Raw genomic sequence first — 72,089 nt, 5'->3', positions numbered from 1 at the left:
GTCCCGTCATATGATTTTGTTACTCGTTATATGTGTGTGTTATGTGCTTTAGAGGTACGTGGACATGTACGTGTATACTATGAGATTACGTATATTATGACATATGTTTGCTATATGTGTGTGTTATGTGTTTTTGGGCGGTCCACCCGTGTGCGTACGGCGGACACTAGTTGGCTTGCCTTTGTGTATCAATTATGCAAAACTAAAGAATAGATATCCAACATTATTGTCATTTCTAGTGGTAAATTATGACATATGTTTGTTTATAAATAAAAACACTAAAAGAAAGAAAAAGATGTAAAAAGGAAAACATGAAGGTATGAACATTCACTTTAGATACCTAATTATGAATTATCTCCAAAGATTACAGTCTGATCTGAATTATATTGCTGGCACTTTCTAGCTTTCTAAAAGGGATTTGCTTATATGAGTTGGGAAGTTCTAGTTGTAGAAAGTGAGTTCATTTGTATGAAAGGAGGTGAGTATACAATTCAAAATAATTTTTATTACTAACCTAAATTATAAAACCTAACTTTACAAGGGATAACGTTTTTTTTATTTTTTTATTTTTGGATTGGTTATATCACGAAAGAATATTGAGATGGTATTATCTCAACTCAGGTTTGTGGTGAGATGGATAAAATTTATTCACCTTTGACGATAGATTGCAAGTACGATTTTAGGATATGAATAAAGTCCTAGTGGGAAGCTCTTCCCTCTTTAATGAGCATTACGCGGTATGATCCGTAATTTTCTAGTTATGAGGTAACCGAATAAATAGGCTCAACAATAATCATGGACTCGTTAAGTGAAGTTAAAAAGAAAGTGAGCCAAGCTTAAACTATTTGCCTATTAGCTAATAAATTTGAAATGACGAAGGATTACTGCCAATTGAGACTCAACACTCCCTTCTATACTATCTCATATATATCGCACCTCAACACTATTTAAAGTTTCAAGCCCGAATTCGGGGGAATGGATTCCCTCTAGTAGTACTAGGGGTGGGCATGGTACGACATTTGAAACTTCGGTTCGGTAATTTTCGGTATTTAAAAATACTATACCATTATCATACCAAATTAATTCGGTATGGTTCGGTATTTTTAAGTTCGGTTTCGGTATTTTGCGGTACGGTAATTTGGTGACCATAGTTCGTTCGACTACGACTTACATATATACATATAATAAAGAATTAAGACTTCGACTATTCAAGAAACGTCTCAATTATATTATACTAACACTTTGCACGCGTAAAATATTCAAAAGAAAGTAAAAACAATGCAAAAGTATTAAGTGTCATGACATATTTCCACGTGGGATTAAAAAATAGTTGGGTAAAGTGTACAAGTTATATAGCTTATGGTACAAACATTCAATGCGTGTACAATTTGTAAAGCTTTTGGTACAACTTGGGTATCCGTGTTCGTACCGCAAGGCACTTATATATATTAGAAATGTTTGAGGCTAAGTTCAAACTAGTCCTTAAAGTATGCACTTGGCAATGTCAGGTACTTTGGTTTATCAAAAGTTAACACTTTTAGTCGCCATCAAATATTTAATAATTTATGTTCATTAGATTTGACGAAAACAATAAAAAAAATTTAAACATATCAAATCCTACAATATGCAACACAAAAATTTCACTATACATTTTTTTTTTCTTTTCTAAATAACCCCTTTTTGAAACTTTGTCATCTTCAGTCTTGAAAATCCTTAATCTTAAAGAATAAAATTATCCTTTCGGAGAGTGCAATAGTATGTAAATATTTGTGCTTCATAATTTCAGTATAGATTCACTTAAGGTAATCACATTCAGAAGGGGGGAGTAGACAATATCACCGAGCATAAGTGTTACCGAGGATGGGGATAGCTATCCTATGCTTGTGAGTATACCTCCACAAAATTGAGGGCCGCTGAGGTCAAGTTCGTAAACCCTCACTAGCAAGTGCTAATTGATTGCCTAGGAGATATACCAACACTTACCCCGCATGATGTCAAATCCTCACGTACGGTAAGACCGCGGTATGATTTCGGGGAGATAGGCCGACACTATCCGGACGTGATGTCAATCTTCACGACGATATGACCACGATTATGATTTTTAGGGAGATAGGGTCGACTCTTTTCCGTGCGTACTCCCAGATCTTCACGTGTGTGGCCACATTTGTGATAAGTTCTTTTTGCTTGTCTTTACTTTTGCATTTCATTAAGGTTATATATATTACAAACTAGCCTTGTCGCACCTTTTAAGATAGTCAAAGAGACTTTACCGGTATCTTTCGTAAATATTTAGCCCGTCGGAGCCTCGCTATGCCGTGTGGCATGTGTTGAGTACGTTGATGACTAGGTACGTGACTAAAAGCGTACTTTCAAGATCCGTTGGTAAGCTTCACCGACACTTCCGGGCCGATAGCGACTTCTTTAGTTAAAGTTGTTTCCTAGACATTTATGCTATTTTCGGGGAATGCCTCGTGGATTATGTTTTCATACTTTACTTTCTTAGTGACTCCAATGATCGTCGATGGGTTCAAATCTCGTACATTATCATATTAGAATCTTTACGTGATTGTTCTCGAGACATTTATGAATAGTCATTTTATTAAATTTTATTATTGACATATTAAGCTCAAGAATATCCTTTCATCAACTAGAACGAGGTTCACTCGAGTAGTAGTACAAAGTTGAGTTCCAACCACGTCACATTTTAGTTTGAGGGAAGAATTAACTAAAGGTGACTTTTTAGTTATGAAATTAGTATAGGTGACTTGTGGGGACCATTTCATCTCAAAACCAATTTAAATATGGGATTAAGATAATTGAGGTTCAAAGTGTATTTTTTAAAACTTCTTAATCTTTTATAAAATACAAAAAGATCCCAACTTAATTCAAAAACCACTAGCCCCCTTCTCATCCTCCCACCCCTCCCCCAGCTCCCCCACACCCCACCCCCCCGCCCCCAATTTTTTTTTTTTTTTTTTTTTAAGTTTTGATATTTTTTATTTGTTTTGTCACCACTCCCCTCCTCCTCCCACCCCTCCCCCCACCCCACCCCCCCCCCCCCCCCCCCAATTTTTTTTTTTAAGTTTTGATATTTTTTATTTGCTTTTTCACTAGCCCCCCTCCTCCTCCCACCCCTCCCCCTCCCCCCCGCCCCCCAAATTTTTTTTTAAAAGTTTTAATTTTTTTTATTTGCTTTTTCACAGCCCCCCCTCGCCTGCCCCCCTTCCCCCCCCCCCAAAAAAAATTTTTTTAAAAAAATTTTAATTTTTTTATTTGCTTTTTAACCCCCACCTCCTCTCTCCTCCTCCCCCGCCCCCACCCCCCACCCCCCCCCCCCCCAATTTTTTTTTTAATTTTGATTTTCTTTATTTGTTTTTTCACCCTCCTCCCCCCCACCAAATTTTTAAATTTTATTTTTTGATTTTCTTTATTTATTTTTTCACCCCCTTTCTCCTCCTGCCAACCTTGCCCCCCCACCCCCCCACCCCCCCGGCCCAAAAAAAATTTTTTGAAAAGTTTTTCTTTTTGTTTTTTTGCACCCCCACCCTTCCAAAAAAGGAAGTTTTTCAAAAAATTTATTTTTTTTGCACCACCCTCCCCCCTCCCCTCCCTAAAAATAAATGATTTTTCTTGAAAAGAAGTTTTGAAATTTTTTTTTTTTTTTGGTTTCTTACTTCCCCCACCCATCCGAAAAAAATTAATTTTAATTTTTTTAAAAAAAAAAATCCGTCCCACACCCCCCCCCCCCACCCACTCCAAAAAAAAAATCTTGAAAGGAAGTTTTGAATTTTTTTTTGTTTTTTTGTTTTGGGTTTAGGAAAAATTTGGATAAAATCCAGGTTGTTGTTGTTGTGTGTTTGTAGTGAAATAGAAGGTTTTTCTCGTTGTTGCCGGAATGGTCGGTGGTTTAGGAAAAGATATCCAACATATGATTTTTTTTTGTTCTTGTCCCGGTATTTATCTGTTCGTCTATAGAAGATATCCAATGATTTGTAGTTGTTGCAACAAGTTCTACACTTGTGGCAACAAGTGTATAAATCTGTGCAACAACTACAAATCCGTCTGATATAGCTTCCGTTATTTGGTTCCCGTTTGTAAAATATCCAACAGCATTTTTAGTTGTTGCAACAAGTTCTACACTTGTTGTAACAAGTAGACAATGTTGCAACAACTACTAATACGTTGGACATAACTTGATTATTTGTTTCTCGCTTGTAGAAGATGTCCAAAGATTTGAAGTTGTTGCAACAAGCTACACTTGTTGCAACAAGTAGACAATCCGTTGCAACAACTACAAATCATTGACATAGCTTCAAATATTTGGTTCTGCTTTGTGAAGATATCCAACATTTGTAGTTGTTGCAACAGTTCTACACTTGTTGCAACAAGTAGACAATCCGTTGCAACAACTACAAATGCATTTGGACATAGCTTCGCTTATTTGGTTACGTTTTGTAGAAAATATCCAACATTTTTAGTTGTTGCAACTAGGTTGTTCATGGTTTTGGTTAAAAACCAAAACCAAACCGAAAATTTAACTAAACCAAATAAAAAAACGAGTACATTTGGTTTGGTTTGGTTTTAAATTTTAAAATCGATAATATTTTAGTTTCGTTATGGTTCTATTAAAAAATAACCGAATAAATAACCGAACCAGACCAATAAATTATATACATAAATTTTATAATTATTTATATGTATAATAGTAGTTTTTCATAAATAATTTTAAATATTTTGTCCTTTATGTTATTTGTGAATGATGTTTATGAACTTATTTATTTTGATTAGTTGTGGTATTTGGAGCCATGGCGCGTTGAACAATTTTTGTTTATGAACTTATTTATTTTGCTTACTAATTGTTGCAATAGATGCATATAGTAGAATTGCTTGGTTGCTTAGTTGCTTAGTTATTACAACAAATTACTCACCTTGTTGGAAAAAAATCAAAAAATTGCTTAAATTATTGTAAAACCAAAAATATGTCGCAACAGATGAGTTAATTGTTGCAACAGATCATACACTTGTTGAAAAAGTTGCAACAAGTTACTAATTTGTTTCAAATGTATGGATCAGTTGTTTAAGCAAGTTGACTAATTGTTGCAAACATTAATCACCTTGTTTGAATTATTGCAACAACTCACTCATATGTTGCAAAGGATGCTCATATCTACATGAACAACTTACTCATATGTCGTTAGTAATTATCTCATATGTTGCAACAACTTACTCATATTGCAAAGAGGTATCTTATATGTTGCAACAACTCCTCCATTATTGCAACATATTCACGATATTGCTAATCTGTTTAAATAAGTTACTAATCTCTTTAGACAAATTGCCTAAATGACCTTAACAGATCATACAATTGTTGAAGAAGTTGCAACAAATTACTAACTGCTTCAACAAGTTACTAATTCGCCCAACAAGTAACTAATCTGTTTAAACAAGTTATTAATGCATGCAAATGATAGTACGCTTGTGGAAGAAGTTAACAAATTACTAATATGTTTCAACAAGTTACTAATCCGTTCAACAAGTAACTAATTTTTAAACAAGTTACTAACTGCCGCAACGTATCATACAAATTTGAAGAAGTTGCAACAAATTACTAATGATTTAGTAGATATATATATTGATCACTAAATATAGTTGATTTCCATTGTTTATCACTAAATATGGGTGAATCAAGTAGTTCACACCAATTCACTCCAATGATCACTCCATTTAGTGCGTATCGACTTAGTTGATCATCTATCGACCCAAAATACCATCAAATTACTTAAGTATATATATTGATTAATAAATATGGTTGATTTTTATTGTTTATCACTAAATATGGGTGAATCAAGTAGTTCATATCAATTCACTCCCATGATCACTCGCTTAATGCGTATTGGACTTAGTTGATTATTTATCCCGACCCAAAACACCATCAAATTGCTTAAGTATGTATATTGATCAATAAATATGGTTGATTTCCATTGTTTATCACTAAATATGGGTGAATCAAGTAGTTCCATCAATTGACTCCAAGATCACTCCGTTTAGGTCGACCGGACTTAGTTGATCATCTATCCCGACCCAAAACACCATCAAATTGCTTACATATATATTGATCAATAAATATGGTTGATCTCCATTGTTTATCACTAAACATGGTTGATTTCCATTATTTATCACTAAATATGGCTCATTCCCTTTATTGATCACTAAATATGGGTGAACCAAGTAAAGATGCCTTAACAAGTGTAGTATCTGTTGCAGCAAGTGTAGTATCCGTTGGAACAATCAGATATCCGTTGGAACAACTATAGTATCCTTTGTAAATAACCGGTATCTCGAAGGTGCAAAGAATCGTAATATCCGTTCTAAGAATAAACTTAGAATTGCCCATCTAATCCATGAAATTTCTATCTAATCCATTAAAGATGTTAGTAGATATATATATATATATATATCACTAAATATCATTGATTTCATTTGTTTAACATTAGATATGGGTGAATCAAGTAGTTCACATCAATTCACTCTAATAATCACTCGTGTTAGTGCATACCGACTTAGTAGATCATCTTTTCCCGACTCAAAATACTATCAAATTGATTAAGTATTATATATTGATTACTAAATATCGTTGATTTCATTTGTTTATCACTAAATATGAGTGAATCAAGTAGTTCACATCAATTCACTATAATAATCACTCGATTTAGTGCATACTGACTTGGTAGATCATCTTTCCTGACTCAAAATACTATCAAATTGATTAAGTATTATATATTGATCACTAAATATCGTTGATTTCATTTGCTTATCACTAAATATGGGTGAATCAAGTAGTTCACATCAATTCACTCTAATGATCATTGGATTTAGTGCATATTCGACTCAAATTACCATCAAATTGATTAAGTATTATATATTGATCACTACTTATCATTGATTTTCTTTGTTTATCACTAAATGTCATTGATTCCCTTTGTTGATCACTAAATATGGGTGAATCAAGTAGTATCCGTTAAATAACCGTAATATCTGTCGCAACAAGTGTGTTCGACAAATAACCGTAGTATCCGTTGCGCAAAAGACATAGTTGTTGAACAAGTCCTTACTCTTGTCAGATAAAACACAACAAGTTACTAACTTTCTGCAACAAGTCACTCCACTTGGTTGGAAAAACCCCAACATGTAACTGGATTGATGCAACAAGTGCCCGCAAACATTTGACTATGTATTGCTTATTTGCCGGAAATCTTTAAAGAAATTTCCGGATAAAACACAAGATTAACAGTTGTTGTAACAGTTCCGTTACTTGTTGGATAAAACCCAACAAGTTACAAAGAGTTATTGCAAATGATTCATTGCTTGCCGAAAACTGTTCAAAGAATTTATTAACAACACACACATTTGTGATTTGAACACGATCAACATATCATATAAACCAAGTTCACAAGCACCAAGAACGTAAATTAACATTCTAAAAAAAGAATAACATTAAAATGTCATAAAGTTCCAACAAATAATCGTTATTACAACACGGTCCAATAACCATGAGCATTTCGTTCGACAACAACTACAAATCGCCGGATATTTTCTACAAAGCGAGTAACCAAATACTCGAAGTTATATCAATGATTTGTAGTTGTTGTAACAGCATTATCTACTTGTTGCCACGAAAGGTGTAGAACTTGTTGCAACAACTATAAATATGTTGGATATCTTCTAGAAACATAACCAGATAAATACCAAGACAAGAACATTAAAAAACATCTATTGGATATCTTTTCTAAACCCTGAATCATACCAGGACAACAACGGTTAAAAATCATCTATTTCACTACACCACACTACATTAAAACTTATTTTCAATATTCTTTTTGATGGAAGGGGGGTGCAAAAACTTTTCAAAACTTTTTTTTAAAAAAGCAATTTGGGGGGGATAGTGTAGGGGTGGTAGAAGGGAGAGGGGTGGGTGAAAAATAAAAAAAAATCAAAATATTTTAATAGTTTTGGGGGGGGTGGGGGGGGGGGGGGGGGTTGGAAAGAGGGAGTGAGATCGGTAAGAAAAATTAAAACTTTTTTTAAATTTTTTTTTTGGGGGGGGGGGGGTGGTGGGGGGAGGGGGAGGAGGAGGAGGTAGGGGGGGTGAAAAAATAAATAAAGAAAATTAAAAAAAAATTAATTATTTTTTTTGGGGGTGGGGGGCGGGGGTGGGGGTTAGGCGGTTGGGAGGAGGAGGGGGTGAAACAAAAATAAAGAAAATAAAAAAAATTTGGGGTGGGGGCGGGGGGCGGGGCGTGGGGGTGGGGGTGGGGGAGGGTTGCGAGGAGGAGGAGGAGGGGGGTGAAAAAAAACAAATAAAGAAAATTAAAAAAAAAATTAATTTTTTTTTGGGGGGTGGGGGCGGGGTGGGGGGTTAGGGGGTTGGGAGGAGAAGGGGGGTGAAAAAAAAATAAAGAAAATAAAAAAAAAATTGGCTGGGGTGGGGGGGGGCGGGGGGCGGGGAGGGGGCGTGGGGGCATGTGGGGTCGGGAGCGGGGGTGGTATGGGCAGAGTGGGTCAAAGTATTAAAAATAAAAGCTGAGTACTGAAAAGTGTTAAAAATAAAGTTGAGGGTTAAAGTATCAAAATAAACTTTTGGGCAATTTCAAAACCCTTAATCACTAATAAAATTATCACCTCTACCTAATAATTAAAACTTGAGTCACCTATCTTTAAAATAAAAAACTAAAGAGTGACTAATAATTAAATGTCCCTAGTTTGAGGCCGTGACATTTTATATTGTTCAAGTATCATCATGTCTAATCCATAAACCAAAGCTGCCAAACAAGACTACAAAAGAAGAAGAGATGCAAGAAGAGCACGGCGTATGTAATATTAGTACAACTGACAGAAGGTTGCAATCAGAAGTTGCCAACAACAGTAACCATTAACTCCCAGAAAACAGAACAGAACAGAACAATTCTGTTTCTTGAGTTCATATGATCTTATTTCATGACAAGCACAAGAACAAACCAAGAAAACACTGATTAATTCCTATTACACAGCAAAACAGTCATAATTAACAACAACAAGAACTCCGATCCAGAAATTTAATTAATTAATTTAACAGTGTCTAGTACAGAAACAACGGCGACGGAATCCACGGCAATGGCCACCGTGAAAGCCCTCAGTATGGCAAACGGAACCACAGTTGCTCTTACTGAAGCACAGTCCCTTGAATCGATGACTCTGCGATTCGCAGGTCCTCGCCTCTGCCACCATCCCTGTACATTAACGTACGAGCGAATTCAGAATCTAGAGTCATTAGTGTTGAGCCAAGAATATATAATAAAGTAACTAACCGTGGTTTTTTTTATTGGTAGAAGTTTAAGTTTTTAAATGAAGTGGTCCACGGTTTAATATGGTATAAGAGTAACGGAGGTTGTAAGTTCTGGTCTCACACGAAAGTCATTATCAAACACAATTTTTACGTGTTTGGCCTCTAAAAATTATCAGATCCCCACACGCGAGGAGACATGTTGAGAAGAATATATAAGTAAATAGAGTTAATGGTTAAAAACACACCTAAATTATCACTTTTTCTTGAAATTTTTACCTGAATTATTTTTTTCTACCTGAATTATCACTAACTATTTATCAATACACACCTCAACTATCAGTTGTTCACTTTTCTTACCTGAACGTTGGTGATAGTTTAGGTAGGAAAAGGAAACAACTAATAGTTGAGGTGTGTTTTGATGAGTAGTTGGTGATAGTTTGATGAGGTAAACTCACGAAAAGCAAGATTACAAACATATCACAACATTTGTGTGACTATATCACACATATCACAACATTTGTATATTTATAAACATATCACAACATTTGTGGGACTATAAATTTCTAAAATTTATGACCTTAAACATGTCATATAGCAATTGCATGAATACAAAGATTTCTCATTAATTAAGAGTCTCACAAGAAGTATAAAGTTAATTATTTTTCAATTTAGAAGTATGTCATTATTTTGATAAAAATAGGCAAGTATGTCAAATAAACCAACTGCCTATGAGGTTCCATCATTTTTCAATGCAACACAAATGAAAAAAGAAAAAGGTAATTAAAAGAAGAACACTACAAGAATAGCTTTGTTGTATATATCAAGAACCAAACAAGAAATTAATTACCAGAAGCAAAAACCAGCATCAACATAAGGAAAACAGTTGCAGCTACTCTCGAAAAGCCAGCCATATTGGAACTCTTCTTTTATTTTTCTTAATTTCTTTTCTGTGGTACTAAAGAGTGAAGAGGCTACTACTAAATACGTCTATATTTATAGTTATGAGCGTAAGAGATGATATTGAACTGTGGGGCGTGTTACTTTGAATAATCCAGAAAGAAAAAGTAAAAGAAAAAAAAAAAACAGTACACATTATCTGTATCTGTGTAACGAGTCATGAACACTCGATGTCCCCTAATCTTTGCTCCTCTATCATCTTTACATAATTGAGGGCTAAGGCAGAGTCGAAAGTTAAAATTTGTGAATTTTAAATTATAAAGTAGTTATATCATGTATTGTCTTTTTCTCTCTCGAGCCAAGGGTCTATCAGAAACCATCTTTTTACCCCACAAAAGTAGGAGTAAGATGCCGCGTACATCCTGAGTCTCAAATCCACGTGCGAAAATACTTTGGGTATGTTGTTGTTGTTAATTGTTCATAATTAATATATTTTTTAATGTCCATATAAGGTCTTATTAAACTATTGGGTTCGAAATTTGAATTCGCAGGTAATCTTCTAGCTTTGCTCTTATACATACTTATTCATTTTTTGATCGAAATGTACTCCCTTCGTTTCGCTTTTTCATGGCGTAATTTGACTAGCACGAAATTTAAGAGAAAAATGAAGGCTTTTGAAATTTATGATTTTAAATTTTGTTACAATATTTTTGTGTGGCTATGAAAATTTTGAAACTTGATTTTGAACATGCCATAACATTCATGTGACTATAAAAACTAGTCATTAAGGGTAAAATAAATTCAAAGTTAAATATTTTTAAAATTTTAAAACATTTCCTTTAGACGAACCGATAATGAAATAGTGTCACCGAAAAGTGTATAATTCTAGCACTTTCTTCCTCAAACCCCCCCAAAGAATAAAAGCAGAAAAAAGGTACTAAAAGAAAGCACAATAAAGAAAAGCACTAAAAGAAAGAAAAAGATGTAAAAAGGAAAAATGAAGGTATGAACACTCACATTAGATACCTAATTATGAATATCTCCAAAGATTACAATCTGATCTGAATTGCTGGCACTTTCTAGCTTTGTAAAAGGGATTGCGTATATGAGTTGGAAAGTTCTAGTTGTGGAAAGTGAGTTCATTTGTATGAAAGGAGGTGAGTATTCAATTCAAGATTATTTTTTTATTACTAACCTAAATTATAAAACCTAACTTTACGAGGGATAACATTTTTTTTGGATTGGTTATATCACGAAAGAATATTGAGATGGTATTATCTCAACTAAGAATTGTGGTGAGATGGATAAAATCTATTTACCTTTGACGATAGATTGTGAGTACGTTGTTGGGATATGAATAAAGTCCTGGTAAGAAGCTCTTCCCTCTTTTGTGAAAGATTACGCGACATGATCCATAATTTTCATTATGGTTCTAAGAGGTAACCGAATAAATAGGCTCGGCAATAATCATGGACTCGTTTAAGTGAAGTTAAAAAGCGAGACAAGCCTAAGCATTCGCCTATTGGCTAATAAATTTGAAATGACGAAGGATTACCGCTAAATGGGACTCAACACTCCCATTCTATACTATCTCATATATACGCAGTTAGGTACGTCAATACGGGCTTGGGCGTAGGCAGGCCGTCCAACGACCAGCTTTTTTATTTTAGTAGGGTTGCTAAGATTTCTTTAGCGTATAGAAGTGAGGCTCAATACAAACCTTTAACTGGCAGCCGCCTCATGAGCTTCGGGTCAGGCCATCTCTCGAGGCGAGAAAGAATAATAAATTAATTATTTTTAAAAAAAAATAAGTAAATTAAACAAAAAGATAACAAGTAATGAAAAAAAAAGAATGTACTTACTACTAAGTAGTAATTAGAAACTGGAGTAATACTTTTTAGTCTTAGAATTTATATTATATTTAATTTCTTTTGAACGTGATCCGAATTAGTGACAAAAATAATAATTTATATTTGTTCTCTTGAATTTTTTTTCTTCATGATATGGATTTGCGCAAGAATGAGTGGTAGAAGATTTCATTTGATATTGCAAAGTTTTTTCTATTTCATATTGCAAAAAAGTTTCATGTTCAAATTATGTCAAAAAATCACTTAGAAAATGTTATTTCTAAGACGAAAAAGCTTAAAGGTTAGCTCCGTCTCTAACCGGCTAGCTCGCTAGAAATTTGTTAGTAATATTTTACTGCGCCCCTTCAACTAAAAAAAGTGCCCAAATCCTAACCCACTTAATTCTTTGGTCCTAGGCTGGGTACAGGTTGGGTTGGGTTGGATTAGGCCAAGCAACCCCATTTCGACACCTCTATTAATACAGTATCTCACCTCAACACTATTTAAACTTTCAAGCGAATTGGGAATGGATCCCCTCAGTACTACGTCCAGTAATCCTCAATGGCGGGATGTAAGCCACAAGTACAAAAGGAATATTAGAGGCTAGGATCATTTTCTTGGTACCCATTCAAAGAATTGTATTCTTTAAATCCAAAGTATTTATATGTATTAATACTCCTTGAATTTTAGTTATTATTTATTGTACATATTTAAAAGTAACTTAAAAAGTAAAACATAAATAAAAATTATGAAATTTCCAGATTCTTGAAATTAGTTTTATTGTTCACAATTCAAATAAGAGCACGAGAAGTACTAAATCCACTTTTATGAAGGAAAAAAACATTATATAGTACTGTTTGAAACAAATAAAAAATAAAACTTGAAGGATTATTAAAAAAATGATCCATCAATAATTTACCTTGGGTTTCTTTTAGTGCAGGAATAAATAAATAAATAAATAATTCTTTGAAGAAGTACCAAGAAAATGATCCTAGCCTCCAATGTTCATTTTGTACACGTGGCTTTTACATCAACTGCACCATTGAGGATTACTGGACGTAGTAGTACTGGAGGGGATCCTTTCCCCGAATTCGAGTATTGGACTCCGGGTGTTATCAATAAAAGTTCACGTAAAAAATAAAAAATTAGGAGTTGTTTGGTTTAAAATCAGATTATATTGTGATTATAACCAAGATTATCATTCTGGAATTATAACTAAGAGTATCCTCATATCACCCTTAACAAAACACAAAATAAATTTATTATCCTCATATCACCCTCAACAAAACACAAAATAAATTTATTCTTATATTTTATATAGGTATTCCACTTAATCCCTCCCGCCAAACGCCGGCCCCTTAATGTTTTCTATCATAGAGAAAAAAGGTATATAGAATACTAGAATTATTACAACCTCTTATTCAATTTTCTTCTTCTTTTATATTGTCAAATCAAACAAAAAAAAAATGAATGTATTGAACAGTTTTCCGATCCCTTCCCATGAATGTTTTGTCGTCGTGTGATCGCTACTTTGGAGATCACCACCTTTTGACTTTCACCATGTGGCTCAAGATTTTCGTGCTACAAAAACTAAAGAAAAAAAAGAACCATCTATTAGTGTCCTTCGTTTTCATTGTAGATATTTATTTATTTAAAAAAAGGGTTTGTCGACACATGAAGAGGGAATTAGATAATATAAAGAACCATCTAGTATTTTCCTTCGTTTTCATCTGATCTTGTCCATAACAGCGACTCTACGAAATGTAATTAGATAATATAAAAAATTATTATATTGTGTAAGTTAATAAGATTTCTACAATAGGTTATTTACCATTTATATGTTTTATAAATTAGTAATACTTATTAAATAATTTTTTGTAATTAGTTTTTAAGAGATTTAATTATATGAATATCGTTTATGCCATCAAGGCGTCAAGTATATAAAATTTAAACTTATACATTTGTTGAGTTCCGTATATATTTAGTCTCATATATTTTGTAATCTTCATTTTAGGATCCAATATGGTAGAATCCATTAGTCAAATTAGTTCCTAATTTGTAGCCTACAATTATGATGTCCATGATGTATATTAACCTATGGAATGAATGAAAAAGTAGAGTGGAAAATATTATCTTACATTATGATATCGAGACTAGGTCTCTCCTAAAACCCTAGCAACCTAAACCCTAGCCACCGCCACCTTTATTGCTCTTCCTCCTCTTCGCTCTTCTTCCTCCCTTCTCCATGGCCGACACCTCCAAGTTGCACCCCGCGACTCACAAATCACCAATATCAAATCATGCATTCCTATTGTTCTTGACTATGGCGCTGCCCAATACAACAACCGAGGCTGCCTTCAAGCTCCGTTCTTGAAGCCGAGCAAACTTCGTGATCGACCATATACTACCTCCTCGCCCCTCCCACCGTGCCACCCGCCGTGCACGAGAAACTTGCTTCGAAAGCTCTGTGGAACGGCTAGACGACATTGTTCGTCAACGGATATATGGTACCATATCGAATGATCTTCTCAATACGATCATTCATCAAGAGGACCGCAGCTCGAGGTATGGAATCGTGCGTTCATCTCTTTGAGGACAACAAATGCGGCTAGGGCTGCTTCGATGCAAAATTCACCAACACCAAATCGTGATTTTTTCCGAACGGAAAGCATCTTGCACCGAGGTTAAAAGGTCCTTGCAGACAATCTCGCAAACGTCGACCACAAAGTTTCGACGAACGACTTGTGCTTCGTCTTCTGCGCGGGGATTATCGAGGAATATAAAACCTTTCGAACGACGATCAAGACCGTACCTCTCCCATCTTTTGACGTTGTTCGGTCGATGCTCGACTTAGCGAAGAAGCCTGGCCATGTAGACACCATCCACGACTCCGGTCCGTCGCTCGTTTCCACAACGTTAATCCTCATAATTTTTCTAGTAATGGGCGATCCAACAATTTCCGAGAATGGTTCTAATAATCGAGGAAATTCTCGTCGCGTGAAGAAGCACAACCGCGGTCGTGCGAGGCGAAAACCGCATGACAGCCGGCGCGGTGGCGCAGAACGGCGAGCGGGCGTGGGCAACCCAAGACACCGCCCAGTACACCGCAATGCGCGCATCGCCGAACCGCCACCGCCGCCCGCAGCGGTTCTACCCCCTCGGGGCCTTGTCGGGGCCTCGCCCGGGCAACCCCACCGTGCCCCCACCCCACCACCGGGCCGGCAGCGAGCCTACCCGGCTGGCAGCCGATAGCCACGGCCGGCCAGTCCCAATGCTGTATTCTCGGTGCCGTCCTCCTCTCGCCATTCTATTCCCGGCGGCCCGTCTTCCGCATGGTGGCTATGCGCGCCCACTGATATTGATCAAGCTAGCGCATACAATGTCATTAAATCCGTCCGAAGACACCAATTGGTACATGGACACCGGAGCCACATCTCACATGACCAACTCCCAAGGTACTCTCTCATCTTACTATCACTGAAAGCAAAAATAATAAGCATTGTTGTTGGTAATGGTAACATGATTCCTATTCGTGGTTATGGTCATACTTCCCTTCGAGTAAATCCCTCCCTAACCCTGAAAAATGTTTTACATGCACCTAAACTCATCAAAAATCTTATTTCCGTTCGTAAATTTACTATCGATAATATGGTTTCTGTTGAATTTGATCCTTTTGGCTTTTCTGTGAAGGATTTCCGGACGGGGACCAAACTCATGAGATGTGAGAGTTCGGGTGATCTCTATCCATTCTTCCAACAATTTCAAGGTATCTCGTCTTCCGCACCATCTGCTTTTAATGTCATCTCTCCTCATATTCGCACTCCCGTTTAGGTCGTCCGGGGATGTTATTCTAAGTTCTTTACGTAGTAGTAATTTGATTGAATGTAATAAGGCTCGAAACAATGTTTGTCATTCTTGCCCTCCGGGGAAATTAATTAAATTGCCTTTTATGACTCTCCTTCATCTACTACTATGCCCTTCGACATTGTTCACAAGGATTTATGGACTTAACATTTGTTCTTAGCTGTTTCGTCACGAGATATTATGTTTTATTTCTTGACAATTACACTAATTTTCTTTGAACTTTTCCCATCAAAACAAAGTCCCAAGTTTATAATTGTTTCTTGGCTAGGATTTTCATATTCGCACTCATTTTTTGAAAAAAGAAATCAAAACTTTTCAATGTGACAACGGGCGTGAATTTAATAATGGTCCTTTAATAAATTTTGTGAACAAAACGGGATGCTTTTCCGCTTTTCTTATCCCTACTTCCCTCTCAAATGGTAGGCGGGAACGAAAAATTAAATCCATCAATAATATTGTTCGTACGCTTCCTTCTACGCATCTATGCCCCTCTATTGGCATCACGCCTTGGCCAGCAACGTACCTCCACAATATTCTCCCTTCTAAAATCTTAGCATATAAGACACCTACTCACATTCTTTATCAAAAGATTCCATCATACTCTCATCTCCGAGTTTTTCGCTGTCTATGCTTCCTCTCTTCCCTCCACACAAATTCACAACCGCAACGAATCTAGGTCACTCCGTGTTTTCCTGAGATATCCTTCCAATCATCGGGGTACATACGTATTAGATTTATCGAGCCGAAAAATAATCATAGCCCGCATGTGTGGTTTGATGAAAGTTCCTTCCCATTTTCACAAATAAATACTCCATCTCCTACCTCATACGAGTTTTGGGTGATGATAATTCCCGGGTGAGAATCCACTTATCGCATGACCAGTCATCTGCCCGCAATCCCCCCTCCCTCCCGCAACCCCCCACCTCGAGCTCGCCCGCCTCCTTTCTTGCCGTCGGCCGTCGGTGCAAGAAAGGCCCTCCCCATCGCCCCCGGCCGCCGCCACCGCTGCACCAGCGCGGCGGTCCCCGCACCTGCCGGCTTTCTTCTTCTCCCTCGTCGCCCACCCCGGCGGCTCGCTCACTCGCCCGGCCCCCCCCGTTCATCACATGACACACGTAGTCGACACGGGATTTTAAGCCGAACTTGAAATACTATAATCAAGCCTTAGTGCCACCACTAATTCCATCTCCCCCATTCCCCCTAATCCCGTCGGGTGCCCATAATGACCCGAATTGGAAAATGCTATGCAAGATGAATATAATGCTCTTATTGATAGTAAGACTTGGGGTTGGTCCCTCGTCCTCCCAACGCTAACATTATTCGGTCGTTATGGATTTTTCACATAAAAAAAGTTTCACGGTTCTTTTGAGAGGCATAAAGCCCGTCTTATAGGTGATAGCGGTGTCTCAACGGGGAAGGTGTTAATTGTGACGAGACTTTCAATCCGGTGGTCAAGCCGGCAACTCATCCGCGTGGTTCTTACTATTGCTTTATCTCACTTCTTGGCCCATTCACCAACTTGATGTAAAGAATGCTTTCTTACATACGGGGCAATTTGAATGAGGCAGTTCTATATGTATCGCCTGCGAGATTTCGGGATCGACTCGTCTCGATCATGTCGTCTCTCGCGTAAGTCGCTTTATGGTTTTGAAACGGGCACCACGGGCTTGGTATCGGCGTTTTCAATATGTGGCAACCATTGGTTTCTCGCATAGTACATCGACAACTCTCTCTTCTTATTGTCGTGGCAAATCGCTTATATTTTGTTATATGTGGATATATTATTCTAGCTGCATCTTCGGACTCTCTCGCACTTGGTATTATGTCCAAGTTAGCTACGGAATTTGCAATGAAAGACTTAGGTCCGCTTTCGAGCTATTTTTTGGGGATTGTCGTCTCCCGAGACAAAATCTCTCTCTTTATGTCTCGAGTTCTTATCGCAGGGATATTCTTGACGGGTATGTGCATGTCACAATGCAAGCCTTGCCCCACTCCGATTGACACAAAAGGCAAACTCGGCCCTTCTTCAAAAGCGCCCCGTGAGGATCCCACGAAGCATCGTCGTCTGGCGTGTGCTTTGCAATATTTGACATTGACTCGGCTCGACTTGTACATATCATACGGCGTCAACAACGGGTTTGCTTGTTTATGCATGATCCCAAAGTCCGGCATATGGAGGCATTAAAAAACGCATTTTGCGTTACATTCGAGGTACGATTGATTTTGCACACATTTATACGTAACATCTCTGTCTCTATCGCTACTATCGTATACGTATGCCGATTGGGGAGGATGTCCACACTCGACGTTCCACATCGGGTTATTGTGTCTATCTTGGAGATAACTTGATTTCTTGGTCTTCCAAGCGCCAACCTACTCTATCTAAATCTAGTGCTGAAGCTGAGTACAGAGGGGTTGCTAATGTTGTCTCTGAATCTTGTTGGATTAGGAATCTGTTGCTTGAACTCAATTGTCCTATTCGTAAAGCAACTTTGGTCTATGTGTGACAATGTGAGTGCCATTTATTTGTCCGGGAACCCGTACAACACCAACGTACCAAGCATATTGAAATGGACATTCACTTTGTTCGTGAGAAGGTTAGACGTGGAGAGGTTCGTGTCCTACATGTTCCGTCCCGTTATCATTCGACATCTTCACCAAAGGTCTTCGCGCGTACTCTCTTTGATGATTTTCGGGACGGTCAACCGTTCGTAAACCTCCCCTTCAACCTAGCGGCGTGTTAGAGTACGTACATATTTAGTCTCCCATATATTTTGTAATCTTCTATTTTAGGATCTAATATGGTAGAATCCATTAGTCAAATTAGTTCCTAATTTGTAGCCTACAATTATGATGTACATGATGTATATTAACCTATGGAATGAATGAAAAACAGACAGGAAAAATATTATCTTACATCGACATATCTCCCCATTGAATTATGTTACTACATGATTTTTTAACTTCCTTTAAGACATTAAAGAATGAAACTGCTCTTTCCTTAATCGTATCTCGAATTCAAATTCGGGTGGCGAATCTCAGTGGAAAAAAGAGACATTCATGAAGATAATCTTTAAAAATGCCTATGACTAATCTAACTTGCCGACAATCGACATCAGGCAAACATTGCTGGTCCTACAAGGTAGCTGACGCATACACGTTTAAATGAACTCTTTTGTCATAATCTTTTCTGTGTCATACTAATTAGGCTAATTTGCCCCTTAATCAAGGGCGGATGTATAGGTAGTTCGGCAGAAATCAACAGCTTTAATTCAAATTTTATATTATTTTAAAATATTAAGTATTTAGTATGTATAAGATATAAATTTAGAACCCATAATTTTTCAATTGATTTTGAATCTACATCTGTCGTTAACTAGCATTGATTTTTCTATTACATATTCTATCTTTGCGGGCGACCTATTACATACCTCTTCTATTTTGAACCGTTAAAACACCACATTTTTTAGGTTAGTCGTGGTGGGTAGCGGTGAAGGTAGTTTATGATAGTAATAAGTGTAATGTACCTGGCGGTGTAGGAGATTGACAATAACAATGTTAATTATGATATGGGTGATAAGTGATGGTGGGTAATTGTCGATAATGGCGGAATTAGAATTTTTACTAAGGGATGTCAAATATAAAACAAAAAAATATACGAAGAAAAATTAAGAGAATTCAACACATAATATATATACATAAAAGAATCTTTTTGTGGTTGTGTAGAGGAGGCTGATGCCAGAGGTACATGATCAGTAATAATCGCTAGTTGTTTAGGTACCTCGTGGTAAAGGTAGCTGGCAACGACTATAGTTTGTGTTTATAATAAATAGAGCAGTAATTTAAAAAAAAATCACATAATTTTTAAGAATATATTAATAATTTTTTAGACTACATACAAGAATTTATTTATTAAGAGTGAATGAGTGATTATAAAAAACCAAAAAACGTACTCAATAGATTGATCTAAATGATTTAGCTTCATACCTTCATTATGCGAAAAGAAATATTACTCCTACCTACCTTAGTGTCCTTTTCTCAAGATATACCTTGTGTCTCCTTCCCAAGATAAAAATCGATTCTTGATATTGTTGTGTTGTCATTTCTTTGAAAACTTTAACGACGTCTTTATTTTCGACTCAAATGATTACCCCAACAATATTGTCGACGTAGACATTAGCTCTGAGAGAAGGACATCATAATTTAGTAAGAGGAAGAAGTGAATTAAATGAAGGAAAAGCAAAGGACCTCCTCCTCGTGAGGTTACCACTTAGAGTCCAAAATGACTCAATAAAAAACCAATTGAACCAAAAATATACAAAAAAAAAAGGATAATTAAAATACCTTTTACGTGCAGCTTTTCTATGCGTTATGTAAAATGTTAACGTCCCCATAACATTCGTTAATAGCTTTAAAAATAAAAAATAAAATAAAAAAAAGAACCTTGCATAACGCAGCAAATAGACGCGCTATGCAAAGACAAATTTTTCCAAACTAATCCACGGTCTAAGAATAGGCTAAGGCATCAACTTATATACTCCCTCCGTTTTAATTTATGTGAACCTATTTTAATGGGTACGCAGTTTAAGGAAAAAAAAAAAGAAGACTTTTGAACTTGTGGCATAAATTGAGGCACATATATTTTGTGTGACTATAAATCATTGTATAAAAGCAGAGGCGGATGGAGCATTATAATTGGGGTTTTCAACCCCAAAATAGGGTATAAATTTATGTGTAAAAATTTATTAAAATTACAATAAATAGTATATATGAACTCATAACTTTAGAAATATAATGGTTCAATAATAAAAATTTAAAAGGTTGAACCCCTAAAATTTAAATCTTAGATCCGCCTCTGTATAAAAGTAAATTATTTTCAAATATGGAAAGGGGTCATTCTTTTTGGCACGGATTAAAAATGAAATAGGTTCACATAAATCGAAACGGAGGGAGTATTAATGAAGGTTTGTCATGTCTATTTGCATTGCATCATTAATGAGCTAGGTTTTATATTTATTGATTGTCTTAAAAAACATCATATATATTTTCCAAAAAAATATAGGCTTATCCTCTCGTATTAATTTACGTGTCTTACTTTTCTTTCTAAAAAATAATTATAATCATTTCTAAGACAACAAAAAATATAACACTTAGCTTATGCTTAGGAAAAAATAATATCCCCCGTATTAATTTAAATGTCTTACTTTTTTTATAAAAAAATAGTTATACTTATTTATAAGATAACCAAACATATAAGTTATACTTATGCTTAAGAAAACAACTACATCTCTGTATCATTTTAAGTGTTTTATACTTCTTTTTAGAATATAACTATAATTATTTTCTAAGATAACCAAAAAAGAGACTTAGCTTATGAAAAATAATATCCCGTCCGTATTAATTAAGTGTCTTAGTTTTCTTTTTAGAAATAATTATAATCATTTCTAAGATAATAAAATTATAATACTAGCATATGCTTAGGAAAAACAATATCCTTTCTGTATCAATTTAAGTCTCTCACTTTCTTTTATAGAAATAATTGTAGATTTTTTAAAGATTTTTTTAAGACAACCAAAAATATAAGATTTAGCTTATGCTTGCGGAAAAAAACATCCCATTCGTATCAATTTAATTGTTTTGCTTTTCTTTTTAGAAAATAATTTAATCATTTTTAAAACAACCAAGATATAAGATTTAGAAAATAATTATAATCATTTTCTATGACAACAAGAAATATAACACTTAGCTTATGCTCCAAAATAATATCCCCTTCATATCAATTTAAGTGTCTTACATTTTTATAAAAATAATTATAATTAATTTTTAAGATAACCAAACATATAAAATTAGGCTAGAAAATAATTTAATCATTTTTTAAAACAACCAAAGATATAAGATTTAGAAAATAATCATAATCATTTTCTATGACAACAAGAAATATAACACTTAGCTTATGCTTCGAAATAATATCCCCTTCATATCAATTTAAGTGTCTTACATTTTTATAAAAATAATTATAATTAATTTTTAAGATAACCAAACATATAAAATTAGCTTATGCCTACGAAAAAAATATCCCAAATTCGTATCAATTGAAGTGTCTTGCTTTTCTTTTTAAAAATATAATTTAATCATTTTTTAAATCAACCGATGCTATAAGATTTAGAAAATAATTATTATCATTTTCTATGACAACAAAAAAATATAACACTTAACTTATGCTTCTAAAAAAATAATATCCCTCCGTGCCAATTTAAGCGAGTTACATTTTTTATAAGAAAATAATTATAATTATCTCCGTATCAATTTAAGTGGCTTATATTTATTTTTAGAAAATAATTATAATCATTTTCTAAATTGACCAAAAATAATACTTAGCTTATGCTTACGAAAAATAACTTCCCTCCATATTAATTTAAGTGTCTTAGGCAAGAAAATATAATATTTAGAAAAGAATTATAATCATTTTCTAAGACAACAAAATTATACTCACCTTCCGTATCAATTTATGTGAATCTATTTCCTTTTTTAGTACATACAAAATCCCTCTCTTTCCTCTGAAACAAATTCACTTTATGAAATGATTTTATAAAATTTCACACAAATATTCAAGACTTATTTTGAACCACAAATTTCAAAAGTCTTCACTTTTTTTTAAATATCTTGCCCAGTCAAATAGGTTCACATAAATTGAAACGGAGGGAGTAATACTTACAATGATGCCATTTGTCAGAAAGTTGGCAACAAAATTATAATATAACGATCTTGTTAATTGGATTCACATAGCGCATCTATTTACTGCGCTATGCAAGTTTTTTTTTTTTTTTTTTTTTTTTAGAAGCTTGGGTAACGAATGTTAACGGGGGACGTTAACACTTTTTTACATAACGCATAAAAAAGGTGCGTTAAAGGCATTTTGGTGTCCCTTTTTTTTCTTAGAGTATGTTGGTTCAATTGGTTTTTTATTGGATCATTTTGGTTCCGGACTCTTACCACTTATAGTGGATTGTTACCTCTCTTATTTTGTTTGAAACTCTCTTCTTTTAAATCTGATAGATATAAAATCTGAGAAAGATATGGGAGTTACTAATATCATTTTCAAACTCTATCACCGATCAACCATCTTACTAGCAAGAACTGTTACTGACAGCGATTCTATTTTAACGATCGGTAAATCCCTCTCTCTAAGATATTGACACTTGTAAAGAAATGGATTTTGGGTCCAACTTGACCCCAAAACCTAGGTCGTGAGGGGAGGATGATTGCCAAATCCATATAAGAGACCTTGCAACCTTAACCCCCCCCCCCAAAACTCCCCACTCCCAGGACTGGACATTTGGAGTGTGGACTTGTGGATAACATAAGACGGGGGACCCAACATCGGAAATAATGAATTGGGCGGGCTGTAAGCTCCAATACCAGGTAAAGAAATGGATTTTGGACCTAGCTCAACCCTAAAAGCTATCTCATGAGGGGCAGATTGCTCGCTGCTCGGAGATAAATTCTTCTCCAAATAATCTCTCCGTTTCTTGTACTCCTGTTGAAACAGAATGATTTCATGTTCTTTCGTCGATTGGTCATTATTTCTCTCCGTTCTTATCTGATTCAATTGGCATTGACATAATAGGAATATTCTCTTTTAAAACTTGTGATCTAAAACAATATTTAGATATTTGTGTGGTTATAAATCATCTCATCGAGAATAAATGAAAATTTTAAACTCAAATTATTTTCAAATATAAAAAAAATAAAAATTGATGACATTCTTTCTAGCTGGAATAGACTACAAAAGACGCGTGCCACATAAATTAAGGTAAAACAATACTTTTTATATTTAAAAATAATTTCACTTTGAACTTCTTTTTATTTTTAATGAAATCATTATAGTTACATAAATATTTATAATTTATTAGACCATAAGTTTTTTTCTCTAAAAAATATTTGTTTCTAGTGCATATACAGCTAGCTTGACAAGATCGAACTTATTGGTGGTGGTCCATCATGTGATGAGATAAACGACTCGTGAAGCTACGTACAGCTGACAAGTGCTTGTTGGTATTCCATGATTAACTTTTAACACTAGCAATTGGACGTTGGAACAAACGTTTTTCTCACCTATATATCCCCCACTCAAAATGAAGATGCAAAACTTTTTAAAGTTTAATGTAGAAGTTGGAAGAAAAAAAGAGAGGGAGGGAGGCAGAGAGAGAAATGAGAATGACCTAAAAGGGTTTGTGATGTAACAAGTATTTCTCAGTTGGAATATACTAGAGAAACACGAAGGATAATATTCTTGTTGGGTTAGTCCAACTCAAATATATTCTTAATGAGGTATGATATTGACCATTTTGAGTCAAGTCTGTGTAACTTTTTTTTTTTTTAAAAGTCTTAAACCATGAAGAGCATTCCAACTTTTTATATGTAGCTTTTCCTTCTTTTTTTTTTTTTTAATGTTAACGTAATGTGGTTATTCGCCGCCCAATAATCCCCCTCGACTAAGTACATTCCACATGGTCCATCACCGCATGCGTTTATCTAGAGATTAACTGTGTGCCACCACATCGTCTAGTACTTATAACTGAACCCAAGCGCTAGCTTCTTTTTGTGTATGCATCTAGATCTCTAAACTACCGGCTAATAATTTCGTTTTACTGTATTACATATTGTTGGTGCCCCATCTAATTATGAACGATCGTAGACAATTTCCCTCTATGAGTGCCGAATTGGCGCAGATGATTATACTAAAAAAAATTAGTAATGCTTAAGAAACAATAAATAAAGGGAAAACATCACTAATTGCCCTCAAAATACAAAATATTTATCCGTCCATGTCCCCTCCCAAATTATTTTCGCTTCTACCCCCACCGGCTAAAAATATTTACCCGACATACCCCTCGGCCAAACCCTTTCCTCTCGGTGATACCATCGCAGTATATTTATATATCACGATAGTATCATGGAGGATTAAGAAAAGGACTGAAACAATCCTCCATGATACCATCTTAGTATATTTATATACTATGATGGACCATAGGGCTACGAGGTGTCTCGTTGAAGGACTAAAACGATCCTTTATACCATCATGTATATGTATAAGACGATGGTATCATAGAGACTTTTTTTTAAAAAAGTGTCATTTTTAATAAATGAACATGATTATTCATAATATCGTCTCGATAGATTTATATACCATGATGGTATCATGGAGGAATAAGAGAAGGACTGAAGCATCTTCCATGATACCATCTCAGTATATTTATATACCATGATGGTATCATGGAGGACTAAGAGAAGGACTGAAGCATCTTTCATAATACCATCTCAGTATATTTATATACCATGTTGGTATCATAACTGAGAGGCATCTTGGGTAAATATTTTTAATTTATTCTGGGACACGAAAATAATGGGGGTATGGGCGGGTAATTTTTTTTATATGAGGGGGCATCCGTGATCTTTCCCCATAATAAAACTTTAGAAGTAGATAAGTGATAACTAATTATACGGGCCAAACTCAAGGGATACAAGGGCAATTTGCACGATTGCCCTTCGTTGGGGGTGGTCTTTAGCTTTTGCCCCTCAAATTGCTGGTCTTTAATTTTTGCCCTTCGCCTAAAATACCCCGAGGTTCTGGGTTCGAACCCTGGCTTAGTCATAAAAATAAAATAAAAAATCGCAAGGCAAGGCTTTGCAAAAAGTTCTGCCTTATGCGGCAGACTTTGCCTTAAGGCATAACTAAAAGTCTACCTCATAAGGCAGAACTTTGTCTTATAAGGCAAACTTTTAGTTATGTCTTAAGGAAAAGCTCTGCCTTATGGGGCAAACTTTGCCGGCAGAACTTTTCCTTAAGGCATAACTAAAAGTTTATCTTATAAGGCAAAGTCTATTCCTTAAGGTAAAGTTATGCCTTATATAAGGGACTGCCTCAACGCATATCGAAAGCCCCGTAAGCGCTACTTCCTCCCGGAAGGCATAAAGTTTGCCTGATAAGGCTAATTTTATGCCTTAAGGAAAAGTTTTGCCTTATGGGGCAGACTTTTAATTATGCCTTAAGGCAAAGTCTGCCGCATAAGGCAGAATTTTTTGCAAAGCCTTGCCTTGAGAAATTATTTTCTTTTTCGATTGAGCAGTGGTTCGAACCCAGAACATCAGGATATTTTCGGCCACCTTTTCAAGCGAAGGGCAAAACTTAAAGACTACCAACTTGAGGGGAAAAATTTAAAGACCACCCCAAAAGAAGGATAGTCCGCGCAAAAAAAAGGGGATACAAAACATATTGGGCTATGTGTAATATACTAGTCTTGCTTACACTTTTTTGTGCGGAGTGCCCTTCAAATCTTGTTGGTCTTTAATTTTTGCCCTCAAAATTAGTGATCTTTAATTTTTGGCCCTTTCGCCTAAGACCATGAGGTTTGAGATTCGAACCCCGGTTCAGTAAAAAAAAAAAAAAAAAAAAAAAGCTAATTTCGTAAGGCGGAGTTTTGTAGTAAAAGTTAGGCCTATTCGGGCCAAAGTTAGGCCTTAAAGGCGAGTTTTAGCATTTCGTAGGCAAAACTCTACATATCGGTAGAGTTTGATTTAACTATACCTTAAGGTAACAAAATACACTTTGAATCCAAACTCTACCTTGCTTAATTTCTTTTTAATTTTTGACTGAGCAGGGGTTCGAATCCGAAATCAAGGACAAAATTCTAAAGAACATTTTAAGGACAAAAATTAAAGACCACCAATTTAATGGGAAAAAAATTAAAGACCACCCAAAATAAGGGCATTCCTGTCTCCCTTACTTATTAATCAAAACCACGACAAAATGGGTGTGAGGGGAGGATGATTTCCGGGCCAAGTCCGTATAGGAGAGACCTTGTAATCTTAACCCCCCCCCCCCCTCCGCCCCCACGTCCGAGATTGGACATTTGGAGTGTGGACAATATAAGATGAGGGGCCCAACATCGGAAATAATGAATTGGGCGGGCTGGAGGCTCTAATACCAAGTAAAGAAATGGATTTTGGACCTATCTCAACTCTAAAAGCTATCTCATGAGGGGAGGATTGCTCACTGCTCGGAGATGAATTCTTCTCCAAATAATCTCTCCGTTTCTTGTACTCTTGTTGAAACAGAGCGATTTCATGTTCTTTCATCGATTGGTTATTTCTCTCCGTTCTTATCCGATTCAATTTGCATTGAGATAATAGGAATATGACATAATAGGAATATTCTCTTTTAAAACTTGTGATCTAAAATAATATTTAGATATTTGTATGGTTATAAATCATCTCATCGAGGATAAATGAAAATTTTAAAGTTAAATTATTTTCAAATATAAAAAAAAAATGATGACATTCTTTCTAGCTAGAATAGATTAAAAAATAAGCATGCCACGTAAATTAAGGTAAAACAGTAATTTTATATTTAAAAATAATTTTACTTTAAACTTCTTTTTATTTTTAATGAGATTATGATAGCTACATAAATATTTATAATTTATTAGACCATAAGTTTTTTTCTAAAAAATATTTGTTTCTAGTGCATATACAGCTAGCTTGACAAGAGCTTATTGGTGGTGATCCATCATGTGATGAGAGAAACGACTCGTGAAGCTACGTAGCTGACAAGTAACAAGTGCTTGTTGATATTCCATGATTAACTTTTAACACTCAGCTATTGGATGTTGGAACAAACGTTTTTCTCACCTATATATCCCCCACTCAAAATGAAGATGCAAAACTAAGTTGGAAGAAAAAAGAGAGAGAGAAATGAGAACACCTAAAAGGGTTCGTAATGTAATGTTCTTGTTGGGATATATTAGAGAAACACAAAGGATAATATTCTTGTTGGGTTAGTCCAACTCAAATATATTCTTGATGAGGTGTGATATTAACCATTTTTAGCTAAGTCTCTGTAATTTTTCTTGAAGTCTTATACCATGAAGAGCACAGGGGCAGAGCCACATATGGCTAAGGGGTTCATCCGAATCCCCTTAGGCGGAAAATTACACCGTTTATACATGGTTAAAATTATTTTTTATGTATAGATAGTAGATATTGAAACCCCTTGGGCTTCTTCGTGTGTTTAGTTCTTCATATTTTGAACCCCCTTATCGCAAATTCTGGTTCCGCCACTGAAAGAGCATTCTAACTTTTTATATGTGGTGTGTGATTATTCTCGCGCCCAATAATCTCCCCTCGACTAAGTACGTTCCACATGGCCCATCACCCCATGCGTTTATCTAGAGATTAACTGTGTGCCACCACATCGTCGAGTACTTATAACCGAACCCAAGCACTAGCTTCTTTTTGTGTATGCATCTAGATCTCTAAACTACCGGCTACTAATTCCGTTTTACTGTATTACATACTGTTGGTGCCCCATCTAATTACGAACAATCATAGACAATTTCCCTCTATGAGTTCCGAATGGGCGCAGATGATTATACTAAAGAAAATTAGTAATGCTTAAGAAACAATAACTAAAACTTTAGATAGTAGAAGTAGATAAGTGATAACTAATAATACGGGCCAAACTCAAGTGATACAAAACATATTGGGCTACGTGTATTATACTAGTCTTGCTTATGAATCAAAACCCTTTTTTTTTTTTTTTGCGCGGATTGTCCTTCATTTTGGGTGGTCTTTAATTTTTGTCCTTTAAATTGGTGGTCTTTAAGTTTTGCCCTTCGCCTAACACCGAGATTGTAGGTTCGAACCCCAAATTTCCTAATTAAAAAAATAAAAATGGCAAAGGCATAATTTCGCAAGGCGAGAATTTTGCAAAATACGGGAAGAATGGTGGTTTTAAATTTTGCCCTTGGCGTAATTTGCATGGACGCGTACGAAATTCCCGCATGTGTCCATGCAAATTCTGTTTGAAGGGCAAAATTTAAAAACCACCATTTTGAGGGATAAAATTGAAGACCACCCCCAACGAAGGACAATCCTGCAAATTGCCCAATCAAAACCACAACAAAATGGGCTAAGATCCATAATCAGTCCTTATAGAAATGCCTATAGTCCAGATGAAAGAAAAGTGGTTAGTTTTGATCAAGTCAAAAGAGTTTTATCTCACACAAAAGTTGCTAGTTTTAACTTTTAACACGATGAAAGAAAAGTTGTTAGTCTTGATCAAGGCAGAAATATTTTACTACGCATTTCAAAAACCAAATCAAGAATTCATACACTATCATTGAATATAAGTTAAATTGATCGAATTTTTAATTTAAAATATTTTATAACAAGATTAAAATTGTTTAATTTCGCTACTCATTTGATTGGTCAAAACCTAAGACACACTACTAGAAACATAGATTTTTCCTATCGACATTCAGTGAGAAATTTGTATTATAAAATATGATTTTCCCACCTCATTTCCACTGAACCAGCTCACTGAGAAAACGCATGGTGGGAAACAGGTTCCCCTTGAAATGATGAGAAACTTCCTAATTTTTCCATTTGAAAACATTACTATTTAGGTTTTTCCACCGACATTCAGTGGAAAGTAGCCACTAAACATTTTTCAGTGGGAAGTTAGTGGGAAATAAAGTTTTTTTAGTAGTGACAAAGCTCGAATTAAAAGGAAAAATATATTCATAATTTTCAAAGACCGTGGAAAATTTGACTTATATTTTAAGTTGAGAAAAGTATTAATACAGGTCAGATTCATTGCCGAGAACAACTCTAGAATCTTTTAATTTTAAACCCATAAAATGCACACATTATTATCCAAAGTATTTTTTTCCTCTATAAAAATAATATATTATTAAGCCTGTCCCTCCACAGCAAGATTGTCCCTAATTTTTCAAACAATCGTCTGTTTTTGGAAACAGGTGAGGAAGGGGCTCTTTAAAAAATCATTTGTTGACCCTTGACTTATTATTATTTTTTTTTTTAGTCAAAGTTATTTCTCTAATTACAAACTTATGTTGAACAGGACTCATTCACTTCATCTTTAACTAAACTATTAAAAACGTAAGATAGTGCGTCTATTTCTAAACATTTCGTATTAGCGTTCAACATTTAAAAAGTACAAAATGCAGGACTCGTTTGAAAGCATACATATAAATATATAAACTTTTTTTTATTACGGACATAATTTTGGGTATAGATAATTAGTTCTTAAATCATAACAAACGCAACTAATAAATGAAATTGACAAGGTTAACGCTATACTGGATGAACATCCATTAATTAGAGAAAAAATATAGATATTTGAAACTATATATTTGAACCATAACACATGCACTTAGAAGCGAACTTAGGATTTAATATTAATCAACTCAGTTACTTTTGAAATTGTGAATATAGGATTTAATTTATACTAGTAAACTTTAGTTTTTTCCCCAGTAGAACTCATGGTAAAGTTCCTTCCGACTCTTCATGCACCAACATAATAAGGAAATGTCTCTAAATAGACATGTTGTTGAAAAGAGAGAGGGGAAAATGGAAATATCATTATTTAGAAATGTCTCTAAATAAGTCTTTTTTAAAAAGATTTTGGTGACAAGAGAGGGGGGAGGGGGAAAATGGAAATATCATTAGGAAAATTAATTAAGTTTAACTAAAAAAGTTGTAAAGGGGTAAGGTGACATTTTTCTCTTTTGACTATTGGCATTACATCCCCCCCCCCCCCCCCCCACCCACCCCACAACCCCCAAAAAAAAAAAAAAAAAGTAGGTGTGCAAAGATGTGCACCGTCCTGTCCTTAAAAAATGAATACTGTTATCACTTTCGTTAGCACAAACGCGAATGGGAATTAATAAATTCATTTTTTGAAACATCGAAGCGCAAAATTGAACTGATCTATTAAAGATAATATAATAAAGAAAAGAAAAAGAAGTTTCGTCTTCCCAACAAAATATTAGTACTACATATGTGTATTATACTTAGAGAGAATTCTTAAAAGAATAATTGAAATTTCGAAGTTGATGTATCTTCATGGTTTTTCTTTTTTTGGTTTTCTACTTGTTTTTGGATTCCCGCTTTAAGGGCACTGTACTAATCCGGATTTGCATCGAAAAATTTCGCTTTAGGATAAAGTACTCCTATTCTCAGCACTCGAATTCAGAATTTTTAGTTAAGAATGGATGAATACTTATCCAAACCTTTAATGGTTAATATATGTCTTCATAGTTAGTATGATCTCCGTATGGAATATATTGAAGTTTTATATATTATTAGGCTAAAATTTCAATAATGCATATTAATCTTTTTTTCTCTACAATTTAAGGATTTTGAAATCGGTCTAAAAGTTAAGTTATGGTTTGAGATGAGAAAATACATGCGATTCTTTTTTATCGCGTTTAAAGCAATACATGCGATTCTTTTTTATCGCGTTTAAAGCTACTTAACATTGTTCAGAAAAAATTGAGTGCTATCATAAAGCTTTATATCGGCTAAGTTCATGAGTTGGAGATAAGTCGACTTGAATTGCTGACATCCACTACAGGGTAAACCGCCGCCTCTCAGGATTGAACACTGAAGGAATATTCTTTTATTTTTATAAAAAATAAAAACAAAAAACTCTGAAAACTCACCAATAATTGGGGAAATAAATGTTCAACTTTTCTTTGGTCAACGAAGAACAACTTCAGCATATTAATTCGTAATAGATCTCAAAGAGTCAAATGATATATCAACATCATTTAAAATCCAACTTGAAAATATAAAGTCTAAAGTAATCAAATCTAATTTCGCAATAGAGCATTTGACTAAACTACGAGCTAACACATTAGAAGGTCCAGTAATATATAAGTACAATATTAATGTCATAAAAGAAAACTCATCAACTAGTCGATTTTTCACTCAATTCAACGTTCATATCTTGTTTGAAAATAATATCTCATATATTGAAGCTCACAAAGACTTGAGAAACTGATATGAGTGGTTTCTTTGTCTTAGAGTGGTCATATACCATAACCAATCTACTTTTATATCAGGTTTGCGGATGAGCCTTATTATATTGACTTTAATTTGTAGAACAAACTTAAAGAAAAAGGTCAGAAGTCTTTCTTTTTACTTGAAAAAATAAACAAATCTAAATCTTTAAGTTGTTACGACTAGCTAGAGTTTATGTACGTAAGTTAGGTTTATAACGAGGGAGCTAGAATTTTGAATTTATGAGTTTTAGATTTTAGAAAAGACAGTTTACTGAGTGTTGGATAAGTTATTTATACACATTAAGTAGATTTTAAAACACAAATAAAGGATTGAAAATTGTTTATATATAGAAAGTAAAATTTGCATTTAAACATATAGAAATAAAATACATAAATTAACATGAAATAAGTTCAAATGTATAATATTAGAATTGCTTATATTTCATATCGATTTAGAACACGTTGAGATATAATTGCCTTATTGTTACCTCTTTTTGTAGGAAAAAAATACCTTAAAAAAGTGGACTATTTTAGTTTTTTAATACAAACGATAACTTCCATTACTTAGATTATGGAGTTCGATTCTTTATGGTCATTCTTTAATTCTGCATTCTTTGTTTGGCATATATTCCGTTTTTCATTTTTCTATTGTTACTCTTATTTGGCATTCTCCTGAATTAAACATTTTTTATTGACTTCCTTGCAAAATCTGGTAATTCCGTAGTTTCGGAATATTTATATTCGTAAAATTGTGTCATAACTAACTACTAGCAAGAATTTTCTATTCTACATGGTCATTGATGACTTTGAACAGTAGTGAAGCCAGAAATTTAAATAAGAGAATTTATATTATATCAAATAGTATAATTTTTTGACAAATCGTGTCCAATTGAACCCTCTTGCACCCTATGTCGCTGGCGCCCCTGATGTCGAAAGTCAAAACATCACCATTAAAGGTTCTGAAGGGTGGTAAATATTCTTCCATTTTTAATTAGAGGTCCCAAGTTTGAGTCTTGAGACTGAAGTCGTCTTTACTATAATTTACTGTACACGCTTAAGTGGGACTTTCTGGTCCGAATCAAATTAGTCGAGCATCAAAGCGATATGCACCGGATGTCAAAAAAAAAAAAAAAAAAAAAGTCAGAAACACCGCCAATTTGACAATTTGCATAGGGAGGGTAGAAAGTTAATTAGGCAATCCCAATTCTATCCCTAATGTTTGTTATACGTTATAATTTGGTCCCCATTTTTCAAATGTATCAACGACATAATTAAATCAATTTTCAGATTTTATATACCCTGTGCATGTAAAAATGTAAAAAGAAATATACTGTATTTTTTGCATGAGGTACTTCAAAACATGTTTGTAAAACTTAAATAAATCATTTTTAGCTCCACCGACCTTATATAGGCATTTAAACTCTTATTATAAAACCTAAATTTTCCCATTTATCTCATTTTCTAGTACTATAATATCGATATTTCAAGAGCATTTATAGAACAATAATATATAGGTTCATTAGTATTATTTTGGTTTCAGTTGTGTCAACTTACATTAAAACAATTCGTGATATTATCATCTCAATTATTTAAATCGCTAGTTCTCAGCAACATTTCCTCCAAAAAAATCATAACATGAGAAAATAATCATTTAAAATTCAAATCCCACGGACAAAAGCCTTCTAAGTGATTACTACAACCACCGGGGTTATAGCTGGATAAAAATAATCCCTTTTACTTAGAGGTTTCGGATTTGAATCCTAAAATAGAAAAATTTGGTAAGAGAAGAGGCGAAATCAGAATTTAAAGCTTAGGCGTTCAGGATTTTAGCCTTTTTAAGTTGCGGAGTTCTAAATTAATAATTTTTATATGTTAAATGAAATTCATAAGATAAATACCGTGTTTCGACCAAGGTTAATTGCTGAGTTCAGCCGAACGTGTATACATTGATCTCTAGCTCCGCACCTGATAAGGAGTGTTTCCCTTACATGACGCACACCCGAATTAATCGAAACCCAAAGTGGATACCAAATACCAAATGAGAACTCATTAGTTTCTTCTAGTAAACTTTGGCTTTAACTTTGTTCATAGTACTTCCCCTTCCCAAGACATCGTTTGTCAAAAAAGAATAAAATGTAGAGAGGAAAATGCGTAAAACCAACGGAGCCGAAGGTAAGTAGACAGTGGAATATATCAATTCAGTGGGTCTCATTGGTGGTTATTATTACTAGGAATAGGAATATATATTTTATTGGTACATAGGAATATAAGAATATATGCAGAAACTAGACAAGGTTAAAGGAGTTTTCACGGCTCTCACTTTTCGAAGAATGTCTTCTTTCTCCGAACGCTAATTTATTTGAGTATTCTTATTTCTCCTAACACTAATTTATTTGAGTATTCCTTTCACACATTAAGAATAAATTTGGATCTTTTATTTATCTAACGTAATTTTACTATGCAAAATATCATAGCAAAGCTAGACAACGTTGGAGGAAGGAATATACTTGGGACAAAAGATAATTATGAAGACTTTTGGACTATATATATATATATATGAGAAGTTAAAGATAAAATTGTGCCTTGTAGATAAATGAGAAGTTAAGCACGACACTTAAATTCTTGAAACAACAAAATCTTTGAAATTAGCTACTCCATTAGGAATTGATGTATTTACCAAATGCGCATATTGGTTTAACTAGTACTTGGTAAACAAAAATTTGGTTTAGTTACTACTAGAACATTTCCCATATAGAAACTTCGTTAAAGTTAATTTGTTCTAGAAATTACCTCAATTCCAGAGGTTGAAAATCTTCAGTAAAAAAAAAAAAGTTATTGTCTTTCAGGAAAATAGCATTTATTCAAACACACGCAACCTTAAACTATTTCTTTGAACTTTTTGTTTAATGGACGAACATATTATTACAATACATATAACAATCACTTTTCAATAGTATTATTAAAAGCACAAAATATTTCGTGGACTTAGCTCAACATATAACAATTCAAGCACACAACAATGTGATCAACATGGTTGATTTTTTTTTTCACAAAGTCTTTCGATATTAAATTCTAATGCTAGACTTAGACAAGGTCAATTTCCATGTTCCTCGCAAGTCACAATTATGCCTTATGTTACCTTCCATATTAGCACCAATTGGAAGATTCCTCTCTTTCCATATTATGCCTTTGAATTATCTTCCAAGAAAGTCATCAATTGGACAACTATAAATACCATAGCCCTTTCTCCCTTTCCCTCCAAGCAATTACCAAAAAACAAAGTTATTATAACTCTCTTCTCTTTTACACAAGTCTAAAGTTCATTTGTTCTCTCAAAATTTTCTTGTTCTTTTTCTACATATTACCAACATGGTTCTATCAAAAACCTCCTCTGAGTCTGATGTTTCCGTACACTCCACTTTTGCCTCTCGTTATGTTCGAGCTTCCCTTCCAAGGTAAACACCATAATCAGTGTCGAAATTAGAAATTTCGTTAAGGGTGTCCAAGATTTAGTATATATGTGTGTATAACGTTCAGAGACCGATTTAAAAGTTTGATTTGATGGGTTCAATCTTTATGTTCTTACTGTTGAACTCATTACACATTTAAAATTATGGGTTCAAAATCTTTTATTTATTGAAATATGAACTCATTAGTCATTTCTTATATTGTCCGTCTGCCACTAATAGCATTAAAGGTGTTCAACATTGTGTATCTACATATAATATTTACAAAATATAATTTTCGACAAAGAGTATTCACCTGACCATCCTTCGTCGGTTCTAGTTCCGTCCTTGACCATAACGTTTTACTAACTTTTGTACAATATCCTAGCTCAAAAAATTGAAAATTGTGAACTTTTCTTGTTTTAACATTATTGTTATTTGTTTTTAAGGTTCGAGATGCAGGAGAATTCGATACCAAAAGAGGCAGCATATCAAATAATTAACGATGAATTGATGCTTGATGGGAACCCAAGACTGAATTTGGCATCATTTGTGACAACATGGATGGAACCAGAATGTGATAAGCTTATGATGGCTGCCATTAACAAGAACTATGTTGACATGGATGAATATCCTGTTACCACTGAGCTTCAGGCAATTTCTCATCTCTCTCTCAAACATTATGATTTTGGATTTAAGTTACACGCACTGAAAATCAGATTATGATTTTGGATTTAAGTTACACGCACTGAAAATCAGAGGCAGATTCAGAATTTGAAGTGTATGAATTTTAATTTGTAACACAGATCGAACAACATTCTAGATTAGAGACTGTAGGATTATTTATACATTTTAAGCTAATCTTTTTGTATTTCTGCCAAACCCGTAACTAATACCATAGATTCGGAGGGGGGTCTGGAATTTGGGTTTATGGGTTCTAAATTCTAAAAAATACAACTTGCTAAATTCTTGATAAATTATTTATATATATTAAGTAATTTTTTAAACATAAATATAGAGTTTAAGCCAAAGTTAGAGAGTCTTTATGTGTGTTTTCTGTGTGTTTTTATGTGTGTTTTCTGCTTCTAATACTTGAAGCATCATGTTGTTAGGAAAACCGGGGGACAGAAAGAGAGAGTGGAAGGGAAACCAGTGAAATTTGAAAGCCACATGGTTTTCTTTTCTTTAGTTTAGTTTTGAAAGAAAACAAGAGAAAATTTGAAGAAAAAACATCATACTCCCTCCGTTCTAATTTAAGTGTCTTAATTTGAGTGTGCACAAAATTTAAGGAGTAAAAAGAGATTTTTGAATCTCGTGATCCTAAATTAAAAATGTTTCTAATGTACTTAAATGTCATTTATATAGTTTTAAACTTGACATGTAGGATGTTTAAATTGTCCAACTTACTAAATATAAAAAAGAAACGCTTTTTTAAAACAAATAAAAAAGAAAAGCAAGACACTTAAATTGAGACGGAGGTGGTACTGTTCTATTTTCAACTAAAAGGTGTGTGAAAGAAAATGTTTTCTGTATTCTTTTCCCTTTCCTTTCCCTAATATCCCAAAATCACGAACTCTTTCTCCTGATTAATATTTTGGTCAAATTTTTATGACAAGAAAAAGTTGAAAGTGGGGTCAAAGTGTCAATAAAAGAACTTAAATTGACTTTTATAAGTTTGACGACCGCATTACACGGAAAAGCTGACAGCCTTCAGTAATATTTTAAAGCGAAGGCTTTTATGTTGATTAATTAATTAATTCACGTTTCTTATTGGATTAATAGAAAAAAATTGCAATTTAGAAATCGGAATATTAGTAAAACGTTATTGCCTTTTACTTGATTTTAATAGTATCCAAATAATATTATCCAAAAAAAAAAAAAGAGAGAAGCACCTTGGATTTTGATTGCCAAATTAATTCTCCTTAAATAAAATAGGATCGGTTCTTTGGATGGATGACTAAATAAGTTTAGAAGAAAATGAATGCAATTCTAAATCATGTCTTTTTGTATAATTTATATTTCAGAAACAAAACGAAAAAATTAAGCTTATCTCGCACTTGTGTTTTACACCAACCTAAAGAGTACACGATACATGACTTTACATACACTCTTATGAATAAACCATAATTATTTATTATATACGGTCTTCATGTAATTTATGACTTAATCATCATATGCTTTGTTGTAAACATCAGATCTAAACCAATTCATTAATTATGATTGCGTAGATGCTAACCAAAAAAATTAAATTAGTTATTTTATTAGGACCCCATAATTACATTTTTTAATGTATTATTAGATTATAAAGCTCGATATTTGTTTAAATAAATATAAATATATAAATTGCAGAATCGGTGTGTGAACATGATAGCACGTTTATTCAACGCACCCTTGGAAGAGGAAGAAACAGCAATAGGTGTGGGAACAGTGGGCTCATCAGAGGCCATAATGCTAGCAGGTCTTGCTTTCAAGAGAAACTGGCAAAACAAACGTAAAGCTGAGGGCAAACCTTATGATAAACCCAACATTGTCACTGGTGCCAATGTTCAGGTATCATATTCCTCTTGTCTCTCTACTAGATATATACAAATCTTGTGGCACTAGATATAATATAACCCTTGAGACTGACAAAACTATCACTTAAGGTCTATAAAGTTTTAGACTGTTTCTCATACGATTTTCAGTTTATTCAAACGAGATCGTTAGATCGTGATCTAAAATATTCATAAATTGTAATTATGAAACAATACTCCTTTCATTCCGGCTTGTATGACACCATTTTTTTTAATTTGTTCTTTAGAGAGAATAACATTTCTTATTTTGAAATAATTTTTTACTTTAAGTATTTTCATTTCACCCTAAATGAGAAGCTTTTTATAGCAAAAAATGTTATGACATGTTTAAAGAGATTCTTACACTACACAACAAACCAACAAAGCCCACGATAAAAAAATAACTATAATATTTGTTTTCTTACAAATGACCCAGTATAATCACTATATAGTTTGTGTATAATTAATGTTTATATATTATGCACTTGTTATACACTGACAACAGTGGTACACAATTACGGCTAGGCGAGTGATATTTTTTTAGCCGCCTCACTAAAATGTTATAAGATCTCATGTTTAAAATTACAAGTTTTAACGTCTTTGACCAGTACCCACACGCACACAAACATTTCAAGAACATGTAATATGGAGTAAAATTAGTTTTCACTTTTTCTGTGCCTACTATTCAGGTGTGTTGGGAGAAATTTGCAAACTACTTTGAAGTGGAATTGAAAGAAGTGAAGCTAAGGGAAGGGTACTATGTGATGGATCCAGTCCAAGCTGTGGAGATGGTAGATGAGAACACTATTTGTGTTGCTGCAATTTTGGGTTCAACTCTTAATGGAGAATTTGAAGATGTCAAGCTCTTGAATGATCTCTTGATTGAAAAGAACAAGCAAACTGGGTAAAACACTTCTACTCTCTAATCATTGATACTCCCTTCATTCCAATTTATGTGTAGTAATAGTTTGTCTTGAAAAAGATTATTTTATTTTAAAATTTTCATTTTATCTTTAATGACGCGGCTTGTCACCACCCCATTCATTTAAATGAAAAGACATGTGAAACTCTCACTATCTGTCGTTTAAAAATATAATTTTGATACACTTTGCATACATTTGGCTTACATGGCAAATGCATCTTTACGCAAATAGACGACCAGTTTCACTATTTACTTTTCCTTACCGATATGCATAAATTATATATTGATTATGCACGGTTAAACACATATTGAACAATAAATATACACATATATATTCACCGACTATTTCTAGTTTAAGCAGTTGATGGATGGCTATATAGATAATTCCTCTTTCTTTCTTAAACTTCATGCCTAGTCAAATATGTGTATAAGGTTTTGTTAACAATGAGAGATGGTTAACTAGTAAGAGTATTAACTACTATACTAGAGTATTTGCTTACATATAGGAAGCAAAAGGAAAAGAAATTTGCACTAGATATGCAAAAGGTGAAAAAATATTCTTAGCAAAGGAATTAAACTATGAGCATTTATGATTTTGTTATTCTTTTTCTTTGGGCAGATGGAACACACCAATTCATGTGGATGCAGCAAGTGGTGGATTCATTGCTCCATTTCTTTACCCAGAGTTGGAGTGGGACTTTAGGCTTCCTTTAGTGAAGAGTATCAATGTGAGTGGCCACAAGTATGGGCTTGTCTATGCTGGTATTGGTTGGGTTATTTGGAGGACCAAACAAGACTTGCCTGAAGAACTCATTTTCCACATCAATTATCTTGGTGCTGATCAACCTACCTTTACTCTCAATTTCTCCAAAGGTAAACTTCAATCAACTACTAAAAAAACAGAAATTAGTTATGGACAAAGCTAATCATTTTTAATGACAGATTAACAACAGAATATTAAAAAAAAAAAAAAAAAAAAATGTTAGCTCGGAGCTATTCGAAATTCGCAGCTAATTTTAGTTTTTTTTCGTGATCTCTCAAGTTCTTTATTCTTCCTTTGATTCCTCAACTCTTTCTGTCTTGTAAGGTTTTACTCCCTTCCATCCTAATATACGTAGCGTATTTTCTTTTCTAATTTATCTTAAAAAAGAATGATACTCTTTTTTCTTAAATAAGATTGTTATATATTAAAATTGTTATAATTTTGTTCTAAGCCTTAATATAACATAAATTTGTGTGGGAATGTAGGTTCAAGTCAAGTCATTGCTCAATATTATCAGCTTATCCGCTTGGGCTATGAGGTAATCCCTAAAAACAAAATCAATCATGTGACATTGCTAAAATTAATTAAACTCGTGATTCATGAATATAAAATGGTTAATTAGATACTTATAATTTACTCAACTTTGATAAATTGCAGGGATATCGAAACGTAATGGAGAATTGTCGTGAAAATGCAATTGTACTAAGGGAAGGACTTGAAAAAACAGGACGTTTCAACATAGTCTCAAAGGATGAAGGTGTCCCTTTGGTAGCCTTTTCCCTAAAGGACAATAGCCTTCACAATGAATTCGAGGTCTCAGAGACGCTCCGTAGGTTCGGGTGGATCGTCCCGGCCTACACCATGCCAGCTGACGCGCAGCACATCACAGTGCTGCGCGTTGTGATCCGGGAGGACTTCTCCCGGACCCTGGCTGAGCGTCTCGTGCTCGACATTGTTAAGGTGCTACACGAGCTCGACACGCTTCCGGCTAGGTTGAGTGCTAAAATGGAGGAGACGGGGGAGAATTTGATGATCAAGAATGGAAAGAAAACAGATCTTGAAGTTCAAAGGGAAGTTACTGATTTTTGGAAGAAGTTTGTTTTAGCTAGGAAAGCTGCTGTTTGCTAGAGAAGGGTGGTTGTTAAAGGAATAAGTATAACTTTTTATTCAGTAACAAAACTATGAGTTTCCCTCTTCTTTTTTTTTCGGTTATTTTTTCTCTTAAATTTCGTTGAGTAACTAACAAAAGTTGATTAAGGATGATGACTGTATATCATCAGTTTTTTTATTGTAATGGTAACTTTTTCTTAGAACACATGTTCGTCATTTGTTCTATTGAATTAATATTATGATTGTTATGTTACACCTCTTTTTATTACGTCTTTTGTGGGACTTCTGATCTTTTGTTTCATTGTGTTTATTGGCACTTCAATTCTGTTATTCATTCAAGTTATATATAAGGTAGTATCTTTTTCTTCTTCTTTTTGGATTGCACAATTAAAAAAGGTAAACAAAAGAATGGACTTCCTCCTCTTGTTCTGTCTAAGAATAAAAAGACTAGTGTGGTTCCTACTTTTTCCACCCCAACCAAACATAAAACTTAACAAAATCATTGCATCGTGAGTTTATCTTATGTCGCAGTACAAGCAATGGCAGCATAGTTGGAAATTTTAAAGAGGTAATTCAAGAAAAAGCACGAATGCCAAGTTGAATTTCAAATAAAAATATCTGAAGTTTAGGATTGGTCAAGCCAAACTACAGACAAAAATGTCCGAAGTTTGGGATTGGCCAACCAAACTTCTGATAAAAATAATTGAAGTTTGCTTGTACAAGCAAATACCAAATTTCAACATTTTATCCGAAACTAGATGACAAACTAACGTATATCATATAAAATGTCCGATGATTGAGCTTACAAATGTATACGCACAACAAATTCTCGTATAATGATAAAAATATATATACTTCGATAAAAAGATTTCGAGTCTTGTTATAGGCCCAAAGAAAGCTTCAATATATTCACATTTTATCCGAACCCTAAATAAAAGACAAACCTAATTTCAGACACCCATATAACCGAAGCTGATGATTGAGCTTACAAATGTATACGCACAACATGACAATTCCTCATATAATGATCTCAAAATTGACTATATATACCTCGCCACAAGATTTCGAGTCTTTTAATGGTCAAAACTCCACGAATTTACAAAAGTGCATTTACAATTAAAAGCCAGACATATTTAATTTGGATTGGCCAGCAACTAACAAAAGCCATGTGTCAATTGCTTTTTGCTTGTGTATATTTTGTTGATCGTGTTTAAAAAATAGACTATATTCTTTATAACTATTGCTTCACAGATTGTTCTCTTCAGTGGACAGTAATCAATAAGCCTCTTATATATTCATCTTGTTATTTTCCTTTACCCTAAATAAAAGAAAGAAAAACACATGATAACGAAGTTATTGGCTATGCTAGACAAATACAATTTCGTACAATGAAATGTGTCAATTTCTTATGAAGAAAATCATTACAACACTGAATGATTTAGTGCACGAACTTAACCATTCCAACTCTCCACGTATAGCTTCAACCACCCCACTAAGCAAAAATCAATATCAATCCGTTGCCCTTTTCACATTTCAAAGATCACACAAGAAACTCTCCCACAACATTAGAGGTGTGATAGAGGAATAAAATCCTTCCATCTTTAATTAGAGATTTTGCGTTCAAGAGAGAATGAAAAATTCCCTGACGGGGAGCGTTTTCGCACTACAAAAAAAAAAAAAAAAAAAAAAAAAAAAAAAAAAAAAATAAGAGGAAGAAAGAAAGAATTCGCAACACATAATTTCTGTCGCTGAAAAGGAAGAAGCTATCGTGAATCCTATGATTTAACGACGGATTGCTGATGAATGATCAAAAACTTATGTTAACTTCGGGTTATTTGGCAATAGATAGACGATAAATTTCATTGCTAATTCCTAATTTCTTTTATAGGATTAAATGAATCCTATGCGACACGAATCTGAATTAGTTGGACCAGTGAACTCCAAATGCGAAATGATTATACAAAAAGAATAAAAGTGACTCCTCCGCAACAAAACCCCTATATAAACTCAAGCCACTAAGTCCATAACACCACCAACCACATTTACACACTCACAAAGAAACAAAGACTTCTCCACTTCACCAAAGTCATGGCTTCCAATTACATTTACAACATTTGCTTTGTGTCCTTACTCATTTACTTGCTATCCATAAACAACAGTTCACTTCTTCCTCAAGCAAATGCAGCAGGAAGTTGTGGAAATGCACCAGCTGCTAGCCTAGTCCCATGTCTTGGTGCAGCTAAAAATGCAAGGGCTAAAGTCCCTCCAATGTGTTGTGGCAAAGTTGGGGCATTGCTAAAGACTTCTCCAAAGTGTCTATGTGCTGCAATATTGTCACCAGAAGCCAAAAATGCTGGAGCCAATCCTGCTATTGCTATCACTATCCCAAAGAGGTGCAACATCAAAAATAGGCCTGTTGGAAAGAAATGTGGACGTAAGTGTAACAAATGTTTTTGTTTTTACAGCCACTTGATATTTGGTACCCACTTGCTCGACTAATTCTATCACGTCTCATAAGATTTTTTATAGCTTGTTCAGTCAAGCAACTTCTAAAATCAGCTTATTTCGAAAAATGTCTTGTCAGGAGTGTTTTTTCAAAAAAAATACTTTTGAAGATTAACATTTTTGTGCTTGACTAATCAATTTGAAAAGAATCACTTTTGTCAATATTAGACCTAGGAGTGTACATGGACCATGTTAGTTTGGGTTTTTCAAATACGCACCAAACCAATCTTGTCGGGTTTTAAAATCTATAAACCAAATCAAACTAACAAAATTCGGATTTTTCAATTTCGATTTGTCTCGGGTTTTTCGGTTTTTACGGGTTCTTTTGTGGCTGATGTAAAGCATCTTACAATAGCATTTGCTTGACCAAAAATAAGTATTTTTTGGCCCTTTTTCTCTGTCTTTTGTTGGTTATGAACAAAAGAATTCTTTTTCCCAAGTTAAACATGCAGTACACTAATAACAACGCCAAGATATTTCCAGCTTTCAAGTTTCAACGATAGTAATGAAAGTAAATTGATAGTAGTTTGTTCATCTGTTGGGCCTTTAGGTGTGTAAAAGTAGTTTTGGTTTGTTTTTTTTTTTATTTTTTATTTTTATTTGCTGGATGGGCTAAAAATATAAGTCCAAACCTGGTGTCAAATTATTATGAAACTAAAACTTTGATAAAGTTATAAAGGTATTTGTATATTATATATGTATAAAAAATAACTAAAAAATTGTAAAACATATATCGGGTCGGTTTGGTCTCGGTTTGACTTTCGTAGTTAAAATCAAATCAAACTTATTACAGCCGGGTTTTTGTTTTTTGTTTTTTTTTGTTTTTGTTTTTATTCAATACCAAATCACTAATCTGTTTTTTTTTTTTTCTTTTTCCGTTTTGGTGTGATTTTTTGGTCTTCCTTGTACACCCTAATTAGACCAGTAAATTATGCATGATTGAGGTTCTAATTTCCAAAAGTGCTTTTGACGAAAAGCAACTATTTTCAGCATCTGAAAAATAACTTTTGCTATTACTCAAAAACACTTCTTTTTTCTTAAAAGTTGGACGAAACACTTAATTCTCCAAAATAAACACTTATGTCTCCCCAAAAACTTCGTGTAACAAGCAATTAAAGGGGGAAGCACTCCAAAATTTGCTAGAAGTTTGCTTCCACAAAAAATATGCCAAACTTCAAGCTAATTTGCAACTTCAGACGTGGATATTTTTGCAACTTTAGTTTGAAGCTGCTAAACTTACAAAGTTTATTAACTTAGGCAGAGACCTGAATGGGATTCCCAAAATCGGCTACATGTGCGCTTGCACCAACTGTGAATAATATGGGCTCAAATTGAGCCTAAATGAATCTTTGGGCTTTTTGAATGTGTAGAGTGGGAGGGTCATTTGCACGATTGTCCTTCAAAGGCACTGGTCTTTAATTTTTTTTTTTCTTTTCGTCTAATATCCTGAGGTTTTGGGTTCGAATACTGGCTCAGTCCTCAAAAAAAATTTTTTTTTTTTTTGCAAGGCAAAGATTTGTAGTAAAATTAAGCCTATTCGGGAAAAAATTAGGCCTTAAGGCAGAGTTTTACCTTAACTTTTGCCTTAAGGTAGACTTTTGGCCAAACTTTACCTTAAATCCAAAACTTTGCCTTGCGATTTTTTTTTAAAAAATTTTGACTGAGCGGGGATTAGAACTCGGAAGCCATGAGTTTTTAGGCGAAGGACAAAAATTTAAGGCGCAAAAATTAAAAACCAGTGCCTTTGAAGGACAACAACAATAACATACCCAGTGTATTCCCACAAGTGGAGTCTGGGGAGGGTAGGATGTACGCAGACCTTATCCCTACCTTTGTGGGGTCGGGAGGCTGTTTCCGGTAGACCCTCGGCTCGAGAGATGACAACAAAGTAGCAAGATAAAAGCAAAATAAGAGACCATCAATTTTTAGATAAAGGACAAAAATTAAAGACTAACCATTTGAGGGTCGAAAATTAAAGACCAGTGCCTTTGAACGACATTCCGCGCAAAAAAATGGAGTGGGGAAAGGTGTATGGGCTTAAGAACTGAAATATTAGCCCATTTATTCAAAAGCCCACTTCACTTGGTTACCTATTTAGGCTCTATTTTTCTTGTTCAGCAAATCATTAATCAAATTCTTCCTTATACCCTTGCAGGATATACGGTTCCATGAGCTTAGAGTCTCAGCTTGGGTGGAGGAATAAAGATGAATTTCCAGCTGCTTGTGTTATTATGTTTCATAAATATTAGAGTATTTCCAGTTTGCTATAAAATAAATTGTTGCTAGTTTGATGTTATGTTTAACAAATGTACTACACTTACATAGCTCTATTCATCGTGTTTAGATGATTAAATGGACTATCAGCCTTCTTGTTTTCCCTATTCCAATAAATTGACCCTCTGTTCAGGCAATTTTAAATATAATCAAGGAGAGTAGCACTATTGGTCTATAAGTTATTGATAAATTACTCTTTTAATTTTTGTGATATATAATTCAATATATTTAACCTTTTGTTAATTATAATGAGTGGTTTTTTGCCCATTTTGGTAGAAAATACGTTATACTTGACTATTCATGAAACTATATTAACGTCAAATAGGGAGTAACACTACCAACTTATCATAACACATAAGTTACTAAGTGATGAAACGGTTAATAATTATGGCAAAATTTGTGAATATTCATAAACAAATGGATTAAAAGTGCACAATTCAATTAATTGAAGGTTAACTTGCTTAGTCACATAAGAATTTAGCAATTACCGAGGGACCAAAATTTTTATTAACCCTAAAATCAATAACTTTTGATTATTTCGGAAAGGACATTACAGATATTAAGAAGTCACAGCTCGAACTATAGTATCATGAGTTTAAATTCTACTAATTGAGAGTCTGAGACTTCTCTATTATCCTATTAACTGAGTAAAAAGAAAAAGAAAAAAAAAAGAATAAAACAGTGTCTACCTAACTTCAATAGTCTCAAATCAAGGAACAATTTAATATGAAACACATACGTAATACGGTAATAAGTAACTTTTGTACAGTCCAAAAAAAATAATGCATAATATCATTAGCCGGATTGTGAGACATGGTCATATGTTTTTCCTCTATTTTGGAATGTCAAAACTCATGATATATATCTTAAATCGAGCATCCATCAAGTGTATCCCATTTTTGCAAAACATCATATTATACTAAAAGTGGGAAGCTCCCACCTTCAAAGTTGGATTACCATTTTGCCCCTACTAAATCAAAATTTAATAAATAGTTAAAATTTAAATTGCATAAAGGTTGAATAAATAATTACCTTTTCGTTGAATAAATAATTACTACTTCTTAGTACATTGAAAGTGAATGTAGAGAATTCTTCCATCTACCCATAATTATTGTAGGTGTAAATTTGCTTAGTTATTACCTATATTTATTTCATTCTTTATTCATTATTTTTTTTTCATCTTCCCCATTCATAGCAAGGAAAATAATAATATCCAGAGCTATTTTATCATTACTGTTTGTTTCTTTGATCTTCCACATTAATAGTAATATCATCATATCATATTTTATTGTATAAGTAGGAAGCCCTGCAAGGGAAAAATTGAATTACCATATTATTCATCAAAAGTTAAACGACTTTTGTATCCTTCAAGCAAAAAATACTATAAAAAGAAATACTATAACAACTTTTTTGTACAAAGATATAGTTACGTTTTCTAATAAAATAAATAAATTAAAACCAGCATATTAATGACACTTATCATGTTTCCAGCTAAGTGAAACACTACACTTATAATTAATTTAATTCCTCCATGATCTCAGTTGTATAGTTGTACATTTTTTATCAGTGAGAAAACTGAAGAATACAAATAGGTAAATGACTCCTCAGAAGTTAGATCTCAAACAACTCTAGATACACAATGTATTAGCACAACTTCATAGTTACTTGGCGATGTTTAAAATTCTAAGGAAATAAATAGCACTTAAGTTTTGCAAGTCAAATTAAATGAGGTAACAAAAACAATTATGGTGCACCAAAATTATAAGAACCGGATAGAGCCAAAGCAATATTGAAGTGATCAACAATGGTGAAGTCCACGAACAATGTATTTATTTAAAACTCAGTAACAACAATTCTAAGTTCTAAAATAATAATTGCATATTTGACTTAAGTTTTGCTTACTCCGCCCCTAACAAGCTCCATATCTCAAATGTCCCTATTTATTTAGGAATTTCTATGTTAACAAGATTGTTGTCATACCCTATTTTAACCTAAGTCAAAATAGTTTATAACATCCCGGGCAATTCCGGGGTTAATTAAAGTTAAGAAGTCGCCACCTAATTATTTATGGTGAATTAGGGCACCTAAGGTAATTAAAGTATTTATCTAAAGTTAATTTGTTTTTTTTTAAAGTCTACGAAACCAAATGAGATCTGAGTAAGGGTTCAACTAATCTAGAGGGAAGGTATTAGGCATCCTCTAAATTCCATTAATAATGGTTAACCTACCGGACCTACAATTAATTAGGCTTAGAATATAGATGTAATATTTTATAATATTTAAAAAGGTGTCTTATAAGTATTGCTAAGGTTATAATATAAACATGCTATCTTAACAAGAAAATAATGATGCGCATAAAATCTTAGTCATGAATAACCGAAAGAGGCGGGATGTGTCATGTTTACATGTAGTAGGTTATCTTGACCAACAAATTTAAAAGCGTTATTGTAAGATTAATCTAGTAAAGTTTAAAGTGTTATAAAAGATTATTAGTTCAATGTTGATTATGTAAAGATTGTTTTAACAAGTATATGTTTCAAATGTCGAAAAGAGCTAAAGTGAGGAAATTATCCATAGAACTAGTTTATCTTTTTATTTCTCAAAATAAACTAACGTGGGTGTAAAATTTATGACGTTTAAATTTCTAAGATAGTAAGAGTAAAATATGATTCTCTTAACTCAAGAATATGAATTTACGCTATTGAAAATCAATTATTCTAAAGGTAAATATTATGGATGCTATAAATAATTCTAATATAAAAAGAAGAAAATGAAACTTTGTGGAATTGATTATTATTAGTTTTCCTTAAATTAACTACCCATTATTTAACTAAACTCCACTAATTTGCTAAAGTTCATCTAGATTAACAAACAAAAGAGTTAGTCATGCAACACAAATTAAATGCACCGCCCCATTTTAACAAGCTCCATATCAATCAAATGTCCCTATTTATTAACATAGGAATTGAATGAGGGATGACTCGAGAAGATTATTTCGTTGGGCTTTTACCGAATGCGCGGCGTATATTGAAGAATTGTGACTCCATTTTTCTCCGAATATATATATATATATATATATATATATATATGAAAGCTTAATCGCAAGCACAAGCTGAAATTCGGAGTGTACTCAAAGGAGTGTTATATAAATCATTTTTAAAGTTTAGGTTTTAACCTTAACCCAACTATCATTTCAGATTAAGAGAACAAATATTCAACTTTTGACTTCTTTCAAGTCGTGAAACAAACCATGCGATATTATTTGAATTATACCCACAATTAACCATGATATTTATAATAGACTAAAATAGGAGAGGAAGAAACATCACCACAATAAGAGAGTATGAATCAAAAAGTACAAAGACCCCAAAACATAAAAGTAGAGAGATCTTTTTTTCCTTTGTTTGAAACAAGATTCAACACGAAAGTTCACTCATACCACGATAACCACCTGATTGAAACTATTCTAAAAAAAAGGTGCTCGCCCATAACCAATTAATCACAGAATCAAACAAAGATTGAAGCGAAAAATAAATAAAGTAAAGGACATGGAAGGTTGCCGTTATTTTCTAATATTGCAAAAACAACTTCATTTCTATGTTGAGCTTAATGAATTGTAAAAGTCTCCCCATATAACGATTACTCATTTACGACAAATCCCTTTTTGATCCCACACCGAGAATACACCCAAGGCCTATATTTTATGCCTAAAACTCATGTCTATATTAATATTACTCAAACAACATAAAGAGGAATTTAGGGAAGTACGAAACTTGAATCGAACAAGAAACTAAACCAACAACCAGCCGCTTAAATGTGATTACAGAATTGAAATATAAGCACGCCTAAACTAATAACTAAACACATGTACCGAATAGCAATTAACTCGAACACGGATCGTAATTTGGCACATATAACCATCAAACATGTAAAATGCCAAAATGAACTAAAGGAAAGAAAATCACCTTTGTTTCACACATGAACCGAGAGGTCTCGAATCTACTCTCGTATTGATAGATTCGAAACGATAATAAAGTAAAAACGAGTAAAATGTTTTGTATTTTTAAAATCAAGAAATAAAGAGACTACGAGGATTGAGGCGGCGAAAATCAACCCTTTATGGATGATGAATAAGAATATTTATAATAGGTTTATTGGAGTTATTTGGGCGGGATTTTGAAATCAAAATATTCAAACTCGAGTCAAAATGACCGTTCAAAACTTATTGTAGTCCTTTCACATGGTTGGTTTGATGTTACCGAAAATCATTTTTTCTGTTCTTTGTGAATTTGTTGTATTTCGAAGCGAGAAAAGGGAATGAATTTCTACAATGCGGCTTGCATCGCGACAATTTGGCATGGGAATGGGGTCGTGTATGGCAAAAGAGAGGGTTTTTTCGCAAAATGGGGATGAAGTGAGGAGATGAGAGAGGAGAGAGATCGGATTGCACACACATGTTGAAGGAGGGTGTCCGAAAGTGGAAGGAGGAGAGAGAGAGAGAGAGAGAGAGAGAGAGAGAGAGAGAGATAAAAGGGCCGAAGGGTTAGGGTTTCATTAGTTTTAGCAAAAGGGTGAAAATAAAAATGGGCCGGGTCGGGTCGTCGGTTTTTCGGGGGGGGGGGGGAATTAATTGGAATCGGAGTAACGGGCGATGAGTTTGGATGAATTAGTTAAAATATGGGCTTCTAATTTAATAACTTGTACAGTATATAAAATTAAAACTTGTAACAATTGTTTATTCCATATCTGAAATTCAATATTTTTTTTCTTTTTTGGTTATCCTAAATAATAGTAGTTTGTGACAACCCATTTTCCCGCATCAACAACTGTTTGTTGCATGATGATAAAAAAATATGAATTTCAACAAATGTTTTTGGTCAAAAAAGGTAATTGAAACACAGAACATACACCAAAACCGTCTACGAAGTAGTATTATGTGTATGCGCCTTACAATATAAAGTTACATAATTGTAAATAGTATCTAACTTAATTTAATTATTCAATTCACACATAACCAATTATTTCTAATTTATGTATTAGACTACTACTAATAAATAAGATTAATATTCATTATTCTTGCAAACTTGCACTTTCGTATACTTATTCCTACTTTTTGGTTCAATATGTATTTTTTGAATGTCTACAATTTTCGTATCGATTAACATGGGATATAGGTGCAACGCACATATCCAGAAACTAGTAGTTATTCAAAATCACGAGAAGCCGACTCTTTCTTCTTCTTCTTTTTTTGTCAGCGATCAGCTTAATAATTATTCAATCGTAAATGAGTATATCATGGACTCCATAATATCGTACATAGAACTTTTAACATGTGGGCTCAAACGATCGTTTAATTAAAGACAAAAATAAAGATGTAAAGTCACACATGAGTGTTATACAATTTTACACAAAAATATCAAAATAAGAATTGCCACTCTCAAATTTTTCAGTGCTTCCTTGGTTAGAAGGCAATCCATCTCAGCAACATCGGGATCGCGCGGAAGAACTTCTTCAACCAGCTCAAAGCTTCACAGACTGTTAGGATTTCAGCCATTAGTGCATCATATGAAGCTTCCAGTGGTGCACTAAATCCTCTAACAAAATTTCCATGAGTATCACAAGAAGCAACTTAGCTAGTAAGCCTATGGATATTTAATTTAGGAGTTTAAGTACTAGGGAATAAAGTCTTGTTATAACCTGCACAACCTCGACCAAAATCAAATATAAGTTGAATTATGATAAAAGATCGTCACTCCCATAGTAAGTGCTTTTGGATTGGGATGCACCAGAATAGAGTGCTTAACAAAATCATGACAGAGTTGTGGTCCAATGGATGTGTTATCCTTTCAAGCCCAATGAAGCCAGATACATAGACTATTTTAAGTAATGCCTCCAACAAGGCTTTTTCTTGTTGAAAGGACAACATATAAGGGTAAAAGACTTTAGGATTGAGATTATGACATTTGAAGAGGAAATGTTTGTGACATGTTTGTAGGCAACACTTACCAGGATTCATGATTTGAAATCTATGGGTTTCTCTAGTAATTTCAAGTTAATATATGATAATAACTGGGTCCATAATAAATATTACAATAAATATATAGAGTTTGAACAAAAATTATTGAATTCCTATGAACCCGCACGCGACATGCTGGATTACCCTTGTTGAGATATCGGTTGAGATTACTTATCAAGCACATACACACGGTGAAGTGCCTTTGTCGTCACATATGTAACTTGAAAAAAAATCTCATATTCTTTTGCATAAAAACAACTCTGCCATGCTACTATCAAGGGTTGCAGTGGGATGGATAGAATTTCACCACCTTTAACAAAAGTTTTCAGGTTTGATATAAGAGGATGCAGCTAGTGTTGCACTACCGAGTTCATCTAAACATACATCAAGCATAAATTTGTGTAAAAATTTGCTAAAATTGTAACAAGCAGTATGTATGGACACATAATTTTTAAAATGCAATGAGCTCAGTTCTAAGAATTTTAAATGTAGAACTCATAAAGCTTAAATCCTAAATCAACCTCTAGATTTGAGTTTTGGATGTCGAAAAGATACTAGTAAGGACACCATCGGAATCTTTTAGATATTAAATTTTTTCAAAATTTTGATTCTCCTCATTAGAGTTTTTGACTCCGCCACTTCAAAAAGTTAGTACCATTGTAGAGTGAATGACAAATCATTACAGAGTTGTGGTCCAATGGATGTTATCTTGCGAGTAAACTCAAACCCAATAAGGCCAGACATTCTATTTTAAGTAATGCTTCAAACAGACCTTTTCTTGTTGAAAGGAAGACATACAACAGAAAAAGGCTTTAGGATTAAGATTGTGACACTAGAAGAGGAATGTTTGTGATAACATGTTGTAGGCAGACTGACCATGCACATCCACGCGTGTGAATTGCCTAGTGTTGTATGTTGTGGTCACATATAATTACTTAAATTAGGTCTCACGTGTACTCCATTTCACAGCTTTTGATGCATACTGTTGTGTAAGCAACTCTGCTATATATGCCTTCGATCGACATCAACTTTGTTGTTGAGGCAATATGAGAGGACGAGTCCAACCAATAGGATGGAACTTTTAGCATATGTGTTCAATGTTGATAATGGAGAAAACTGAGAATATCGCTAATGATAATTAAGAGCGTTCAAGATTGAATATATATGTGTAAACAAATATTTGTTTTGTTATTGCTTTATTATGAGCCGAGAGTTTATTAGAAACAACTTCAGTACCTCACAAGGTAGGGGTAAGGTCTACGTACACTATACCCCTGCGTACACTATACTCTTCCCAGACCACTTGTGGGATTACATTGAATATGTTGTTGTTTGTTGTATATACACAAGATTATTGATCTTTATATACACCGTATATAATTTTCCCGTAAAAGGTATTCAAACCTTCGGCATACATAGCTACACCCCTGAATGTTGAACCAGGGACAGAGCTAGCTTAATTGAATTACGGGATCATGTGAAATTTGTGAATCACTTGTTTTTCCAAGATCTACACTATATAACTATATATTAAGAAACTCACTAAACATTTAAAATATTTTAAAATAAACTCAATTATTATTGTATATTAATTTAGGGTCACCGTAGAAATCCTTTAACTTTAAATTCTGGATCCACCTCTATGTCGAACCCAAGCCACTCGAACATCGACCGTTGCTATTTGCGAGTGGATATCCGGTTGAGCACGGATGCTCGTTCATTTGTTATGATTGCCCCAGTCTGAATGCGTAGTGACGAGACTAGTACTACGATTGGTAATGCTACAAAAAAAAACTTTGAGATTAATGAGTCTGAGTAATCCAGGAATCAAAGAGCCTAATTAAGTCAGCTCATCACACCTTGGTGGTAATTAGTTATACTAGCTAGTTCATCAAGATTCCTGTGCGCATATAGAGGTAAATTCATAATTTAAATTTGATGAGTTCGATTTTCAGGATTTTAACTGTTAAGTATTAAACTCTATGAACTTGTAACGAACGAGAGGATTTTGTTGAAATGGAGAAGTGTAATTTAGGTACCGAACTACCCATACAGGAATTTGTTCTTGAATAGATCTCAGAATAAAAGGAAAAACAAAGAAAAGAAAAAGGTTCCTAAAGAACTCCATGTAAACAACTAAGAAGAGAAAAATCAAGTTTTAGCATAGTCCGATAATATTTGCTCTAGTATATTCAGCCATCTTGACGCAATGCAGATCCTCCTTTTAATCAGGGATTCAAATGTAACTAGATAGTTGTCCACAAGATCCTGTATGTTAGCCTCTGGACAAATGTCAATCATTACAATACTTTGACATCATGGGTTTAAATGTATATTTATTAAAATTCTAATGATATTTTACATAATTTAAACTATGTTCTAACAATAATTCGGTATCCGCCGCACAAAAGCTGCATTCTTGTTTATTTATTCTAATAAGCGACAAGTGACTCACTTTTTTATAGCCAATCGGGTCGCACCTAGTTTTGTTGTTATGTTTGAAATTTTGAAGTATTTCAGCTGTTTGGTTAAAATATGTTTGACTTTTAGATAGAATAGATATCTTTAGATAATCAAATTAGCATAAGTTACTTAAATTTTAAAATTGAAATTTAAAATAAGCAGCTTGACAAGGGTAGGAGTATAGATAACTGGATGTCCACATTTTCGTCCGCAATATTAATCAAAAATACAACAATGAACTAAGTAATTAAGGTGTTTTTGGTATGGTTCCAATGTTTTCATGTTTCGTTTCTAGGGAAGCAAGTTCCTAAAAATCAGGTAAAAAAACTATCATAGTAGAAGTAGGAAAAATAAGTTCCATAAGTGATATTTGTCTCCTCCACCCTCCCTTGCGCCTACCACCCTCACCGTATTGTAATTGTCTAGATTATTATATATATATGCTCTTAAAATACTATTTTCTGCTTACGTATACACGAAAATATTTTCCAACTAAGTTAGTATGAAAGAATAATTGCTGCGCCGCATGAATTTTCTTTCTATACAAGTTCTTAGACGAGATTTTTGAACAGAAATTCAACAGGCGAGCTTCTCTCCGTGCGTCTGCGCACCAACATACCTGCAATCAAAGACCAAACAGATTATCAAACTCTCCACATTCATACCAAAACCCTTAATTTGACTCTAAAGTCAAATCATTTTGCTTAAACTATTACAACAGTACACCTACTATGTCTAGGTTAGCTATAATCTGACTCTGACCTAGTCTAAGCCCCTTATATTTCCAACGACAACATTTCAATGATATACAACACAAACTACAATGCCATCGACCCAAAATCTTACTTTCTCCGTTTTAATTGTTAGTTGTTAGTTCGACACTTCGACTTGATATGAAAATTAAGAAAGTAAAAAAAACTTTTGAATTTTATGGTGTTAAATTAAAGATATATATAATGCATCAAAATGTCTTTTTATCTCGTGATCTTAAATATATTATGTGAATATTAAAATTAAAGACTAGATAAATTAAGCAAGAAATATTTTTTTAAAAACAGACTGAAAAAAAAAAAAAAAAAAAAACAAACTGAAATAGAGAGAGTATTAGAAACCAATCAGTCTCATTCACATAAATTTGGATGCTCCTCACTTCCCGAACAAAGACTTCTTGCTCCATGTTTGAAAAGTCCATTAAAATAAGGTCCCAAATCTTACAAAATTCTTCACCTTTGGGCCCACAGACAATTTGACCTAAAGCCAGCATTACATTTTGTGGGTCCCACTAAAGTTTTATATAATTAGAGTGCTAACCAACCCCATAGAAACTCTCAAAAGATTTTGGGGGCTCCTTTTTTTTTTTTTTTTTTTTTTTTTTTTCCTTTTGGTGTGATATGGTAACTGATATGACGAAAGATTAAGCCCCACAAACAACCTAAAGTTTGAAAGGAGGAGAACAGTTGGGAACCATGTCAGTATATGAAAAGTTCCCAAAAAAAAAAAATAAGAAGAAGAAGCATGTAGACACACTCACACAGTGTTTGAAAATGCAGGGATACAAGACTTACTTGAAGATATTTAGGCAAATGGACTATCTCAGTGTTGCTGTTTAATTTATTTTTTTTCCTACTTAAATAAGTGTGTAAAAATAAATTTCAATTCAAAAGTTGGAGTTAATTTCTGACCGATCGTCAGAAAACTTGTCTTGCACAATTCATAGCGGATCACCAAGAGTTTAGACAAAAATATTCTGGCGGCTCATCAGGAGTTTTCTGGTGGATGGATTTGCCAGAACTCATGGCGGATCACTAAGAATTTAATACAAACAAATATCCTAATGGGTCACAAAGAGTTTCTAATGGATAAACTTGTCAAAATTCATAGTGGATCACCTGGAATTTAGTAAACTCTAATTAGCGCTAGCATCTAAGGGTAGTAATTTGACTTAAAACCGGGAGAAAACCTTGGTCGAATTGAGATTGAGAGAGAAAAGTGTTTCTTGAATTTGAGACTAATTTTTCTCTCCCCAATTTCCTTCAGTGAAATTGTCAATATTTCTTTCTAACACGTACCTTTTCTGTTTGAAGTCCTCGTTAAGCCTAACTTAATATTCAAAATTCACGGAATTTTACAAATTTGATAATAAAAGTACAAAAATCTTAAATTACTACACATCAAGGAATACAAAAATTTAAATCAACTTCAAAAGCTAATTCATAATATTGGAATTATCTAATGGCCCATTCTCTTAATTGATGTGGACACTCTAACAGACGAACTATTCATTATGTTATTACTCAAGTTCTTATCAATTGGATTCTAGGAAAGAGAACTTCAAAAATAAATAAAGTAAAAGAAAGGAAGAAAAAGCAAGAAGGGAGAAAAAGCTGAATTTGAATTTGTGTTTGTCTGTGAAGCATGTAAAAATATGCAGTGTCGTGCATTGCCATAATAGTAGCCAGCAAAATGATATCATAAGCACTACAATTATTTAGTCCCCCACACACACTTATTAAATCATGCAAATATATTAAAAAGTGATACCATTTAACGAATCCCAAGATAAAAACAAAATCTAATTCTTTTTCTTTCTTTGAATTTTGCTTACTTACTTGCTGGCCGTTGACTGAATTGCTTCTTCTAAAATCATGATCTAACATCACTTTATTTCTTTTCTTGTTCCCTTACTTTACTCCTCTCTCTTCTCCAATGTTTTGAAGACATGAGAACCATGAATTTTGAAATAAACTTTAACAAGGAAAAGTGTTGTTTCGAATTTATGAATGAGGAATAACTTTAATTACTAATGATTAGAAAAAGTACTAAAATGAATATCAAGAGAGGAACAAAAATGTAAATTGCCAAATCTTATCTGGAGGCTAATATTTTTTAAATCGTGGTTTCCGAGGCTAATATTTACGGGGTATGCAACAAACCAGAATTCTCAACACAAATATATATAATCACAAATAACTGATTTACAATTGAAACTCTCAAACTACTGAATTACAAAAAGAAAATACTGACATAACAACTAAGGATAGAGATAAGAATAGGGATGATAAGTTAGACTCTGAGAAAAGGGGAGTCCGGAACCAAAATGCCCCCAAAAAAATCATTTTGAACCAAAATACCCCAACAAAAAAAAAAGTTACAAAAGTACCTTTAGCGCAGTCACTTAACCGTAACGGCCCGGCTAAGTGCTTTAGCGCAGTATTTTACTGCACTATAGCACTTAACTGTAACGGGCCCGTTGAGTGCTTTAGCGCAGTAAAATACTGCGCTATAGACATTTGTCTCTCACCTACGCGCATTTTTTTGCGCTATAGCAGTCCACCATTTTCCAAAACCCCTCTCTTATTACATTTTCACTCCTTTTTTACTTAGTTTAGCCGTATATTAATCATGCTTTGAGACTCCTAACTTCAATATTTTATATAGAACCCTATTTATATTTGTACAATTAATAAAATAGGCTCAATACATCAAGAATACGCAATACTTTGGATTGTCGTTTTAGTGGTTGAAAAGTGCTCGAAGTTCTTTTTTGTTTGAAGACTTGTAGTCATTAGCTTTACGTTATTTATCTTTTAGGGTTTCATCTTATTTTTAAATTAACGCTTAACTTTATTTCGAATGTGTCACGTTTTTTTTTATTATCAATTTAGGATGTGAAACTATAAACAATAATAAAGACTAAGATAATATGTATAAATATGCAAAAAATATATAATATTTACGATAAATTGTACAACACTAATGTATATACACTATCGAGGATGGGTCCCACATGTAGTATGCTGGAGACTATCCCTAGGCCTAAGGCTCATACTATCCCCACCGCCCTCGCCATCGTCTCCATCGCCCTTTTTAATTTCCTCTTAATAACCTGGCACTCCAAGTCATGATCATCTCCTCTTCCCCTAGCCCTTGCGCCCTTAACTAGAACGTGCTTCTTCTTGGGATCTAGTCCCGCTGGCACACTCAGAACCTCAGGTTGAGCTAGGTCTAGAAACTCGACCTCTTCCTCGTCGAGAGTAGCCACCTCAGGCGCCGAAGGATGAACATGAAAAGTATATAATAATTAGTACCATTTCTTATTTATATTGAATACATTAACGTTATTTATTTAATCAAACCGTGTGTCAACGGCGCGCGAGTAGGCTCCCCGAGAGATGGGTCCGTAGGCTCCCGAGATGGGTGTGGTGGTGAATATGAGGTAGTCTCCGGACGAGATCTTGTTCGAAGTCCAAGTAAATGTTATAAAAATTAAATAAATATTTACCTTATATTGAATAAAATTAGTTTTAAGTAAAAAACTTACATGTGCCTCGGTAGTCTCATGAGAAGACACCTCTGCCTCCGCAGCCTGATGAGAATGCTCCTGAATGGGTCGCTCTTGTGGACCCACTGGCGCCGAATTCTAAAATATCAAAAAAATGAAATAATAAGTAACATACATATTTAAAATAAGTACTTTAAATAATCAAATACATATATTAAATATTGACCTTATATTGAATAAAACAAATTTTAATAAAAAACTTACCTGTGGCTCGGTAGTCATATGGGAAGACACCGCTGGCTCGGCAAACCCATGAGAAAACGCCTGAATGGGTGGCTCGGTGGACACGAGTGGGTGGCTCGGTGGGCGCCGAATCCTAAAATATAAAATATTACTAAATAATGAGTAACATATATATATATATATATAAATATATATATATATATATATATATATATATATATATATATATATTTAAAATAAATAATTTAAATGAACAAATAAGTATTTTAAATACTAACCGGGATAAAAAACTCATCGAAGTCAAGAATCCTAGCTCCCTCTAAATTCCTCACGGGCTCCTCCCGCTCATACGGGATACCATCCTCCGATATGAAGCGCGTAACGCCGCCCAATCAACGTTTTTGTGTTCAACAGAAAAAAAAATTATTTTTTAAAACGTAACAATTAATGCAATTAAATAAATCTAAATACGATAAACTTACCAATGTCTCATACTACCTCGCGAGTGCTGAGTTTTCTACATCCCTAGGGGGACGCAAAGCTGGGTTGCCGATCAATCGGCGTATGATCTGATGATACCAGCGCATGTAATGCTCAATGGGAGTCAAATAGCCGACCACCGCTAAAGTGCCCAACCTCTTCTCCCAACGGTGGAGCTGGACATCCATGAAAGCCAGAAAATCATCATCAACGCGACCCGATCGTCCCGCCTGGTAGTGTCGGAGCTCGTGACGGACGTTAGGGTATACTCGTGTATGCCCAAACCTGTCGTAAGACACGCTCGGGCATGTGATCCTCTACGATGTCCAGGTGTATCAATGGACACCGCGACCTCCAAACCCCCTGACCTGCCCTACAGAAGGCCGACAAATCATCTAATATAGCAGCGTACGGCGTCCATATAAATAGCTGCATAACATATAAATACAAATCAGTGATCACCAAGTAGAAAAGACGTTTAATTAAATTATTAATGTAAATTTAAATAGTTTTACCGCATCGTCCGTCATGTGATCAAGCTGGTCCCGGAATGGAAGAATACTATGGTGCGTATCCACATCCCGGTCAAAACCCACTGTCCACCTCCTCGCATAAAGCATGTCAATCTCGAGGTGATGCCTAGGTACGGAAGTGAAAAGGCAAGATCCTCTCCTATGCCCATAATCGTAAGCGATATTAGAAAATACGATTTTTAAGTCGTCATTTCAAGAGGTTTGTCTACATTAAAGGAAGACACACTTAAAATATTACGGAGAAGAGCAAAAAATCACACACACTCTCGACAACACCAATAGACGCTCGGCATAGGCATCTGTAAAGATACGCCAAAACAAAGACCTCCCCACCGTAGTCTCCGGGCGGTCCAGATGCTCCAAGAAAATCAAATAACGTAAGCTGACAAAGGCACCCGATGAGTTCGGGAACAAGATGCCCCCGAATATAATAAGCAGGTACAAACGGGCATGACGATCAACATCGTCCTGCGGGGTGCCGTCCTCAACCGGATCCAGACCCTCCAAATAAGTGCAGAGTGCACTAATCTGAACCCGACTCTGTCCTGAAATCTGGCCCTCGGCATCAGGCACGAAGTGGGTGAGCCTAGTCAACTCTGTCACCCACGTCTGACCAGGAGGAGGCTCGTACCGAGTGTATAGTGGCTCTCCATCTATCCGCAATCCAAAAAGGACCTCCACATCCTGAAGTGTAATCGTGGCCTCACCAGTGCGAAGATGGAAGGTATGTGTCTCTAGCCTCCCCCGCTCAACCATGGCCGTGATGAGCGCCCAATCATGCTGGACTCGACCAACGGACACGCAACGGTAGATGCCGCCCCGAAACAATATCTCCAAGACGCGAGGGTGTGGGGGGTGCTCGCGTAAAAGAGTCCACGCTCTCTGCAGCCTACGGGGACGGAGCCTAGTAGATATCCCTATAATACCGGCCCATAATAAGTCTGACCTATGATTGTCTTGCAAAGACAATGCTGATCTATCAGGGGGGCCCGAGTGAACAACGGGCCCCAGGTGAGCATCTGGCCCGGTGGAACATCGGGCCCAGGGAGAACATTCAGATTCATGAAAGAGTCCGGTCTGTACAAACTAAATTAGTCATTATTCTTGAAATGAAAGATAAATTATATTAACTAATTAATAATTTGTAGGAAATATGTGAATTATGTACTATTATATCTTGTGAATAATTAACATGAGATATGCAGTAAATTTAATATGTGATAGTAAGGACACATATGTGATGGCAAAGACTTTTAAGTTAATTAGTTTTGAATTATGTGATGGCAAAGACTTGTTAAGTTAATTAGTTTGGGAATCGAAATTCATAGTAATATTTGTTTAGAACTCTATTTTGAATATGTGATATATTTTTAGTTGACCAAATAGCCAACACAACTACGATAAAATTAAACTAAAAGAGTATATTCGTCGACCACATATTTTCCTACAAACTTTACATTTTTTTTGTTAGCTTATGTATTTATGAAAAGAAGAACTTTAACTATTCTTTTTAAGATAATCTTTTTTTATTTAACATATATATTCACGCTTTTAAATTAATATAGATTAACAATTCATAATCATTTACAACTTGTTTGGATGGTTGTTACCTATTGTATTATATTATGTTGTTAGTTTAAATACAATGTTTGCTTTGATTGTTACTTTAATTTTATTTTTATGTAACGACGAAAGGTCCTATTTTATGTAACTACTGATTTGGTCCTATACAATACAACACAATACGAAAAATGTCAAAACAATACATAACAATCATCCAAATAAAGTGTTAACAACATAATAATTCATTACCAATCAACTTCTTTCAATTCATAAACAATACTTAACAACTAATAAATTCATAATCAATATTTAACAAATAATCAATTAACAAAATAATAATTCATTAACAATTCATAAATAATTAACAAATTAACAACTCATAAACATATCACAAATTAACAATTCATAAACATTTAACAAATTAACAATTCATAAACATTTAACAAATAATGAATTAAAAAAAAAAAAAAAATCGGAACGTGGCAAAAGCCTTCGCCCCGATCGAACAAGAACAAAAAAAAATTGATTTTTTTTTTTTTTTTGGAAAATTGCAAGGATTAAATGTTAAGCATGCTTAGAATATAATGTATATACCAAAATAATAACAAAAGTTCATAGTAGAAAACCTTAATCGAAGATTTTTTGTAGAGTTATTTTAATCGAGTTGTACGCCGCTTTTCCCAAAATTCGAACTTAGAATCTTGCTCCTCGACTTGAATATACCGAGAATCTAAACTTTCCGGACGAAATTTAATAGAAAATGACGTTTTTGGATGTGGGGACCACCTCGGTTTTGCCTTCAATGGCGTTTTCAATTTTTTTTTTTTTTTTTTTTTTTTTTTTTTTACCACTGGAGGGACTAGTGGTGGAACCCGATGCGTTTAATGTGGAGTCCTATAGCGCAGTATTTTACTGCGCTATAGGTAAGAGAGAGATTTCTATAGCGCAGTAGCACTTAACGGGGCCGTTACGGTTAAGTGCTTTAACGCAGTATTTTACTGCGCTAAAGATTCTTTTGTAACATTTTTTTTTTGTTGGGGTATTTTGGTTCAAAATGATTTTTTTTGGGGGCATTTTGGTTCCGGACTAGAGAAAAGGGACAAGTGGAACCTTTTTTTTTTTTTTTTTTTTTTTTGCACGAAATACCCAAAAGGACTGGTCTTTAATTTTTCCCCTCAAATTGGTGGTCTTTAATTTTTGCCCTTCGCTAAAAGTCTCTTGATTCCGGGTTCGAACCCCCGCTCAGTCAAAAATTTAAAAAAATAGCAAGTTGGACCCCAACTTATGCCTTGAGTTTCAAACACTACCTTAAGGCAAAAAAAAAAAAAAAAAAAAAAAAAAAAAAATTACTTTGCTAGAATTTTGCAAACCCCTGCCTTAATGCCTAATTTTGAGTAAAAGTTTGCCTTAAGGCATAAGTTGCGAATCCCAACTTATGCCTTGCGATTTTTTTTTTTTTTTTTTTTTTTTTTTGACTAAGCCTTGGTTCGAACCCAGGACCTCGGATATTAGCGAAGGCGCAAAAATTAAAGACTACCAATTTGAGGGGCAAAAAGTAAAGACCACCCCCAGCGAGGGCATTCTTGCAAATTGCACAAACTTGTTTCTTCATAATACGCATACCCCGTTCTTTCCAACTCCTAGTTCTTTTTAACCAAATGCTAATTGGGCCTGGATCCCAACTAAAACTCTCCAACATTTCACAGGTCCAATAATCTCAACTGGATCTCTAGCCCATAGGCCCTTATGGAATCAGTTTGGTTCACAACAAGGTACCCGCTTATCTCTCACTATCACATATATCGAATTACTCCATCGACCAAGACTTGAACAAATAATAAAAAATAAAAAATAAAAACTAAATATTTTTGCGGTTAGCTACTCTTGTGATTTATAGATGAATGCTCAAAAGCTAATCCCCGTATTGTTTAGAGGAAAACCAAAGGACTAGATGACAAATTTCATGGATCTTTAAAAAGATGAACGGAGAATAAGGAATAAATAAAGTTCATATAAGTAAATACCCTTTTTTATGAATTTTCAATATTTTTCTTCTTCCTGATGTCCCGAAACAAGAACGGATAAGTAGAGTCAGGTTCAGACTTTGCAGTTTATGAATTTTCAAAATTTAATTCTTTTTGGGTCATAAATTAATAGTTTGTACTTATTAAATAATATTTTTGAAAATACAAAATTCGTTCAAAACTATTAAATCGTGCCAAACTTGTACTGTCAACTCTAGATCCGTCCCGCTAATAAGCATTTACGTGGAGTTCATTCCCTTATAAAATACAATTTTTCTTCATTTAACAAGTTTAAAAAATATCATATAAGGGCGCAAGCGGTTCATCTAAACTTTCTTTGGCGAAGAAATTAAACTGTTTATACAAGGGTGAACATTATTATTATGTATATATTAGATGTTGAATCCCATTGATTTTTGTGTGCTTACTTTCTTATATTCTAGTCCCTTTAGTGACAAATCTAGTTCCTGTACTATCGACCATTACTTGTTTATAATTGTCACTAAGTTTTAAGAATATATCAGCTCAAAAAATTCTTTTGAAATATTTTTAATTCCCCATTTATGAATTTTCCCTTTTTTTTGCACCTTGCCTTTTATTTTCGTACTGTGGGCCATATCTTTTGTCTCTACTTATATACTGGACGATGACACATTTGGAACCCTCCTACTCTTCTCTCCATCACAAAAAAATTATCAGTCAAAGAAAAGGAATGGGTGACCTCCACTCAATTGCTTATAACAGCAATCTTCATAGCTTCTCTTCCCTAGGTTGTGACTTCCATGGCCTTGAAGTTTTCAACAATGACATTTCTCCATGTAACAATCTACTTACTTTTCACTCTTTAGTTCCTCTCTTCTTCTTCATTCTCTTATATTAATTAACATTAGTAGTTGAATCATAATTCAACATTTACTATATATAATAATTTTTGGACCTCATATATTATGATGTGATTTTCTCATGAAAGAATTCGAATGAACCCTCTCCTAACCCTCTAGCTTCGCCAGCTAGCAAGTGTTTTCACTCTTTAGTTTCTTTGTTCTTCTTGTTCTCAATTTTCTTATTTAGCTTAACAAACAGCGGTAAAGGCAGAATTTCCATTGAACATTCCTATAACTGTTAGATATAGGAGTATGATTTTCCCGCGAAGGACGTTCAACTCGAGGCAAAATTTTCACCAAGCAATTTACTATCTGCTTATATACATATAAACAAAGATTAACCTTATATATAATGTGATTTTTTGAAGAAGGAATTCAAGTGAACCTCTTTTCACCCCTCTAGCTCTATCCCGACTAATATTTGTTTTTTTGGTGGTATATATAGTTATGGAGAGCACTCCACCATTTTTGTCAAATCTTGATTCTGACTTCTCAAGTGGATATCTACAAGATGCTTTATTCAAATTCAACTCTAAAAGAAGGCGTTTGTTATTGTTTGATGATGATGAGAAGGAGAATTATGAAACTAAAGATTCAAACAATTCCATTGAGGTAGAATTAATTACATTTTTGTTCTTTGGCTTAGTTTTTTGGAAACATTTTTTTGTTGAATTTATTTCAATGTTTTCTTTTCTTATTTATGTTGCAGAATTTGTGGAGTTCCACAATGGACAACCATTTCTCTGAGGATTATGATTCCTTTAGCCAGATAACTAAGTGTGATAGCTTTTCAGGTAATTCCAATTCTTAATTCCCTTTTAATTTATCTCACTAAAAAAAATTCTCTTGCTTGAATAATTTAGAAATGGAATTGAATCCCATTGGTGTTTAAGAGGCTGAAGCAATTCCCTATGATTCAATAAATGTAGATATTATGTTCTGTTTCCTATGAATTTTTTCGATTTAAAAGGATTTAATTTATATACATTAATAGAGCAAAAATATTTTACACTATTAGTGTAAAGATTTATCTGTAATTAATTAATAAATGATATGATAGCGTGCATATTTTTAGTGTAAAAATTTATCTGTAATTAACTAATAAACGATCTAATTGCATGAATACTGTTTACATTGTCAATGTATAGAACTTAAACTGTATTTAAAATTATTTCCAACAAATCACTACTTTTAATTTTTCCCAGTTTTGCTCCTACACCTACCTAGAGGTTTTTAAATTCATTTGTGAAAAAAACCGTTTGGTATGGACTAATGATTAGCAACAACCGTTATGGTTTGCACATTAAATTGAATTAATTTCTGTTATTTTCTTATTAATTTCTGCAATGATCATAATAATAAAATAAATATTTTTTTAATGATTATGGTGTGCATGGGCGTTATTAATTACAGGGGATCCTATGAGCAAAATGAGTGAGGAATATTCCAAAAGAACAGAGGAGGAAGCCATATCTGAAACTTATTATTCTTCTTCATCAGCATCATCATCTCATCATAAGAATACTCAATCCAATTCTCATAAACAAGCCCTACAATATGGTACCTGTCTCACTCTTTTTAAACTTATGTATTTTTTAATTTTAAAAAATGAAGCTTGTTAGGTTCTTAATAAATTATTTATGCATAGTCAGTGGATGTTTAATACGAATAAAGAATTTTGGTCAAAACTATTAAATGCTGCCAAATCTGTAATTAGGACTCTAGCTCTGTCGCTGAACTGTAAAGACGTATTTTGAGAGATTCGATGAGTTTCAGTTAAAGTTATTGCTTCGAGCTCGGCATGCGTATATACGACAAAAAGTTAATATTTTATATATAATAAGATCACACTGATTCTGATTCTTATCTTGTCTGGCTCTTTTTTTTCTTTTTTTTGGTAGGGGTGGGGTGTTTTTATTTCTCTTTGATTTTTTTCTTTTCTTTTGGGGGGACGGCATACCCCTTTTTTTCTCATGAGGACATAATCGTGCATATGGATTAATCTTGCTTTGTCGTGGGATTTTTTCGAGAAATGTTGAATGAAAAGACATACCATTTGACATTTTCAAAGTTTTGCATTAAAAAGTCTATACATTAATTAAAGTGCGGCTTTTATCAGAATTTTCAATTACTACTGTTGAATGGCAAAAAATGAGAAAAAATGGTGCAAGTATATATATATTGCATACTCAAGGTCCAACTGTAACCACTACTGTTAGTAACTTGCTTTTGTATTTGAATAATATTTCGTAACTGTAAGGCAATTAATTTATTAATTAACTATAAAACGTTACAATAGTATAATTAATTAATTTAATTCTTATTATTTGAAGGAGGAGGTGATCAAAAAAGATGCAAGAAAAGGATGGCTGGAAAAATTGTGTATCCATTTGGGCTAGTGAAGCCAGGAGGACAAGAAGGGGACGTGACATTAAACGACATCAACGAGAGGATTCTGATGAGGCCAACCCGGCCCGTAAGGCATCCGGTCGGGGACTTCGCCTGTCGCCCGACCGTATCTGCTACCGGGCCGGGGTTGTCCGGCAAGACGGTGGTGGCGCTCACTAAAATTCATACCCAAGGGAGAGGGACAATTACAATTATAAGGACTCGAGAATGAGCATAAGAGAAGACCTAGCTAGGGTTAGCTTTTAATTCTTCTTTAAGAAAAAAGAAGAAAAAAAGGAAAATCGAGAAGAGGGGTAGGATAGAAATATGTAATTTTATTTTATTTTCCTCTTTTTGATGAAATAGGCTTGTAAATAGGAAAGGATGGTCAATATATCTTTGACAACTCAGATAGAGAGACCTCGTCCCGTTCTTGTGACATGCTATGGTTATAAGAAATCTCGAAGAGAATATGTAGTTATTTAATGACAAGGTGGTTGATATTGGTATTTTGTTTTGTGGGTAAATAGCAAAATTTATTGGATGAAAATGTATAGATATGGAGGTTAGTGAATGCAGAGAGTTATGATTGTTACCGAATATTAGAATGAGATATTTTCTGCTTTAAATTTATGTCTGACAATTTAAAGACTTCCTAAGGACTACCTTGATCTTTGAAATGTCCTTCTTTGTACGTCCTTAGCAGAATGGATTGAAACAAATCCTTTTAAAGTCAAAAGTCACTCACTCGAGACTAACAAAGGTCCTAATTAATGATATGCTGAAATGTTAATATAAACAATCGAGTTGTTGGCTGTGGATTTATTAAAACAATGAGTAGTAATTCTTTTTGTAGATTTGTATGCAAAAATCTCAACCTTTTAGGCCTAGCCATCGAGTTGATCAAGCCGAGCCGAGCTCAATGATCTTATTATAATATCGAGTCGAGACGAGTTCAATGGAACTTGTCATTGTACTGACCCAAGGTCGAGCTAGAGCCGAACTCAATCGAGCACTTTGTCAAAATATAATCGAGCCCGAACTGAGCCGGAGCCAACTCTTTAATGTTTAATACATCCTGTAATAATGCTACACCATTAAAAACAATCAAAACTATAATAAATTGATTAATTATGAAAAATAATTATTACAGTATAATCAATAATTGGATATATTATTTCTCCTACGTTAAAGTTTACTGTAGTCTTAGCTTGTGTGTAGGTAGAGTTGGCAATGAGGTACTATTTTTCTTGAAAAAGGAAATTTAAATAAATTGGAAGAGTCGAGTGAAAGTGTTTTCCTTTTCTTTATTTTGTGTTAGGTAAGTTTCAATTTTTATATAATACTTTCTCTTGGTGGGTTAGTAATTAGTACTACTCTGCTACTACTAGAAAGAGACATCAGGAGAAAAGCTCATATAGGTTAAAACCTAAGGGTAGCAATTAACAATATTGAATAAACTGCATATAATTTATTAACATTTTAAAATCCCTAAGTAGTCCCTTTGCATCATGTTGACAATTATGTTACTATAACAATAATAAAATGATCAATAAGTGTCAGGCCTATTTTTTGAAAAATTAAAAGAAGTGTCAGGTTATATGAAAAAGAATACAAGGATGAAAGCAACGCATGTGACTAAAGAGAACTATCTCTTTGACTATTACATCGTAAGGTTTAATATAATAAGTTGAAATTGGTAAAGGAGTGAAAGGGAAAAAGGAAAAAGACGAAGAAAAATAAAGAACTAGAAGAAAAAGAAAAATAAAGAGAAAAAAAAGAAAAAGTTAAAGCCTTGATTTAAAAAAAAAAAAAATCCTTGACATGTACAGTTGCTGTGTGGATAAAGAATACTGGAATATTTATTTTAGTTATTAGTTGTTCATTTCTCATTTGAACTTTTAATCATGAATTTCGATAAATTGAAACTCAAATACTCAATTGCTTCAAAAGAAAGCAGTGATTTGACTAATGATATTTTCAGAATAATTGTCTCAAAAAGATTAACAAGTATATTTATTAGTGTCGATCCATCCATTACCCGTCACACCATTGCCCCGAATTACATTATTAGTGAAAAAAATAAGTTTAGAATGTCTACTAATTAACTATGATTCAGTAATAAAATTTTAAATTAAAAACACATATTATGTGTGTAAATTGTTTTCCATATAGGTACAACAAATATTAACTTTTAAAAATTATATAAAAGTAATTAATACAACTATAATTTGTGTGATTTTCGAACTTTTAGCCGCACATGCTTGCACTTATGCTACTTGCACCAAACAATGTGAGTGGAAAGGTCCATACTCTAATAGTCCATAAATTTTAAATATGTACAAATTGCAATGAGTAGCTATCCTAGGGGCACATGTCACCATAAGTTTCATTAAAACAAGGGAATAGTGTCGCCATAAGTTTCACTAAAAAAGGACCATTTCCCATAACACTAATAAAGGAATAGTCCTCCTACATATCGATTGGTAAAACATGATTTGGTAAAAAGGAAAATCATCGAAAATCATCACCTTTGTTTAAAGTATAATGGGTAGGGACCCTAATCATTAGTTTAATGTTGAATAATTTATGCTTAATTTGAAATTCATTAATATTAATAGAGTATTAGTGATTAGGTTGGTGAAGGTGCTAGACCTTGTTTGAACACTACGAAAAGAAAGGATAAGAGAAGGAAAATATTGCTCTATTATCCTTTCCTTTGTTAGGAAAGGACGTGAAAGTACAATAATTTGAATAGTAAATATTTTCCCCCTCTTCGAGACTCGCTAAAGAAAGGAAAAGAAAAAAATATATGAATTGGATCTCTGTTATGTCAAATTGAAGTAATTCAACACAAAGAGTTAGTTTAGGAGATTTACAAGCTTTCTTTGCGGGAGCGGGCAGCGGCTATGTTTAAACCAAGATTTGAATTACTAATCGATTATAACCATCATGTTAGCGGATGAATTCCTTTGATCTCAACAGTGTTCAAATTATGCAAGAATTACTACTAAGAAAAGAAAGCGGCGACAGACAAATTTTGTAGCTAAACAATAAAATCCGTTGCTAATCTTATTAAGCCACGAATTAGTGACAAACTATCAAAAAATGTGTTATTTACGAGCAATTTAGCGACGGAGTTCGTAACTAGCTAGTTCCAAATTTTTTTTATAGTGAATGTTCCTAATCCAACGCGTTCTACTTTCCTCAACGAATAATTTTTTAAACGCAGAGCGGTGTACTTAGAGGCACGTATTAAGGTTTAGGCAGAAGATTAGAAAATAGACAAATAACTTAATTATCACCCTTTATGGGTGGATTCAATCCAAAGGCAATATTCTAACACAAATATTTGAAGGGAATGATGTGTCAATGAGAACTCTAATAGGCACATACTAAGGTTCATGCGGGCGACTAGCTAATAGGCAAATAACTTAAGTATTACCCTTATAGGTAGATCCGACTCAATAACAATATTCTAATACAAATATATGAAGGGAATGATGGGTCAAAGAGAAATTTAATAGACACATTTTGTACGATATTAAAGTGCCCAATATGTACAAGGCTTAGTTGAAGTGTGAAAATGAAAATTGTTGAAGATTTTAAAAAGCTGTCTATGTGTTTGGCCATCAAAAAGCTAAGGTATCTAACACCGGAAACTCCCATGAAAGTTGTCCCTCCACTACTATTTAATGTCAAGATACATATATTTACTAGAGTAGTATTACTTTACTTTGAATGTTTCTTTTTATTATAACGTAAAGTTTATTAAAATTAGAAGTACTAGGCGTATATTTTAATTAGCTCACATGCTTCTAAGTCCACACTTCTTTTTGAGGGTGGGCTGACATGCGTTTTATATATGAATCTTTTTATGTCCAAATATTGCAACAACAGAAAACATCCCTAGTCAAGAATCTCGACAAAATGTATTCAAAAGAATCCTCAATGAAAAGCAATAAGGAATTGACTTATGTCATTGACAATATATATTGATATCTGATAGACTATGTAATAGTATAAATATTATAAATATTCCCTTCCTTATGTATTGTAATCGAGTCCTTGTAATTTAGGCTAGTATCATTCTAATTAGGGATACCTACTTTGTATATAATAACCTTGATACATCAATACAAGGCACGGATTGATTTCCTACATGGTATCAGACTAGGTTTCCTTCCAAAACCCTAGCCGTCCACCTCTCTCTTTCTCTTCCAACCCTAACCCTAGCCGTCCCCTTTCCTCCTTCCTCTTCTCCCTCCCATGGCTGACAACAAAAATTTCCATTCTGCTTTAACCGTCACGAATGTGAAATCCTTAATCCCAATCACTCTGACATGGAAACCGGCTATTATCACGAACGGGCAACCCTATTCAAAGTCCTAGCCCGCGTTCACTCCGTACTCGAGCACATCATACCACCCACTGACACCGCTGAACTCACCGCGTATGACGCAACAAAGGCGGCTAACCTTCCGCTCTGGAAACGCCTAGATGCGGTGGTCCTTCAATGGATATACGCCACCGTCTCCCATGATATTCTTACCTCTATTCTCGTGGCGGATGATGTTGCCGAGAAGGCTTGGAATCGCGTTGCTCAACTTTTCCAAGATAACAAACACTCACGGGCGGCGTACCTTGAGACGGAATTCACCACCACAAAAATGGCCGACTTCGGCTCAGTTATGGCCTATTACAATAGGCTCAAGTCTCTCGCGGATCGGCTTGCCAACGTCGGGTCGCCGGTGTCCGATCAACGTCGGTCTTGCGACTTCGTAGGGCGCCTGCGAGACGTATGCACACTTTGTCACCACCGTTTCAACGGAAAGATGTCTTGCCTTCTTTCTCTCGAAGTGTGCTCCGGACTTCGAAGCTTGAAGATGCTGGTACCGCCAAGGAACGTGCCCGCGATTCCAACCCCCGCGCTCTACTTGTTGATAATGATACTCCTCTCCACCACCGGTAACAATAATTCCGCTAACCGACGTGATAATAATCGTGGCAGAATTCTAACCGGAACAAGTGGCAAAAATAACAACAACAACGCCAACCGCGGGAAGCAAGGCGGCCAGCTACGATCGCCAGTGGGGCCGCCGTGGCCGTCGACGGGCCCGGCCCACCGCGAGGGGCTACTTCGCGCCTGCCCGGGCCGCCCGAAGAGCCGGCCACCGCCCCCTCGCCCGTACCCGACGAGACAAGCAGGGGCAGCGACCGCCACGCGGCGGCCGCAGCCGCATTCTTGGCGCGGTCCCCGCCTCCCGTTAGGGGCCTATTCCATGCACGTTCCTCCCAACTGGGTACACTCCGACAGACGCGAGGCAGCCATGCATACTATCCTTGCATCAACCGGATGACAATTGGTACATGGACACCGGGCGACTTCTCACGACCGCCAACTCGGTACTCTCACGTCTTATTTTAATTCGAGCAATAGTCTGGAATCATTGTTGGTAATGGTAGCACTATTCAATTCGAGGCTATGGTCATACATCCCTTCCCCCACCTAATGCTCAATTACGTCTCCGAAATGTCTTGCATGCTCCAAAACTCATCAAAAACCTTGTTTCCGTACGTAAATTCACTAAGGATAATAATGTTTCGTCGAGTTTGATCCTCTTGGGCCGTGAAGGATTTACCGACGGGAGCCGCCTAATGAGATGTGAGAGCACCGGGGAATTGTATCCTCTCGTGCACGAATGGTCCACTCCACCATCCACCTTCCTTGCCGCATCACCTAGCTTGCGGCATTCCCGCCCGCCATCCGGAAAAGCTATCCTTAGTTCTCTTCGTAGTAATGCCTTAATTGAATGTAATAGGCCCGTACTTCTTTTTGCAC

At 34.3% G+C, this 72,089-nt stretch overlaps 4 protein-coding genes across 4 annotated transcripts; 3 read left to right on the top strand and 1 right to left on the bottom strand.

Moving 5' to 3' along the window:
- Positions 1-8,946: 8,946 nt before the first annotated feature.
- Positions 8,947-10,329, bottom strand: LOC132032899 (defensin J1-2). The gene is made up of 2 exons (XM_059422692.1): positions 10,170-10,329; positions 8,947-9,266 (listed from the first exon to the last, which is right to left on the bottom strand). Exons 1-2 carry the CDS (start codon positions 10,231-10,233, stop codon positions 9,106-9,108), a joined length of 225 nt encoding a protein of 74 aa, XP_059278675.1. The 5' UTR covers positions 10,234-10,329; the 3' UTR covers positions 8,947-9,105.
- A 24,713-nt stretch (positions 10,330-35,042) lies between these two features.
- Positions 35,043-40,845, top strand: LOC132032898 (glutamate decarboxylase 4). The gene is made up of 7 exons (XM_059422691.1): positions 35,043-35,254; positions 35,695-35,899; positions 37,595-37,795; positions 38,487-38,701; positions 39,339-39,592; positions 39,968-40,020; positions 40,140-40,845. The coding sequence occupies exons 1-7, from the start codon at positions 35,169-35,171 to the stop codon at positions 40,608-40,610; spliced, it is 1,485 nt and encodes a 494-aa protein (XP_059278674.1). The 5' UTR covers positions 35,043-35,168; the 3' UTR covers positions 40,611-40,845.
- A 1,767-nt stretch (positions 40,846-42,612) lies between these two features.
- LOC132032897 (non-specific lipid transfer protein GPI-anchored 15) lies at positions 42,613-45,508 on the top strand. The gene is made up of 2 exons (XM_059422690.1): positions 42,613-43,026; positions 45,253-45,508. The coding sequence occupies exons 1-2, from the start codon at positions 42,681-42,683 to the stop codon at positions 45,267-45,269; spliced, it is 363 nt and encodes a 120-aa protein (XP_059278673.1). The 5' UTR covers positions 42,613-42,680; the 3' UTR covers positions 45,270-45,508.
- Positions 45,509-63,634: 18,126 nt separating this feature from the next.
- On the top strand, positions 63,635-66,876 carry LOC132032896 (protein XRI1). The gene is made up of 5 exons (XM_059422688.1): positions 63,635-63,793; positions 64,305-64,471; positions 64,569-64,653; positions 65,273-65,419; positions 66,193-66,876. The coding sequence occupies exons 1-5, from the start codon at positions 63,688-63,690 to the stop codon at positions 66,477-66,479; spliced, it is 792 nt and encodes a 263-aa protein (XP_059278671.1). The 5' UTR covers positions 63,635-63,687; the 3' UTR covers positions 66,480-66,876.
- The last annotated feature ends 5,213 nt before the right edge of the window (positions 66,877-72,089 follow it).

The sequence above is a fragment of the Lycium ferocissimum genome, chromosome 10 (assembly GCF_029784015.1).
Source record: "Lycium ferocissimum isolate CSIRO_LF1 chromosome 10, AGI_CSIRO_Lferr_CH_V1, whole genome shotgun sequence".
Lineage (NCBI taxonomy): Eukaryota > Viridiplantae > Streptophyta > Magnoliopsida > Solanales > Solanaceae > Lycium > Lycium ferocissimum.
This window is presented reverse-complemented; position numbering and strand designations above follow the sequence as displayed.

Coding starts and splice junctions, on each gene's coding strand:
- LOC132032897 (XM_059422690.1), top strand. CDS start 42,681: ATGGCTTCCAATTACATTTACAACATTTGCTTTGTGTCCTTACTCATT.
- LOC132032899 (XM_059422692.1), bottom strand. CDS start 10,233: ATGGCTGGCTTTTCGAGAGTAGCTGCAACTGTTTTCCTTATGTTGATG. Junction 9,267..10,169: donor GATGCTGGTTTTTGCTTCTG/GTAATTAATTTC, acceptor GTTAATGTACAG/GGATGGTGGCAGAGGCGAGG.
- LOC132032898 (XM_059422691.1), top strand. CDS start 35,169: ATGGTTCTATCAAAAACCTCCTCTGAGTCTGATGTTTCCGTACACTCC. Junction 38,702..39,338: donor GAAAAGAACAAGCAAACTGG/GTAAAACACTTC, acceptor TTCTTTGGGCAG/ATGGAACACACCAATTCATG. Junction 39,593..39,967: donor TACTCTCAATTTCTCCAAAG/GTAAACTTCAAT, acceptor GTGGGAATGTAG/GTTCAAGTCAAGTCATTGCT.
- LOC132032896 (XM_059422688.1), top strand. CDS start 63,688: ATGGGTGACCTCCACTCAATTGCTTATAACAGCAATCTTCATAGCTTC. Junction 63,794..64,304: donor CAACAATGACATTTCTCCAT/GTAACAATCTAC, acceptor TGGTATATATAG/TTATGGAGAGCACTCCACCA. Junction 65,420..66,192: donor TAAACAAGCCCTACAATATG/GTACCTGTCTCA, acceptor TATTATTTGAAG/GAGGAGGTGATCAAAAAAGA.